This window comes from Trichomycterus rosablanca, chromosome 3 (assembly GCF_030014385.1).
Source record: "Trichomycterus rosablanca isolate fTriRos1 chromosome 3, fTriRos1.hap1, whole genome shotgun sequence".
NCBI lineage: Eukaryota > Metazoa > Chordata > Actinopteri > Siluriformes > Trichomycteridae > Trichomycterus > Trichomycterus rosablanca.
Genome location: NC_085990.1, coordinates 19750195 through 19822283, shown reverse-complemented (window position 1 = coordinate 19822283; position 72089 = coordinate 19750195). Strand labels below are relative to the sequence as shown.

The window sequence follows — 72089 nt, the reverse complement described above, 5'->3', positions numbered from 1 at the left end:
CTTATAATACCACTGACAGTCGACTGTGGAATATTTAGTAGTGAGGAAATTTCACGACTGGACTTGTTGCATAGGTGGCATCCTATCACGGTACCACACTGGAATTCACTGAGCTCCTGAGAGCGACTCATTCTTTTACAAATGTTTGTAGAAACAGTCTGCATGCCTACGTGTTTGGTTTTATATACCTGTGGCCATGGATGTGATTGGAACACCTGAATGTAATGATTTGGATGGGTGAGTGAATACTTTTGGCAATATAGTGTATCTCCATACCAAACTTTGTGGATTTGTGTGCCTGGATTATTGAGCATGCATCAAGAGATGTCTATAAGATGGACCACAATTTGTGAAATTCCCCATGCTGAACAAGGCAAAAAAGCTGGGTATTGTAAGGTTTCCCTTTTAGATGTGAAATTATTTTTTACCTACTTTCACATCCTCTGGCATGTTATGGGTTTAAGTAATTTTTGCAGGTATTATAAACTAGAGCTCTTGCTTTAATGTCTTTGATGTAAGTTTTACTCAGCACTTAAATTTACTTTAAAAAATTAAGTAAGTTTTTGCATGGCTCTTTTTAAGTTGGTTTAACTTTGTGTTATTTTAATTGCAATAAACGTACCTATTACTAGTTAGTACAAGGGATTTTCAACAAGTTTCCGCACTTTCATATCTTCTTTGGAAACGGTGAGGGTGGGAGGAGTAATAATTGGTTGTGTCTGAGCGACTGAGAGAGAGCTTATAGTCCAGATTTATTGACATCTGATTTCCACCTTTTTGGACGCTCAAAGAAGCTTTAGGGGAAGAAGATTTTCATGTGAGGATGATGTGAAAGCAGCGGTGCATCAGTGGCTACACACTCAACCAAAAGCATTTTTGCTGATGGCATTACAAAGTTGGTATGACTCTGGGGAAAAATGCATTAGAAGGTGACTATGTAGTAAAGTGATGTCATTTGTTTTTGAAATTCTTAATACATAGACTTAAAATGTGTGGAAACTTTTTGAAGAACTCGTATAAAAACTGCTTAAATACTTATAATATCTAAATCACTACCTACACTCTTACAATTCTTTATAAAGAGTGTAAAACAACTTTAAATTTGAATATGTAAAGTTTGGCAGTTAGTTTAAATGAGTAAATTCATCATTTTATTTATTAGTTAAATCTGACATACAGAGCACCCAGGTGGCGCAGCGGGATATTCCGCTAGCACACCAGCACCGAGTTTCTGAACTCCTTGGTACGAAACTCAGTGTTGCCACCGGTCGGCTGGGCACCATCTGGCGGACATAATTGGCAGTGCCTGCAGGGTGGGGGCCGGGCTATTTGTGGGTAGGTGGGTCTTCATACGCTGTGTAAGGACCCTGATTGGCAGAAGAGACGCCTGTGCAGAATGCAGAATGCCTCTTCCGACACGTGTACAGCAACATGCTCTCCTCGGATGCAATCTGGTATCTCTCAGCACCTGTGTGTTGCTGCTGACTGTTTATTTTCACCAGCCAACAGTGGATTCTTACATAAAGCTATACTGCATATGGGTCATACTATGGCCTATGGACAGTGGTAGCCTAGTGGGTAGGGCTCTGGGCTATCAACTGAAAGTTTGAAAGTTTGAATCCCAGCTCTGCCATGCAGCCACTGTTGGGCCCCTGAGCAAGACCCTTAACCTTCTCTGCTCCAGGGGCGCCGTACAATGGCTGACCCTGCGCTCTGACCAAACAAATTGGGATATGCGAAGAAAGAATTTCATTGTACTGCACACATGTACTGTATATGTATATACACCGATCAGCCATAACATTAAAACCACCTCCTTGTTTCTACACTCACTGTCTATTTTATCAGCTACACTTACCATATAGGAGCCCTTTGTAGTTCTACAATTACTGACTGTAGTCCATCTGTTTCTCTGCATGCTTTGTTAGCCCCCTTTCATGCTGTTCTTCAATGGTCAGGACCTTACTGTCACTGCTGGACTGAGAATAGTCAACCAACCAAAAATATCCATCCAACAGCGGCCCGTGGGCAGCGTCCTGTGACCACTGATGAAGGTCTAGAAGATGACCAACTCAAACAGCAGCAATAGATGAGCGATCATCTCTGACTTTACATCTACAAGGTGGACCAACTAGGTAGGAGTGTCTAATAGAGTGGACAGTGAGTGGACACGGTATTTAAAAACTCCAGCAGCACTGCTGTGTCTGATCCACTCATACCAGCACAACACACACTAACACACCACCACCATGTCATTGTCACTGCAGTGCTGAGAATGATCCACCACCTAAATAATACATGCTCTGTGGAGGTCCTGACCATTAAAGAACAGGGTGAAAGCAGGCTAAAAATGTATGTAGAGAAACAGATAGACTACAGTCAGTAATTGTAGAACTACAAAGTGCTTCTATATGGTAAGTGGAGCTAATAAAATGGACAGTGAGTGTAGAAACAAGGAGGTGGTTTTAATGTTATGGCTGATCAGTGTATGACAAATAAAGGCATTCTATTTGCTTCTATTCTATGTGAATCGTACACTACTCATGCTGTCACGTCAAACAAAATAAAGCTGTGCCATTCAAGCTGTCAATGCTTTGTATTCTTAAAATTATACTCCCTGAAGGGAACCTGGTATTTGTTTATGCTTTAAACAAAACAGTGAATGTATAACAATGTATTATACAGTATAACTTGAAACACAAGTTATTGCTGACAGAACATTTTCTATGATTTAAATAAATCATTGTTATTAAAAAACGACATGTTGATATTTTTTTTGCTTTGGGGCATTGTGCAGCAGTAATATTGTCCTTGTTTTCCAGGCAGGCTCATTCTTTAGTAATGGAGTTCGGGTGGCACCACTTTGAAAACACAATGCAAGGCCACAAAGACACGGTTAGCGTATAAAAACTCCTTAAAATCTTAATGTACTGAACACACCTTTGAAAACACTAATTGCAAGCCAGGCCTTTGTGCATTTTCACAAATGCTTTTGTTCCCCTCCCAATCAATTAAATGGTCACAAATTCACCCATACATTCCAAAGTCTTGTGAGAAACCTTTGTGGTGGTGAAGGAAAGGGTGCAGACTGCTTATTAATGTCCATAGCTTTAAAATAGCATGTCCAAATAACTGTCCACATGCTTTCAGCATACAGTATTTTCTTACTTGATGTTTTGATGGTGGTGGAGAGTGCTAATACGCTTTTCCATCTTTTCACAGTCATAGGACTTTAGTTAGGTTAACATTTGCTGACTTCAAAGGCCATAGCATTTTATTCGCAGTGTGTTCATACTCATTAAAAGCAGATTAGAAACGTTATATTAGGGGAGATAACTCCCCAATTCTTTCCTACATCCACATAAGCCAGTGCGCATATGGTTTTCACACTTCTGAACTCTCCAATTTACAACCCCAAATCAGAAAAAGTTGGGACAGCATGGAAAAAGCAAATAATAATTAAAAAACACAGAGTTTCTTTCATTTACTTTGACTTTTATTTGATTGCAGACAGGATGAACCTGAGATATTTCATGTTTTGTCTGCTCAACTTCATTTCATTTATTAATAAACATCCATTCCTGCATTTCAGGCTTGCAACACATTCCAAAAAGTTGGGACGGCAAAGCATTTACCACTTTGTAATGTTGCCATTACTTTTCACCACACTTAAAAGACGTTTTGGCACCAAGGAGACCAAGTGATTTAGTGTTTCAGCTTTTATTTTGTCTCATTCTTCCTGCAAACACGTCTTGTATGTGCAACAGAACGGGGTCGTCGTTGTCGCATTTTTCGTTTCAAAATTCTCCACACATTCTCTATTGAGGACAGGTCAGGACTGCAGGCAGGCCAGTCCAGTACCCATACCCTCTTCTTCCACAGCCATGCCTTTGTAATGTGTGCAGCATGTGGTTTTGCATTGTCTTGTTGAAAAGTGCATGGACGTCCCTGGAAAAGATGACGTCTTGAAGGCAGCATATGTTGCTCTCAATGTACTTTTCCGCATTAATTCTGCCCTCACAGATGTGTTAATTACCTTTGCATAGAGCACTGACACAACCCCATACCATGACAGACAATCTCTTTTGGACTTGTTTCTGATTCTGGATGGTCCTTTTCGTCTTTGGTCTGGAGCACACGGCGTAAATTTTTTACAAAAAAAAGAAAAAGACCTGGAATGCTGATTCATCTGACCACAATACACGTTTCCACTGTGTGATGGTCCATCCTAGATGCTTCAGAGTCCAGAGAAGTCAACGCCGTCTTTGGACATGGTTATTATAAGACTTCTTTTTTGCACAGTAAAATTTTAAGTGGCATTTGTGCGTGTAACTCTGTGCTGTAGTGCTTGACAAAAGTTTGCCAAACTAATCCCTTGCCCATGTAGTTATATTAGGTGAGTGACGGTTCTTGATGCAGCGCCATTTTGTGTTTACTTGGGTTTTGTTTGTCTAGTATTAAAAAGAGCTTCACTATCCGAAATGTAAGTGTGACAAATGTGTGGCAAAAATAATAAAAGGAAAGGAACATTTATTTTTAAACTGCCATACACTGATCCGGCGTAACATTATGACCACTGACTGGTGAAGTGAGTAACACTGATTAACTCTTCATCACGGCACCTATTAGTGGGTGGGCTATATTATGCAGCAAGTGAATATTTTATCTTCAAAGTTGATGTGTTAGAAGCAGGAAAAATGGGCAGCATTAGGATTTAAGTGAGTTTGACAAGGGAGCATCTCCAAAACTGCAGCTCTTGTTGGGTGTTCCCGGCTGCAGTGGTCAGTATCTATCAAATGTGGTCCAAGTAAGGAACAGTGGTAAAACCAGTTTACCACTGTTCCTTTCTTGGACCACTTTGATCCACGTGGGGAGTGAAGGCTTGTTGATGTGGTCCGATCCAACAGACGAGCTACTGTAGCTCAAATTGCTGAATAATTTAATGCTGGTTCTGATAGAAAGGTGTCAGAATACACAGTGCATCACAGTTGCAGGGCTGTTTTGGCAGCAAAAGGGTGACCAACACAATATTAGGAAGGTGGTCATAATGTTATGCCTTATCTGTGTATGACACCCTTGGTGAAATAGGCGGTGCAAAAGTCATGATTTGCTACACAGCTGGTGAAGACAAGACAATGGCCTTGAACATTAACATTTTTGGCATTTAGCAGATGCTTTTATCCAAAACGACAAAGTACTGTGACAGTATACAGTCTAAGCAATTAATGGTTAAGGGCCTTGCTCCAGGGTCCAACAGTGACAACCTGGCAGTGGTGGGGCTTGAACCAGTGACCTTTAATTATAAGTCTAGTATCTTAACCACTAGGCACACCTGCCCTTTAATGTTTAAGTAGGATTTTTTTGTCTTCACACAAAAAGCTGTGTCTCTCACTGCCCCAAAAAATTATATGTGCAGTGCACAAGATTTAGTGCATGCTTTTGATGTTTGAGCAGGACTTTTTGGTTTCACACAGAAAGTCGTGTCTCTCACAGACCCAAATAATTACACGTTCAGTGCTTTTTTTAAAAAGTGAGCCAGTAATGGTAACTCAATAACACATAACCATTTGAAACAAAGGAAATACAGATGTCTAGGATTCCATTCTTATTTAGGCTCTAATGGGCAAGTAAACCTACGTCACCAAAGTCCAAAGTAGAGATCTTGTTTAGCAGGTGCACCTTGTTAAGTAATATACAGCATTTTTTTTACAATATAAGGGGTTAATGTGGATGTTCACAGCAAAAAAGAGAGAATTTGAGCCTAAACCATTCAACTTTTCTTAAGGTTTGGGAACCGCTGGCCTAAATATACACTACACAAACAAACATAGAGCCATGCTTCTCCTAAAAATGCACTGGCAGTAGAATGCATCATACTCAGTGACTTTGATAGTGCCACTATCTGGATGCCACCATTCCAACAAGCACTGTATTAATTTATCCACTCCTAGAGACCATGGTCAAATGTACATTAAGTGATTTAATTATGAAGTTAATATATCTGAAATATATGGGTCATAACTAGGGCAATATTGGTCCAAATCACTGGATCGGATATCGGATATAAGGAAAAAAACGTGTAATACGATCCTGTTGCTTAATGTAAATAAGACTTCATGTAAATAAGGAAGTAAGAAAGAAAGGAAGTAAGAAATAATTTCATTGAGAAATTAAAACACACTGATCTACTTAAACTTTTAGCGTTTTAAAAAATCATCTACTGCCACAACTAAAAACACTGTTTTATGGCGTGTTGTTCAAAGTGTCTACAACTGAAAGATGTGGATGTCAATCAAACGTAATGGACCAATTAGAATTGACGCAGAGTTTGGTTGAGATTTTCCTTTCTGTCACGTTTTTAGATTGTTGAAAACCAAAGCGTGCTTATTAAAAAACCCTGCTGGATTTTGAAGAGGACATCTGTGGCTAAACGGGAAATGGTGTAGTTTGTTTTATTTATTAACGATAATGGATTAATCGTTGAGGATGTGAGATATCTCCAAGCCGGGACAAGATAGATACATTTGTTTATTTTTTATTATTTAATTGTTTCATGTTTATTGTTTATAAATAATATTTTTTATTATTTATTTTATAATTTATTCGCTGCCTCTTCAAGGCAGACTTGAGAGAGATTTCAGAGATCCAGAATTTTATATTGAAATTATAATTTATTTGTTATATACAGATAAAGTTGCACTTTAAATTTTATTTTAAATGTTTGTACAGTGCTGTTATACAAGCCAAAAATGCTGCAAAATGTTCTGTGTGTAAAAGTTAAAATAACAACAGCAGTTTTGCAGAAGTGTGATGTTGTAGGTTCTGTATTTATTTCATTAGAATATTTGTTTCAGAGTCTGAGCATTGTTATTTAGATAGCTAGTTTAACTATGGTGCATTGAGACATGTATTATTACTAGGGCTAGCGTTAATAAAAAAAAATAAATCGAGATTAAAATTTTTAAACAAACAATTTTTATTGCGCACATTTTTATTTGCGCTGCTTTAACACAGCAACATTGTGTTTATACTGTAGCGATAACACTGGTCTTTCTCCAGTTTGCGTTGTGAGTTGCATATTGTGAAATGTAGGGTATTTCAAATAATCATTTTCAAAAAGTGTGAGAAATCATCACTAGACAAAATTACAGTTATTAATTGACGCTTTAATATCATCTTTGGTCAGAACACGGATGTCTTGTCAGGCATCTGCGTGCACGAATATGCGTTACAGACGAAATGAGCTCAGACAACTAAATTTCGGATGAATTTGGATGTAAAGCGCATGGACTGTACATGTCGTGGGAAACATTACAAACGCGGGTGTTAAATGTATCACCATGGACTGTATAAACGCTTTAACGTAATGATGTGGGTCAACATGACATTATACGTGTTGCACAGGGGCGTAACTACAGGTGGGGCGGGGGTCCTCCATGACATGAACTCAACCACTCACCTCACTGCCCTCCCCATTGGCTGCACTCGCCACGTCGTTATTATTATATTACAATATTTCCGTTAAGTAAAATGAAATCACTAAAACTGTGCATTAAAAATACCAGAGCCAGGAATTTGGACTTGAAGTGTTAAGTCTGAGTGAGTACTTTTAATTCATTCTGATCAGCTATCAGCATATGCAATTTGTTGAGGGGGCCCAACATTTTTTTTTGCACTGGGGCCCATGAGCTCCTAGTTACGCCACTGGTGTTGTATCTAGAAATGGTTCATATTATGAGCGCCTGTTTTCAGTGGCAGGGTTAGGAACAGGAAAGATTCTCACTTTTGTCAGATAATGTGAACACACTTGTCATTTTGAATAACTGGCTGAAAGATGGGTAGTTGTTAACAACTCTATACAGGCATTGGCTGGCTTTCTAAAAATAATTTAGATTTAATAATTTTATCATAATTTTTTGAATGTTTTTATTGGTAAACATGTTCTTGCAATAAAAATGTGCATAACTGTTCAAATTGTGCTTAGTTATTAGTTAGTGATTAATTGCGATTAATTTGGTTCTTTAATCGCGATTAATCTCGATTCAAAATTGTAATCGCGTGAGAGCCTTAATTATTACTGCTTAGTTGTTTAAGAGGAAAAATGACAGTATTGGATTGGTATCGGTATCGGCAGATGCTTAATTTGCAGTATCGGTATCGTACATAAAAAAGTGGTATCAGGCCAGCCCTAGTCATAACGTAGAACTTCACAAGTACTTGGGTGTCTGGCTTGACAACAGACTGGACTGGAGGGCCATCACAGAGGCTGTGTACAGGAAGGGGATGAGCAGACTCTACTTTCTGAGAAAGCTCAGGTCCTTTAATGTGTGCAGAAAGATGCTTGGGTTGGTGGTTGGAAGAAGGTCACTTAACAAACTAATAACCATACTTGACAACTCATCACACCCCCTCCATGACCTGCTAGTCAAGCAGTGGAGCAAAGGAACAGTACAGGAGATGGTTTGTACCAGCAGCAATCACACTGTATAACATTTCACTGTGTTGGGACACATTGAACACTGAGCCACTATCAGGATAGACTCATGAAGCATCGAAACCTTCATTTAACCCATGCAAAACCAAGAGTAGGATTGTGTGGTGTAAAGCACACAGCTAGTGGATCCTGAATCAGTAGAAATATATTCTCTAATGTGATTTACCATCTGGCAGTCTGATGTTTGAATCTGGGTTTGGCCATGCATGAGTGACAGTGCATCCATTGTACCAACAGTAATATACATTATAGTGAAAAAAAAGTAAAGTTCACATGGCACCCTTTGTTAATAGGTGTGTAATATTTAATAATTATCTAAATTAAATGACATGCTTCTAACTTGTGGCGACAGTTGGGGAAAGTACCAAAAAAATAGTCCATGAAGGTTTGGTGTTGAGTTAACTCTATTAGACTGCATGGAACCCTAAATTCAAACCCATTAAACACTACAGTGACTAAACCATTTTGCTGTCTGGTCAGCTTAATTTCAGTTGTTAATATACATCCATTCCTGCATTTCAGGTCTGCAACACATTTCAAAAAATAGTAAAGAAACATTTAAAAGACATTTTGGCACATAGGATACCAAGCAATAAAGTGTTTCAGGTGTTATTTTATTTTATCCCATTCTTCCTGCATACACATTTTTAGGTGTGCAACAGTACAGGGTTGATGTTGTCACATTTTTCATTATAAAATTCTCCACACATTCTCTCTCTATCAGGACTGCAGGCAGGCCAGTCCAGTGCCCACACCCTCTTCTCCCACAGCCATGCCTTTGTAATGTGTGCAGCATGTGGTTTTGCATTGTCTTGTTGAAAAATACATGGACGTCCCTGGAAAATGCGACGTCTTGAAGGCAGCATATGTTGCTCTAAGATCTCAAAGTACTTTTCTGCATTAATGCTGCCATTACGGAAGTGTAAATGACCTTTGCCAAGGGCACTGACACAGCCCAATACCATGACAACGGCTCTTGGACTTGTTGCTGGATGGTCCCTTTTGTCTTTGGTCCAGAGCATGTGACATTCATTTCTTTCAAAAAAGATCTGAAATACTAATTTATCTAATCACAATGCACGTTTCCACAGTGTGATGGTTCATCCCAGATACCTCCAAGCCCAGGGAACTTGAAGCCACCTTTGGACATGGTTAACATAAGGCTTTTTTTTCGCACAGTAATGTTTTAAGTGGCATTGGTGAATGTAACTCCGTATTGTAGTGCTTGATGAGGGTTTGTCAAAGTAATCCCTCGCCCGTGTGGTTATATCAGCTATTGTTGAGGAGATATAAGCAGGTCTCCAGCCTCGCTTATTTGTTGGTCTTTGGATGCCACTGACTGACTGGTTTCGCCATCACGGCGGTGGGAGCTGAGTTCGGTGTTTTATGAGTAAATTTGAAGTGAATCTCTTCAGGAGATATAAGCAGGTCTCCAGCCTTGCTTATTTGTTGGTTTTTGGATGCCTCTGACTAACCAGTTTCACACCATATTTGACGTTGGCAGGATCGTGAAAAGATTAAGGCTGTTTAACGGTTGTGTGGTCAGTTATGTATGGTGGATTAGTATTTAGGATTAACATGAATAGATGATAAAAGCCCCAGGGTCACCTGTACCACTGACTTCCGCTTTTGGCAAACAAAGGGGAAGCTGGGTTGTTTGGCGTGCGTGACTGTCGCTGCCGTGGGAGCTGAGTTCGGTGTTTTATTGTTGCGAGTATTGACTAAATAAAGTATATTTTCATGTTAAACTGCCTTATCTCTCATTTATTTGAGAAACCCCTTTATAAAAAAAAGTGCGGTGGCGTTGTCAGAGTAGTTTCGGGGTTGGGAAAGTAAGTTATTTTCTCTTTCCCAGACCCCCATAATTTCGGAGTCACACCATAATGTAAGTAAATGTGATGGTTTAATGCGCTGTGATGAATTGGTGCCCCGTCCTTTTAGTTCTTTAGAGTTAGAGAAAATAACTTACTGAATGTTAACTATGGTAGAAGGTGAAAATTAGAAGTCTAACTAGACCTTGCTGGCCAAGGAGTGCCACTGGCTAGCACACGCCTCCTTCAGACACATGTGAAGTGAGTAGCAGATTCCCACAGAACAAGCAGCTGGTAGTTCATTCAGCATACCCAACCTCCAACAAGGTTATTTGGCCATTAAAACCTAAAACTAGTGTCTTAACAGTTGTGGGCTAGTGTGTTATACTGCTGCACCACCCAGGCTTTTATTTTGAGAACATTTTTAATACTGTTAAACCAATGTTAAAGTTTTTCAGTTCTACTACTGAATTTACAAGAATGTGAGTAGTTTACAAATGTTTCTGGCCACTTACCAAACTGAACATCTTAGTAATAGCCTGACACTTTAATACACCACAACTACAAATTAGTGCTATGTTAAATACTATTAATTACACAGTATGTACCTGTGGTATGCTGATAAGAGATGCCAGGAAATATGAGCTATGGTCGCTACCTGATTGGACTGAGGTGATTATGTAAGTGGGGGGTTGATTTATTGGAAATTGGTGTGACATATTTATTTATTTATTTAAAAAAAAAATTTTTTAGTTTGCTTCCTCCTGTCCTTACATAATCTGTTTGTGTTTTATAGCTTTTTCATAATTATGCGCAGGTTGGAAAAATAGTGATAATTAATGTTGTACGTTGACTGGGACGATAAAAGCTCCGGGGTCACCTGTACAGTTCACTTCCACTTTCGGCAAACAAAGGGGAGCTGGTTTGTTTGGCGTGCGTGACTGTCGCTGCTGTGGGAGCTGAGTCTGGTGTCATTCGACTAAATCAGAAGTTAATCGCTTCAGGAGTCATAAGCAGGTTTCCAGCCTTGCTTATTTGTTGGTCTTCTATTGAGTTACGAGGCACATGGTTGTTTTTAGATGGCACTGACTAACCGGCTTCGCCATCACGGCTGGTATAGAGTTTGACCGCAGTTTCCCGACGTCACTGTCCGCGCGTGGTTGAGTACACCTGTGCAGCAATTAGTGGAGCTGGGCCTGGTGGCCTGTAGGCGACTTTTTTTCTTTCGTAATATTAGTTTTATTAGTGATGTATAAACTTACTGAGCCACCCATGCTGATGGTATGGTTTTACATGATTGTATAACTGACCACCGTATTGGTACTACTATCGGGCAGCTGTAAAGGGGGTGATATTTTAGCGTTTTATCAGCTCCATCAGTGGTTAAGTAAGGCCTATTGGTATTTTGCACATGTGTAATGTTATTTCTATTGTAATATTACTTAATTGGCCTTATATGCTTTAAGTAACTTTGAATTCTTAGTGTACTGACCCAGGACTTTTCTTTATTGTACTGTACTTTTTCTTTTGTTTGAGTGAGCACTTATCACCTCTGTTTGATTTAGGTTGCTTTTGAGGAGTGGTTATTTTTATTTCTTTGGTTTGTACTTTGGTTGATAATATTGATTGTGCATTGTCTTTTGATTTGTTTGCTTATTTTTGGTTTAATTATAGAGGTTTTATGTGCTATACTTATTTGATATGTTATGTTTCATCTGGTCAACTTCATTTCATTTATTAATAAACATCCATTCCTGCATTTCAGGCCTGCAACACATTCCAAAAAAAAAAAGTTGGGACAGTAAAGCATTTACCACTTTGTAATGTTGTTATTCCTCTTCAACACACTTAAAAGATGTTTTGGCGCCGAGGATACCAAGTGATTTAGTGTTTCAGTTTTTATTTTGTCTCATTCTTCCTGCAAACACGTCTTAAGATGTGCAACAGTACGGGGTCGTCATTGTCGCATTTTTCATTTCAAAATTCTCCACACATTCTCTATTGGGGACAGGTCAGGACTGCAGGCAGATCAGTACAGTACCCTCTTCTTCCGCAGCCATGCCTTTGTAATGTGTGCAGTATGTGGTTGCATTGTCTTGTTGAAAAATGCATGGACGTCCCTAGAAAAGATGATGTCTTGAAGGCAGCATATGTTGCTCTAAGATCTCAATTGACTTTTCTGCAATAATGCTGCCATCACAAAAGTTTAAATGACCTTTGCCAAGGGCACTGACACAGCCCCATACCATGACAGACCCTGGCTTTTGGACTTGTTGCTGATAACAGTCTGGATGGTACTTTTCGTCTTTGGTCCGGAGCACACAGCGTCTATTTTTTCCAAAAAAGACCTGGAATGTTGATTCATCTGACCACAATACACGTTTCCACTGTGTGGTCCATCCTAGATGCGTTCAAGCCCAGAGAAGTCGATGCTGCTTCTGGACATGGTTAACATAAGGCTTCTTTTTTGCACAGTAAAGTTTACGTGGCACAGTAAAGTGGCATTTGTGCATGTAACATGTGTAGTGCTTGACAAAGGTTTGCCAAAGTAATCCCTCACCCATGTGGTTATATCAGCTATTGTTGAGTGGCGGTTCTTGATGCAGTGCTGTCTGAGGGATCGAAGATCACGGGCGTTCACCTTAAGCTTGCGCCCTTGACCATTACACACACTTAACTTTAAATAATTGATTTATACACCTGTTAGCAATAAGTGTGATTGAGACATATGAACTCAATAATTTAGATAGTGCTCAAATACTTTTGGCCATATATTGTAGTAAAAGCCCAGTAACAGGGCAATAAATGCTTACCACTCACTCACTCATACCCAGAAAGAAGTTTACAGTACCTGACCCACCTTCTCCATGTTTTTGAATACTGAAGAAAAAATACAAAGAAGAAAACCGACACAGACAGAGAGAACATGCAACACTATACAGAATCAAACCCCTGAACCGATGTGGCTCTGAGCCATTTGCTCTACCAGTTGTAACATAGTGCTTGCATCATCACAAAATAAACAACAGAAGCTGCTCTTCCACCATGATTGGATATCTGAAGGACCAGTTGTGTTTTTTGGGATGTTTGTTTTTCCTGAGAACGCTACTCACACAGACAAGGGGCAGATTTTTACATGGAACATCTGCCCACACCCTGACGGTGAATTTTGACTATAGAGCGATTTAAGCTGCCGAGGAATGTTTGTTTTCTCACCTGTCCCCTGTCTCATTGTTTACTCATGCGTATGGTCTGAAGTTATTTTCTCATTAAGCCTGGGTTGCACATCTGGGACTGAAACTGAAGCATGTGACTAAACACTCCCACCAGTTTTGAAAAGAAAAAAATGTTAAGATTTTACACACCTGTAAGGTAAACTGTGTACACATACACCGATCAGTCATAACATTAAAACCACCTCCTTGTTTCTACACTTACTGTCCATTTTATTATCTTCATTTACCATGTAGAAGCACTTTGTAGTTCTACAATTACTGACTGTAGTCCATCTGTTTCTCTACATGCTTTGTTATTCCCCTTTCATGCTGTTCTTCAATGGTCAGGACCCCCACAGGACCACTACAGAGTAGGCATTATTTGGGTGGTGGATCATTCTCAACAAGATGACCAACTCAAACAGCAGCAATAGATGAGTGATTGTCTCTGACTTTACATCTACAAGATGGACCAACTAGGTAGGAGTGTCTAATAGAGTGGACATTGAGTGGACACGGTATTTAAAAACTCCAGCAGCGCTCATACCAGCACAACACACACTAACACACCACCACCATGTCAGTGTCACTGCAATGCTGAGAATGATCCACCACCCAAATAATACCTACTCTGCGGTGGTCCTGACCATTGAAGAACAGGGTGAAAGCAGGCTAAAAAAGTGTGTTAAGAAACAGATGGACTACAGTCAGTGATTGTAGAGCTACAAAGTGCTCCTATATGGTAAGTGGAGCTAATAAAATGGACAGTGAGTGTAGAAACAAGGAGGTGGTTTTAATGTTATGGTTGATCTGTGTAATTGGACCTTTTAAAAAGACAATGATCCCAACCATACCTCAAAGTCCACCAAGACTTGGTTTTAGAAAAAGTCCTGGAAAATGTTTGGAGTGGCCGTCACAGTCGCCTGTTAATAGGATTTGAAGAAAGTGTTTGCAGCTGGAAAACCCAAGAATATTAGTGAACTAGAGGACATTGCCCATGAAGAATGGGCTGAGATTCTTCAGGAACGCTGCCAGAAGCTGGTGTCTGACTATACATCACATTTGCAGCTCATCATACCAAAAAAATGGTACTTGTCAGGAAGGGCGACAGGGTCATGGGCGGCCAAGGCTCATTGATGTGGTCCAATCCAACAGATGAGCTACTGTAGCTCAAATTGCTGAAGAAGTTAATGCTGGTTCTGATTGAAAGGTGTCAGAATACACAGTGCATCACAGTTTGTTGTGTATGGGGCTGCATAGCCACAGACCAGTCAGGGTGCCCATGCTGACCCCTGTCCACCACCGAAAGCACCAACAATGGGCACGTGAGCATCAGAACTGGACCACAGAGCAATGGAAGAAGGTGGCCTGGTCTGATGAATCACGTTTTCTTTTACATCACGTGGATGGCCGGGTGTGTGTGCGTCGCTTACCTGGGAAACACATGGCACCAGGATGCACTATGGGAAGTGTGATGCTTTGGGCAATGTTCTGCTGGGAAACCTTGGGTCCTGCCATCCATGTGGATGTTACTTTGACACGTACAACCTAGCTAAGCATTGTTGCAGACCATGTACACCCTTTCATGGAGACGGTATTCCCTGATGGCTGTGGCCTCTTTCAGCAGGATAATGCGCCCTGCCACAAAGCAGGAATGGTTTGAGGAGCACAACAATGTGTTTGAGGTGTTAACTTAGCGTCCAAAGTTCGATCCATGGAGGCCCCTCCTAGGAACTGCTAACATCTAGGTGCCAAATACCACAGCACACCTTCAGGGGTCTGGTGGAGCCCATACCTTGACTGGTCAGGACTGGTCAACACAATATTAGGAAGGTGGTCATAATGTTACGCCTCATCGGTGTATAATGTGGGTTGCAAAAATGACACTGCAAAAATTAAGTGTACAGTATAAAAATTATTTCGTAATGCAGTCAGTATGACGTGGGTGTTAGGTAATCCTTTCATGACTAGTGTTCATCATGCTTGTTGTTTGTAAAATGCAGTTACAAAGAAAATGAATTATTGCAGATTAATTGGATCATCTGTCTTCTCTTCTGACATGTTCAGGAATAAAACCACCGCAGGAACGTACTGGTCCATCACTTGCTCCCTGTTAAACTGTGTACACATATAAAATATATTTAATTTATTAATTCATTAGAATAGCAAAATATTTTTTACTTTGCTAGTTTGTATTGGTCTCAGTTTAGGTTTCACCATCACTCATCACAGTATTATTTCACAAAGGTGCAAACAAAAGTAATGTCAGGTCTTCCACAAGGCTCTGTTTTAGGGCCAGTGTTTTTATATGCTAAAACTTTTTAGGTTTTACCATCACTGATCACAGTATAGTTCAACAAAGGTGCAAACAAAAGTAATGTCAGGTGTTCCACAAGGCTCTGTTTTAGGGACAGTGTTTTTATATGCTAAAACCTTTTTAGGTTTCACCATCACTGATCACAGTATTGTTCCACAAAGGTGCAACAAAAAAGTAATTTCAGGTGTTCCACAAGGCTCTGTTTTAGGACCATTGTTTTTATATGCTAAAACTTTTTAGGTTTCACCATCACTGATCACAGTATTGTTTCACAAAGGTGCAAACAAAAGTAATGTCTGGTGTTCCACAAGGCTCTGTTTTAGGACCACTGTTTTTATATGCTAAAACTTTTTAGGTTTCACCATCACTGATCACAGTATTGTTTCACAAAGGTGCAAACAAAAGTAATGTCAGGTGTTCCACAAGGCTCTAATTTAGGGCCATTGTTTTTATATGCTAAAACTATTTTTCTTCCAATTAAACACAGAATTAACTAATACTGTTCAGGTGCTGATGTTGGAGGAGAAGGCCTGGCTCTCAATTAACGTTCCAATTAATACCAGGAGAGTTCAATAGTGTTAAGGTTAGAACTTGCGGTCCCTCTAAACTCATGTTATGTCACTTATATTATGTTATACGCTTATGCACAAAGGCAAAGTCATGTGACAGAAACACCTGAACTTAACAATTAGGAGGGAAGTGCCACATTTCAAGGCAGTCGTTAAATTACACTCATAAATTGAATGATAGAATAAATGGAAGCTACAATACACAGCACAGCCTACCTTAATGGTTGAATGTAAACCTAGAACATCCAGTGACAGTGCGATGCGTCATGTCTCGAAAATTCTCATTGGTGTTTTGACACACCCTCCTCTGCGTCCACAGAATTGGTTGGGAGTTTTCCAAACCCGGGTAGTGTTTTTAGCTGCTTTAGACTTCAACATCTTGGACATTTTGACTAACTGATTGATAACTAAATTGCAGTAGGATTGCTAGGAATGCCTCATAGTCCAAACTAACCAGTAAACGTGAGGAACTTGTAAATCACTAAACACAAACCTTACATTTTAAAATTCACAGCAAAATGCATATTGCATGTGGAAAGGCTCATTTCACGGTTCATGATGCGATTTTTACTTGACGTGATTTTACATATAGCAGACACCTTTATCCTAGGTGACCATGTACACCCTTTCATGGAGACGGTATTCCCTGATGGCTGTGGCCTCTTTCAGCAGGATAATGCGCCCTGCCACAAAGCAAAAATGGTTCAGGAATGGTTTGAGGAGCACAACAATGTGTTTGAGGTGTTAACTTAGCGTCCAAAGTTCGATCCATGGAGGCCCCTCCTAGGAACTGCTAACATCTAGGTGCCAAGTACCACAGCACACCTTCAGGGGTCTGGTGGAGCCCATACCTTGACTGGTCAGGACTGGTCAACACAATATTAGGAAGGTGGTCATATTGTTATGCCTGATCGGTGTATAATGTGGGTTGCAAAAATGACACTGCAAAAATTAAGTGTACAGTATAAAAATTCTTCCGTATTGCAGTCAGTATGACGTGGGTGTTAGGTAATCCTTTCATGACTAGTGTTCATCATGCTTGTTGTTTGTAAAATGCAGTTACAAAGAAAATGAATTATTGCAGATTAATTGGATCATCTGTCTTCTCTTCTGACATGTTCAGGAATAAAACCACCGCAGGAACGTACTGGTCCATCACTTGCTCCCTGTTAAACTGTGTACACATATAAAATATATTTAATTTATTAATTCATTAGAATAGCAAAATATTTTTTACTTTGCTAGTTTGTATTGGTCTCAGTTTAGGTTTCACCATCACTCATCACAGTATTATTTCACAAAGGTGCAAACAAAAGTAATGTCAGGTCTTCCACAAGGCTCTGTTTTAGGGCCAGTGTTTTTATATGCTAAAACTTTTTAGGTTTTACCATCACTGATCACAGTATTGTTCCACAAAGGTGCAAACAAAAAGTAATTTCAGGTGTTCCACAAGGCTCTGTTTTAGGACCATTGTTTTTATATGCTAAAACTTTTTAGGTTTCACCATCACTGATCACAGTATTGTTTCACAAAGGTGCAAACAAAAGTAATGTCTGGTGTTCCACAAGTCTCTGTTTTAGGACCACTGTTTTTATATGCTAAAACTTTTTAGGTTTCACCATCACTAATCACAGTATTGTTTCACAAAGGTGCAAACAAAAGTAATGTCAGGTGTTCCACAAGGCTCTAATTTAAGGCCATTGTTTTTATATGCTAAAACTATTTTTCTTCCAATTAAACACAGAATTAACTAATACTGTTCAGGTGCTGATGTTGGAGGAGAAGGCCTGACTCTCAATTAACGTTCCAATTAATACCAGGAGAGTTCAATAGTGTTAAGGTCAGAACTTGCGGTCCCTCTAAACTCATGTTATGTCACTTATATTATGTTATACGCTTATGCACAAAGGCAAAGTCATGTGACAGAAACACCTGAACTTAACAATTAGGAGGGAAGTGCCACATTTCAAGGCAGTCGTTAAATTACACTCATAAATTGAATGATAGAATAAATGGAAGCTACAATACACAGCACAGCCTACCTTAATGGTTGAATGTAAACCTAGAACATCCAGTGACAGTGCGATGCGTCATGTCTCGAAAATTCTCATTGGTGTTTTGACACACCCTCCTCTGCGTCCACAGAATTGGTTGGGAGTTTTCCAAACCCGGGTAGTGTTTTTAGCTGCTTTAGACTTCAACATCTTGGACATTTTGACTAACTGATTGATAACTAAATTGCAGTAGGATTGCTAGGAATGCCTCATAGTCCAAACTAACCAGTAAACATGAGGAACTTGTAAATCACTAAACACAAACCTTACATTTTAAAATTCACAGCAAAATGCATATTGCATGTGGAAAGGCTCATTTCACGGTTCATGATGCGATTTTCACTTGACGTGATTTTACATATAGCAGACACCTTTATCCTAGGTGACTAAGAATTGTTGCCAATTACAATGCAAGCAATTGAGGGTTAGGGGCCTTGGCAGCTTCAGGTTCAACAGTGGCAGCTTGGTGGAGGTAGGGCATTTTCAAATAGAATTTACCCTTATGGCACCCTTCATCTTAGTGATCATGATAGATAGATAGATAGATAGATAGATAGATAGATAGACAGATAGATAGATAGATAGATGGGTGGTTGGGCAGGTGGATGGATGATAGCTAGTTAGACAGACAGACAGACAGACAGACAGACAGACAGACAGACAGACAGACAGACAGACAGATAGATAGATAGATAGATAGATAGATAGATAGATAGATAGATAGATAGATAGATAGATAGATAGATACTACTTCAACCCATCTGTGAAGAGTGGAGGGTCAAGTCAAGTCAAATTTATTTGTATAGTGTTTTTTTACAATAGACCTTGTCTCAAACCAACTTTACAGCATCCAAGACCAACAGACCAAAAACCCCTGCTGAGCAAGCCAAAGGCAATAGTGGCAAGAAGAAACTCCCTTAAAATGACAAATGGAAACCTTGAGAAGAACCAGACTCAGAAGGGATCCATCCTCCTTGGGTGGTCTGAAGAATAATTTAAATGAATTGGATTTACACAAACCATACATACACAAAAATGTTAAAATTTGAAAACTAGTGAAAAGAAAACAGCAATTTAGTTTATTATTATTTAATCCCGTCTATAATAAAGTTACTAGTGAGTTCTGGACATTTTTCAGTGCAGTCACAACAGGTTCCTGTCATATCTATCACGAGCAGCATTGTTGACATAGCAGTCTCAAAATTGCAGGCTTGAACATCAGGTGGGTAAACAGTTTTACATCAGAACCACCTCGGGGTAAAACAACAGAACATGTATTTAAATAGTGATATAAATCATTAGGAGAAATCATGGCAGAGAACAGCAAGAGACTTCAACACCCGTAATTATTACAGCATAATTAAAAGGGAGAACTTGGAGGTAACACAGTCATGAGGGCTTTTACAAGACATCAGCGCCCACCTCCCCCACCATCAACAAACCTGAGTGATCAGACAAGAGAGGCAGAACGACAGCAGCCCAACATCCCTGATGATCGCAAATTTCTGTGAACTAGAACCACCAAGCTCTGCACCTTTGTTTATAGTCGAGGTGGGCAGTTCCGGTCCTAGGGGTCAAAAACCAGGTGCAGCCAGAAGCCAACACAAACAAGCTAGCAAAAATGGCAAAACACGAGAGCACCAGACCCCCAGGATCAGAGCCACACATCTCTGTTTGGAAAGATTAATCAAAAGCCTGAGGATGAATTATAAATTATTTTTTCTAATGTTAGCATATATAGTGAAAATAATAGAGGTCCCAATACTGACCAATGTGGAACACCAAACTTTACTTTTATAGTTTCCAAGCATTTGCTATTTACATAGACAAACTGAGAGTGAGAGTGCAAGTCCATTAACACCTATTGTTGAAACCAGGCACCGCTCATCACCTGGCTAATGCCATCCCTACAGAGAAGCATGGTGGTGGCAGCATCATGATGTGGGAATGTTTTTCAGCAGCGGGACCGGGGCGACTAGTCCTGATAGAGGCAGAGATGAATGCAGCTAAGTACTCCGAGATCCTTGAAGAAAATCTGCTCCAGAGCACTCTGGACCTCAGACTGGGGTGAAGGTTTACCTTCCAACATGACAATGACCCTAAGCACACAGCCAAGAGAACAAAGGTGTGGCTTCTGAGAAAGTCTGTGAATGTCCTTGAGTGGCCCAGCCAGAGCCCAGACCTGAATCCAATCCAACATCTATGGAAGGAGCTGAAAATGGCTGTGTACCGACGCTCCACATCCAACCTGACGGAGCTTGCAAGGATATTCCAAGAGGAATGGGCAAAAATGTCCAGAAACAAGTGTGCCAAGCTCGTAGCTTCTTTCCCAAGACGCCTTGAAGCTGTAATTGCTGCAAGGTGCATCAACCAAGTATTAGGCTAAGGGTGTGTAGGCTAAGGGTGTGCATATTTTCTAAACCCTGTTTTCACTTCGTAATTATTGGCGATTGTGTGTAGATGTAGTGTAGACTAGTTTGGTGTGGAGGAACTCCGGTCGCCTGCACAAAGCCATAAACGGCCTTTCCAAAAGGGTGGAGGCTGTTATGGACACAAAGCAGGGCCGCCTAATATTAATTTACATGTTTTAAAAATAGGATTTACAACAAGCACATTAGACAAAATGTTTTAGGACATTAAAATGAAAACTATGTAAGGGTTGAATACTTAATTAAAGCACTGTCCAGCCTACTCTTTGCAAAAGGCTTTATTGTACACATGCTTCACAACCTGATTCTGGCGCATTGGTCACATTGTCATTCTGACAAGTCAATCACATCTCCTAACAGTCGTGCTTTGGCCCGAGTAATCACACAGACAGGAAAAACAGAGGGATGGCTTTCACTTATGTCAGACGCTGCTGTCACAGTACTCTGAGTGGGTGTATCCACAACTTCTAAGACAGGAAGAACTTTTCCTCCAGCAATGTCATTCCCCATAATAAATGTGACACCATCAACAGGTAAAGAAGAGCAAACGCCCACTCTAAACTCTCCAGTGGCTAGACTAGAAGTTAAAGAAACACAGTGCAAAGGAACCTTTATATACTTCATTGTCATGCCTCGACAAAAGACATATGAACCACAAAATGTCTGGTCTGAAAAAGGCAACACACCAGCTAGCACAAACGACTGAGTGGCACCCGTATCACGAAGGATATTCACAGGATACTGCTTTTCTTTGTTCCCTGCTAGCGACACCCAACCTTTAGTAATGAAAGGCCTGTAACTAGGATCAGGAACACTAGTTAACATGACCGAAGAATGTGTATCTACTAAGGCAGTCTATTGAATAGCACAAGTCTGTACAAATAACAACCAGACTAGTTTGATTTCCCACATTGAGGATGTGAGGTTGAAAAAGAAGTAATAACAATATTTGAATACAATGAGGAACGTTTTAGTTTTGTTATACTGACTTTTAATTAGTTTTTTTAACACGTTTGATTTAAATTGTATGGCCCAAAGTATATGGATACCTGACCACAAGCATAGGATAACCTCTGTCGTTATGGGAAGGATTGCCAGCAATTTGAAAGGTCAGACACTGACTGATTCGGGCTCATTAAACTTGGACAACATGGACAAACATGCACATCCATCCACATCTTCTTTGCCCATCTATTCACACATTCATCTTTTCACTGTAGACAACTTATACCAAATTACATCTCTATATGTACCCACAGCCGGTGGTGTTGTAGTTGCAGGTAATTGTTTTTATACTGTAAATCATTGTAGTGTGTACTATTACTTTTGATGTATGTAACAAGCTGCTGATTAATCTGTCTGTCTGAACCATGTAATTATTGCCAAGTTTTTTAAAGCAGTAGTTCCCAACAAATTCTGGTTATTAATTTGTTACCTTATTACTTTTTGCACTCAGTTACATATTTTACAGTTACAGTTATCATATTACAGTTATTACAGTTATCATATACAGTATATATACTGTATATATATATATATATATATATATATATATATATATATACTGTAATTTTAGACTCGTATGGCTTGCATCATCATAATTGTAAATGTTAATACAATAGACATGTTTGTGTTGACTTTAAAAAGCACAACCCCAAATCAGAAAATGCAAATTAAATAAAAATGCAGTGTTCCTTACATTTACTTTGACTTTTATTTGATTGCAGACAGTTTGAAGCCAAGATATTTCATGTTTTGTCTGCTACTTCATTTCATTGTTAACATACCTCCATTCCTGCATTTCAGGCCTGCAACACATTCCAAAAAAGTTGGGACGGGGGCAATTTAGGGCTAGTAATGAGGTGAAAAAACTAAATAATGATGTGATTCCAAACAGGTGATGTCAACAGGTGATTGTATTCATGGTTTGGTACAAAAGCAGCATCCAGGAAAGGCTGAGTCTTTGATGAGCAAAGATGATCAGAGGATCTCCAGTTTGTCTCATAAATGTGTGACAAAATGATTGAAATGTTTAAAAACAATGTACCTCAAAGAAAGATTGGAAGGGATTTGCATATTTCTTCCCGCTACAGTGCATAATATCATTAAATGATTCAAGGAATCCGGAGGAATTTCAGTGTGTGAAGGCCAAGGGTGCAAGCTTAAGCTGAACTCCCGTGATCTTCAATCCCTCGGACGGCATTGCATCAAGAACCACCACTCAACAATAGCTGATATAACCACATGGGTGAGGGATTATTTTGGCAAATCTTTGTCAAGCACTACAATACATAAATGCACATGCACAAATGTCACTTAAAACTTTACTGTGCAATCAAGAAGCCTTACAGTATGTTAACCATATCCAGAAGCGGCGTTGACTTCTCTGGGTTCTGAGGCATCTAGGATGGACCATCACACAGTGGAAACATGTATTGTGGTCAGATGAATCAGCATTCCAGGTCTTTTTTCATGTGTTGCAGGCCTGAAATGCAGGAATGGATGTTTATTAATAAATGAAATAAAGTTGAGCAGATAAAACATGAAATATCTCAGGTTCATCCTGTCTGCAATCAAATAAAAGTTAAAGTAAATGTAAATGTAAATGTTTTTCATTATTTGCATTTTCCATGTTGTCCCAACTTTTTCTGATTTGGGGTTGTATTATTTATATATTCATGTCTCATAATTATTTATTTAAATAAAATAAATAATAAATATATATTGAAGAAGAATGTCTTTATTTGTCATATATACATATATAGTTGTACAGTACAATGAAATTCTTTCTCCACATATCCCAGCTTGTTTGGAAGCTGGGGTCAGAGCGCAGGGTCAGCAATTGTGCGGCGCCCCTGGAGCAGACAGGGTTAGGGACCTAGCTTAAGAGCCCAACAGTGGCTCAATAGCAGAGCTTTGATTAGAACCGACAATCTTCTGACTGATAGCCCAAAGCTCTCCCCACTAGGCTACCACTGTCTTTATTGAATATAACAAAAAAACAACCAAAAAACAAAAATGGGCTATATGGTTAAAATAATAGATTCTAAGCTTTAAAGCATGTCTGTACGCTTTATACTACACATTCATGTGCCAAAACATAAGGACCACCAGTCTAATATGCTGCAAAACATCTTTGACCCACGAACACTAGGATTTCACAAGACAACTGCAAGCTGGATAGTGTCCTACATTGCATCCTGGTGCATCTCCTCTGTGGGTAGATAATTCACTCATTTCTGACTGTCCACGTGATTTTTGAGAAAGCATGATTCATTGGAACAGTTGACCATATTCCATTGTTCCAGTGTTCAGTGCCATGCTTGTGTGCCCAATGGAAATGCTTTTAATGGTGGACAGGAGTTACTATTACTGAGTAATTGTCCCAGGAGTTACTGGGACAGTGGTAGCCTAGTGGGTAGAGTGTTGGACTATCAACTAAAAAGTTGAGAGTTCGAATCCCAGCTCTGCCATGCAGCCACCGTTGGGTCCTTGAGCAAGACCCTTAACCCTTTCTGCTCCAGGGGCGCTGGACAATGACTGACCATGCGCTCTGCCCCCAGCTTCCAAAACAAGCTGGGATATGCGAAGAACTGTACGTCTGTATATGTATATATGACAAATAAAGGCATTCTGTTCTATGGGCTCTTTGAAAGGCCTGAACTATGCAGCCACACGCTACAGTAGCCCTACTACTGGTCCATACCAGACATGTTAGCGTATGTCTTCTGGCATTGATGAGTATTAATTTAACACAACATCCTATCAGCAGGTTGTGGCTTGTACCTCTTCAGGGTTTGGGAACTCGCCGAAGCTGGCTGTGAACACCCTTTACTGTTTTCAACATACTTCAACCCTGGCCATACTATGTGACATTAGGGGAGGGAGATACATTCTTGAGATAAAATAAAAAATGTTGTTGTGATGTGTCAGATCCAGTATTATATAACTACCTTTTTACAAGGGGATTAATGTCTTTTATCATATGCATACAATTTTTTTTACTATTATTTTTTTCTCTTTATTTCTTGACACACAGGTCTTCACGCCCTAAAGCTGACTATGTCAAAATAAGGAGTGTGAGGACTAATTAAGTCCATATATTAATCCTTAAACAAGTTTGACTAGAATGACTAATGTTTCATTGCAAGCGTATTATAAAGATTGTCTTAATCTTTAAAAAAAAATTACTACGTTTGAGATCTTGGCTGGAAGGCAAAGTCACATTGCGAAAGTGTCTAAAACATTAAACATCAAGAAGTTAACCCAGTGATAAACACTCTGCAAGGATGATTAGCTCTTGTTTCATCAGTACTACCCCAAATTGGAAAAGTTGGGATAGAATAAAACATGCGAAGGCTCACTGATGCACGTTGGGAGCGAAGGTTGGCCCATGTGGTCCAATCCAGCAGACGAGCTACTGTAGCTCAGATTCCTGAAGAAGTTAATGCTGGTTCTGATAGAAAGGTGTAAGAATACACAGTGCATCACAGTGACAGACCAGTCAGGGTGCCCATGCTGACCCCTGTCCACCACTGCAAGCGCCAACAGTGGGCACGTGAGCATCTGAACTGGACCACGGAGCAATGAAAGAAGGTGGCCTGGTCTGATGAGTCACATTTTTTTTTACATCCCGTGGATGGCCGGGTGCGTGTGCGTCGCTTACCTGGGGAACACATGGCACCAGAATGCACTATGGGAAGAAGGCAACCCGGCGGAGGCAGTGTGATGCTTTGGGCAATTTTCTGCTGAAAAACCTCAGGTCCTGCCATCCATGTGGATGTTACTTTGACACGTATCACCTACCTAAGCATTGTTGCAGACCATGTACACCCTCTCCTGGAGACGTTATTCCCTGATGGCTGTGGCCTCTTTCAGCAGGATAATGCGCCCTGCCACAAAGCAAAAATGGTTTAGGAATGATTTGAGGAGTTTGAGGCATTGACTTGGCCTTAATGTACTTTTCTGCATTAATGCTGCCATCACAGAGGTGTAAATTACCTTTGCCAAGGGCACTGACACAGTTCCATACCATGACAGATGCTGGCGTTTAGACATGTTGCTGATAACAGTCCAGATGGTTCATTTTATCTTTGGTCCAAACAAGATCTAGTTTGACCACAATGCACACTTTTCACTGTATGATGGTCCATCCCAAATGCCTGCAAGCAGAGAAAATGTAACTTTGCTTCTGAAAAAAATTCTACACAAAATAGCCACAATGACAAAGTGAAAGCAGATTTTTGAGACATTTGTGCTAATTTATTAAAAATCAAAATGCAATATATCATATGTACACAAGTGTGCACACCCTTTGATATGACACCCAAAGGTGAGCTGAGGTGCATTTTGTTTTCACTGATACTGCTTGAGATGTTTCTACAGTTTAATTGGAGTTCACCTGTGGTAAATATAATTGATTGGACATGATTAGGGATTGCCAACACCTGCCTATATAAGGTCCCACAGTTGACAGTGCATATCAGAGCAAACTCCAAGCCATGGGGTCAAAGGAATTATCTGCAGACCTCAGAAACAGGATTGTGTCAAGGCATAGATCTGGAGAACGGTACAGAAAAATTGCTGCAGCTTTACAGGTCACAAAGAGCACAGTGGCCACCATCATTCATAAATGGAAGAAGTTTGGAACAACCAAAAATATTCCTAGGTCAAACTGTGATCAGGGAAGACGGGCCTTGACCAGGGAGGTGAGCAGGAACCCAAGGGTCACTCTGACAGAGCTCCAGCGTATTCTTGTGGAGATGGGAGAACCTATCAGAAGATCAACCATCTAGGCAGCACTCCACAAATCATGCCTTTATGGTAGAGTGGCCAGACAGAAGCCACCCCTTAAGAAAAGGCTCATGACAGACAACTTGGAGTTTGCCAAAAGGCATCGAGAGGACTCTCAAACCATGAAAAAACAAGATTCTCTAGTCTGATGAAACCAAAATGGAACTTTTTGGCCTGAATACCAAGCATCACGTGTAGAGGAAACCAGGCAATGCTCATCACCTGACTAATGCCATCCCTACAGTGAAGTATGATGGTGGCAGCATCATGATGTAGGGATGTTTTTCAGCAGTGGAACCGGGCGACTAGTCCTGATAGCGGCAGAGATGAATGCAGCTAAGTAAGAAAACCTGCTCCAGAGCGCTCTGGACCTCAGACAGGGACGAAGGTTTACCTTCCAACATGACAACGACCTGAAGCACACAGCCAAGAGAACAAATGAGTAGCTTTGGAGAAAGTCTGTGAATGTCCCTGAGTGACCCAGTCAGAGCCCAGACCTGAATCCAATCCAACATCTGTGGAAGGAGCTGAACATGGCTGTGTACCAACGCTCCCCTTCCAACCTGACGGAGCTTGCAAGGATATGCCAAGAGGAATGGGCAAAAATGTCCAGAAACAAGTGTGCCAAGCTCGTAGCTTTTTTCCCAAGACGCCTTGAAGCTGTAATTGCTGTCGTTGATGTAAGGTGCATAAACAAAGTATAAGGCTAAGGGTGTGTACAGATATGTAACCCCTTAATAAATGATTTTTTTTTTTTCAGTAAAATAAAATTGCATATTTTTTAAACCCTGTTTTCACTTTGTAATTATTGGTGATTGTGTGTGGATGTTTAAGGCAAAAAAAGAACTCAATCTATTATAGAATGAGTCTGTAATGTAATAAAACGTGGAGAAGGTGAAAGGGGTGTGCAGACTTTCCGGCTTGAGTATATTTTTTTGCATTTTCCATACTGTCCCAACTTTTTTGATTTGGGGTTTTATTATATATTAGTACATAATACACTGTATGGCTAAAAGCCATGAAGTGTTGTGTGGTCAGGTACTACCAAAGTTGTCCAGTGAGATTGAGACGAGGGCTGTGTACAGACCACTGAAGTTTTCTCAGGCAGTATGGGACCTAGTTATACGTTTTGCTGAGAGGTGAACTTACTACAGGATAATTTTGTTGGTGATTTATGTATAGTGTTTGAAGTGGGGGACACGCCCATATTAAATGGTAAATATCAAACTTGGCAGACAGTAATCAAATTTTAGACACAAAATGAGGGGAAGTGGGAACATTTTTAGGCCATTTCACCAACATGGTGGGCATCTTAAATGCATCCATCTTGGATTTAACTTCAGTCTCTCATGGGAATGTAGGTGTGTGACACATCAAACTGGTAGAGAATTTCACAAGAAAAGCAATGGTGTTATTGTAACTTTGACATGACCTCAGAGATTCAAAGTGCTTCAATCAGGAGGACGTGGTGGCCACTTGATTGGCCGAGCAGTCACAAAAGCATTTCACTGCCAGTTGTACTGTGTATGACTATGTATGTGACAAATAAACCTTGATTTGATGTGATTAATTTGATTGGACTCCTATGACTAGAGTTAAAACAGTGATTTTTTCTTTTGTACAGGTGATGTGACAGATGGCATTGTTCCAAGCGGATCATGTTAAGATTGTTTTCATTTCTAGTGAATGAAGCACACATGCCAGGATAGTTCAACCAACGTCACCCAATCAAAAGCACACATGACAGGATAGTTTAACCAACGTCACCCAATCAGACCTTCCATTTTGCATAGTGCAGTTGCCAAACTTCTTCAAGTTCCAAACAACAGGTTATTTATTTGTTTGTTCCGCTGTTAAAAAAACACTACAGATGTATCAATAGCAACCGCAGTTCTGGTTTCATGTAGCGAGAGCTTACAATGTAGCACTTATCATCTGTCTTTGGAATCAGTTCAGCTCATTTTGTCTCTTTAAATAAACTAGCTACAACTAATGAGAGCGAGCTAGGTGGAACTGCTACCATGGCAGGTATGGCAGCAAGTCAACACAGAGCTGGCCCTGACCAATGTGGTGCCAGATTTTGGCAGGTGTCCCTTGCATCATTCGTTCACCAATTGTTGTGTTTGTAATAATACAGCATAAATAATACAGTGGTACCTTGAAACTCAATGTCAGTTGGTTCTGGGACTGGTGTCGAGTTTAAAAGGCGTTGAGTTTTAAGGTAGTTTTTCCCATAAGGATGTATGGGAAGCCTGTTAATGCATTCCATGGCACTGAAAAACACTGAAATACAAATAAAAAACAGTAAAAAATCAAAAAATGAATTTAAAAAATACAATAAAACCTGCCCTTTTATTTCTTTATTGTTTTCTTATGCTTCTTAATTAGTGAAGAGAACTTATGAGCAGTAATAATCAAGAGAGGTTTTATGTTCCTATGTTGTTCTTTTAATACATTAATTCACATTCACGATAAGCGTTTTAGCTCTCGAAAAAGCTGATTCTCACAATTTCTCAGACAACAGCCAATCGATGTTCATGCAGCCGCCCAGCCCAGTCGGAAGGCAGAGCTGAGATTCGATACGATGTATACGATGTATTCGTAACCCCAACTCTGGTGTGCTAGCATACTTTACCGCTGCGCCACCTGAGCGGCTGAGTTTTGAGGGTACCACTGTATATCAATATAAATAAGGTACACAGTACACAAAATATCATAGTAATAATAATTCCTTTACACTGCCTTTGCTGTTTCTAAGTGTCATATGTACCTTAAGCTTAAGGCACTTTCTCACACATTTTGACTTTAGTTTTCTACTGCGTAACTGAGGTAAATGAAAGTTTATACAGATTTGCATAAAAAAGTCTATATCCAGCTTTTAGTTTATACTATGACATCAGGGACATCTATGAGTAGAATTTTTTAATAAGTCAGATGCTGCTCCTGTTGACCAAGGACGATCCAGACCATGGGATATAATTTGCAAAAGGGGTGACACAGCAGATTCAGAGGAACCCTCATTTTCCCCATCAGGTGCTGTTCAGTGGTGAAGCAAATTTCTTTGTAAATAGTGGGACACAAACCCTCACTGGACTGATCTATCTAACAAGGTTGCCTCACCTGAAGTGTGGTATGATGTGGTGTACTGGGTACCTTAATGTGGGACCTTTCGTCATTGATAGAACATTGTTAATGTTAGATAAAGAGGTGTTTTCTTCATTGCTATCAGAGGATGGAACATTTTCTAATGATTGTACCCCACCTAATTACGAACATGTTGTCAGAGATGATGTGCTGTCTTTATGTGGAGGTTTCCAAAGTGGATTGGTCATAGGGGTACAATCAAGTTTTTATTTATTTATGCATTTTCTCCTTTTTTCTCCCATTTGTAGCATAGTCAGTTTGTCTTCCGCTGCTGGCGATCCCGATTCAAGGAGGGTATATTTGCTGCTCATGCCCTCTCTGATGTGTGCACAGTCTTTGCGGACCCCTTCTTTTACGATTATGCTTCGGTGGAGTCGCCGCACATGAGGCTTATCCACTTTCTGCACAGGCACCTTGGTCTGCCAACCAGGGTCCTTACACAGTGTTACACAGCAGACACGGTGGGCAATTTTTCTCTGCTGCAGGTACTGCCAATTGTGGCCGCTAGATGGTGCCCAGCCGACCAATAGCAGAGCCGAGATTCAAACTGGGGTGTTTAGAATCTCTGCGCTGGTGTGCTAGCGGAATATCCCACTGCGCCACATGGGCGCCCCACTATGTTCTTTTAATTTAACCCCTTTGGATCTCTGGGGTCATGTCAGAGCACTTGTTTACTCTTTGAAGATACAGAATGTTGTTCATCATAAAGACAGAATTGTTGATGCTTGTGCTTGAATTCAGACAGATGTTTTGGTGAGGGTTCATCAGGAATGGAGTTTATCCCAGCTTTTCAATGGACGCAAGGCATACAGTAACACCCTGGATGGGGCGCCAGTCCATCGCAGGGCAGACACACATACACACACTTATTTACCTATATATATTTACTTTTTTACCTGTGGTCAGGCCCCCCGAACGACTGAAGAACGGTGATATGGCCCTTTGGTTAAAAAGTTTGAGAACCCCCTGCTTTAGAGCGTCAAAGGTGAACCCCCTACAGCCCAAGTTAAGTGCCTGCCCTAGTAAATAAGGAGTAATATTTAAATAAACTAGCTACAACCTATTAGAGAGAGCTAGGTGGAACTGCTACTATGACAGGTATGTCAATACAGAGCCGGCCCTGATCAATGTGGTGCCAGATTTTGGCAGGTGTCCATTGCATCATTTATTCATCAATCATCGGTATCAGACACTGTATGGCTTTATGTCATTAAGATTTACTTTATTTTACCAACAAAAAACAGTATTAAACAGTAAAAACTATTATAAATACAACATAAATACAGTATAAATTATTTATACACTGATCAGCAATAACATTAAAACCACCTCTTTGTTTCTACACTCACAGTCCATTTTATCAGCTCCACTTACCATATAGAAGCACTTTGTAGTTCTACAATTACTGACTCTACATACCTTTTTAGCCTGCTTTTACCCTGTTCTTTAATGGTCAGGACTCCTACAGGACCACCACAGAGTAGGTATTATTTAGGTGGTGGTTCATTCTCAGCACTGCAGTCACACTGACATGGTGGTGGTGTGTTAGTGTGTGTTGTGCTGGTATGAGTGGATCAGACACATTTTGTCATGTTCTCCCAGTTTCCTGGCTCTTTAGTATTTTACCCTCCCTAAATCATGCAGAAAGACAATCGGCTGCCATTTATGACTAAATAGTTGAGTGATGCTTTTTAACAAATTGGCACCCTGTCCAGGTTGTATTTCTGCCACATGCCCAGTGTTTTCCAAATCCACATAAAATATAACCCCAAATCAGAAAAAGTTGGGACAGCATGGACAATGCAAATAATAATAAAAAAACATTTACTTAGATTCTTACATTTGATTGCAGACAGGATGAACCTGAGATATTTCATGCTTTATCTGCTCAACTTAATTTCATTTATTAATAAACATCCATTCCTGCATTTCAGGCCTGCAGCACATTCCAAAAAAAGTTGGGACATTAAAGCATTTACCACTTTGTAATGTTGCCATTCCTTTTCACCACACTTAAAAGACATTTCGGCACTGAGGATACCAAGTGACACATTCTCTATTGGGGACAAGTCAGGACTGCAGGCAAGCCAGTCCAGTACCCGTACCCTCTTCTTCCGCAGCCATGCCTTTGTAATGTGTGCAGCATGTGGTTTTGCATTGTCTTGTTAAAAAATGCATGGATGTCTCTGGAAAAGATAACATCTTCAAGGCAGCATATGTTGCTCTAAGATCTCAATGTAATTTTTTGCATTAATGCTGCATCACAGAAGTGTAAATGACCTTTGCCAAGGGCACTGACACAGCCCCATACCATGACAGACCCTGGCTTTTGGACTTGTTGCTGATAACAGTCTGGATGGTCTGATAACACGTTTTCACTGTGTGATGGTCCATCCTAGATGCCTCCGAGTCCAGAGAAGTGGACGCCTCTTCTGAACATGGTTAACATAAGGCTTCTTTTTTGCACAGTAAAGTTTTAAGTGGTATTTGTGCATGTAACTTTGTATTGTAGTGCTTGACAAAGGTTTGCCAAAGTAATCCCTCACCCATGTGGTTATATCAGCTATTGTTGAGGGGCAGTTCTTGATGCAGTGCCATCCGAGGGATCAAAGATCACAGGCGTTCAGCTTAAGCTTGCACCCTTGGCCTTTACACACTGAAATTCCTTCCAATTCCTTGAATCGTTTAATGATATTATGCACGGTAGAGGGAGAAATATTCAAATCCCTTCCAATCTTACTTTGAGGTACATTGTTCTTAAACATTTCAATAATCTCACACATTTGCTGACAAACTGAAGATCCTCTGACTGTTTTTACTAATCAAGGACTCCGGCTTTCCTGGATGCTGCTTTTGTACCAAACCATGATTACAATCACCTGTTTGGAATCACATCATTAATTGTGTTGTTACCTCATTACTAGCCCTAGTTATCTTGGGTTCAAACTGTCTGCAATCAAATAAAAGTCAAAGTAAATGTAAGGAACACTGCATTTTTATTGTAATTGCATTTTCCATACTGTCCCAACTTTTTCTGATTTGGGTGTTATAGATTAGCACCCTGTCCAGTTTGTGTTCCTTCCACACACCCAGTGTTTCCCAGATCTCATCAGGTCTTACAATGGACTATGCTTAGAAGACTTCTTTAAATAGCAGACATTATAATACAAAAACTGGACCTAAATGTAAAAACATTTGAATACAATCACATAGAAGAAACCGGTCTTACATTAGGCAAGTGGTTCTGGTCCCCTCTAGTGGTAAACCAAATCACTTTTATTTATTGTCAGAAGTATACAGTATTGGAGGTGAGAACGGCTCATTCCATCTGAAGTACATATTTCCTTCTATGTGGGTCTTCGTCTAGATTACTGTGCTTTCTATTGGAAGACCACCTGTACACCAACCTTAGAAGAAACAGAAACATATTTGTAATTGAGTAATTATTATATACATTATTCCAGATAAACCAGTTATAATAAAATATGTCTTTATTATAACAAAGTCAGCATTTGTTCAAATCATTTGGAATGACTTAAGTATGCAGACACCTGACTATGGGTTTTTGGACATGTCATTTCAAAGTCATTCCCCCTATCTGTGGATATAACAACCATCGCTTCTGTGCCTATTGGAATTTGTGTCCATGTAAATGAAAGTGCATTTGCAAGGCATTCTAATTAATTCCAAAGACTCCAGGTATACCTAGAGGGTTAAGGTCAGGGCTCTATGCAGGTCACTGGAGATCCACCACACCAAGTTTGTCAAACCATATCTTACAGACTTTGGCTTTGTGCACAAGGGCACGGTCATGTTGGACCAGAAAAGGGTATTACTGTATTTCTAAACCACCAAAGAATGAGAAATGTCCCATCATTAAATAGTGAAATAGTGAAACACTTGACGATATAATACTATGGAATGAAATACAGCGGCTACAGTAAGGGGGTAAGTTAGGAGTCCTAGTTTGGCCAGCAGAGGGAGCACAGCGTCACTGTTTGTGATCTGTCCTTCGTTCGTGAGCTGTGACTATCTGAGGTGCTTCTCTGTCTGCTCCTGTTTTCCGCTGATGGTCAGCGTTCTGTTGTTTTTAAGAACTCGCCCTGGTTTCTCAATGGGTTTGGGCCCCACGTTATGCACATCCTGGAACAGCAGAAAGCCCCAGTAGCTGTGCAAAGTCCCAGTTATTTGGTGTGAGACACACCTGTAAAACCACAACAGGTAAAGAGGAAGCACAAGCAGCATGAATGGAATGCTCACTTGTTCAGGCCCAGAACCGTGAGGCACAGGATGTTCTTTTATTGTCCTCAGTTCCGAGAGCTTGGTTCGTCACAGACGGCTGTCACATTCCAACCTTCAGTTCTCATTTCTGCGCTCTCCCTTTTATCCACTCTGTAGTAGGTTGTGGATGTTAAATTTTCTATTATTGTTTCTTCGTATTCATCATTTGGCTGACTTCCCTTCAATACTCCCCTTTTAGTTAGTAGTTCTTTAGCTACAGTATCATGGATTGGATCTTTAGCTGCATATGAATTCTGTTTTGTTTTCTTTGCCAGGTATGTGAGGATTTCTCTCTTTGTAGCGAGGCACGCCTTAACCTGGTACAAAAAAACCAAAACTTTTAAGTACACCACACACACACATAAACACACACAGTTTGCTGTTGTCTGATTTGTACATTCCATATCATGAGTCTCTAACCACATACATGCATTGTGCCCCTTGAGAAAATAGAATGTTGTGTTTATTGTTACTTGATTAGATCAGAGGATGAAAAGATGTTCCTGTGTGACCAGTAAAAAATCTGTTTAAAAATTGCCATATTGGGTTGCATCTGAGTCTGTGCTACTGCTTACTGGTTGTGTCAATATTACTGAATAGTTAAAAAATTCTTCTACGGGGGTGAAGAATTTTGCCTGCCAAAATTATTTCACTTTGGCATTGCCGAAACACATGTCATTTGCTTATGGTATAAATAGGGCTAAATGCTCTTATAACTGAACTCCTGCAGTAAATCCTTGCAGTCTTGTTCCAGGATCTAATTAAAAGCTTTGACCAAACAGCAAAAGGTGACCAACTTCATATAAATGCCACAAAGTTGGATGTCCACAAATTTTTATATAGAAAGTCGTACATTAGAACACAGTCGAGTCATATTATTATGACCAGCAGCTAATATCCAGAGTAACCGCCAAGTGCAGCACGGACAGCAGCTAGACGGGCTGGGAGTGACTCAATAAGATCCTGGTAGGTTGTCACAGGTATCTGGAGCCATGCTGACTGCAGTGCATCCCACAGCTGCTGGAGGGTGTGTGGGGGAGGATCCAAAGAGCAAACACGACGATCAAGGTGGTCCCTCAGATGCTCAATTGAGTTCAAGTCTAGGGAATTAGGGGGGCAGGGTAGTACTTGAAAGTCTTGGTCATGCTCTTGCAACCAATGTCGGACATATTTAGCTGTGTGACATGTCACATTGTCTTGCTGGAGGATCCCATCTGCCACAGGGAAGACAATTTTTCCCATGACAGCAAGAGATATATGTGCAGACAGCCTATCTCACACCTTATATACCCACCAAGCCAGCTTACTAAACATGACCTCCTTCATGAGCTATGCGCTGCGTTGTAGAAAGTAGGAAGTGGTCATAACAATGTGACTCGACTGTGCACATCAATACATTAGAAATGAGTACAGCCAATAGGAACAAAAGGGCTGCATAATTAAAAATAATTTGTATCAACATTTATTTTAATGGCACCATGCCTTATTACATATTATTAAACACTTAACAGATGAATAAAATCAAGTAGCAAATTAAATATATGCAACTTTGTGGCAACAGTTTGAAGAAGGCCGTTGTCTGTTCCAGCATTTTAGTGCCCCTGTGTACACCCTGATTTTAGTGTACATGAACTCCAGTGGCTTGGGGTTGAGTGAGTTCTAACCCCATTAAACACGTTTGGGATTTATTTTAACCATAACATTTTAACGAGATCCTCCCAGAAGAGTGGGTTCTAGTTTGGAATGACCCTACAACTGGGTGGTCCCAATTCATAGTTCACGCCATAGGTAAGATCACTTGATTACATAGCACACGTTTTGTGCTTCGGGTACTGTAGCTCCCTCTAGTGGAAGAAAGTAACAACAATATATTTCTGACTAGTGTTTTAAAATTGGCTGATTAAATAAATATCATGTGAAAATAATTATAACTTTGTGACAGCAGTTTGGGAAAGGCCCTTTTTATTACCCTGGTATGACTGTTCCTCCAGTCCACAAAGCAAGGTCAATAAAAACTTGGTTTAATGGTGTGAATAAACTTCACTGGCCTGCACAGAGCCCTGATCTCAACCTAAAAAACACTTGAGATGAACTGGACTATGGGTTGCATGTCAGGCCTTCCCTCTAGTGTCAGATTCTGACCTTATAAATGAATTGGATTTGTAATTGAACCTTCAGGTTGCTGCTGCCTTCACTTTATACGGAGTAGTAATATGATGTAATACAGTAATGCAAAGAAACTCGGAAGCTCTGTAGCTCCCTCTAGTGTAAGGCAAAGACAATAACATTTTACTTATTATTATGTCAAGCTACGTATGTACCTGTATGTAATAATATGTAAAAGAAAATAGGCACCTGGGTTCTATCATTTACCAAAAAATAGAAAATTGACATCTAATCTGTGGTTAGTGTGAGAAATTAGTACTGGTATCTTGTGTAGGATGTATTCCAGCTGTGTGTCCATGAGTATCCAAGTGGCCCCAGACCAAACCCTGTGCATTTTGAAAAAATAAATGTATGCTGTATGCACAAGTATGTGAGCTATATTTTCTGGTTGAGAGGGTTGCATCCTGTAGAAGTCAGGACACTTAAGATTTAAATATAGTCAGGGTGATAACCAATGGGGATATGCAGTTAATAAGCATGTTCAGGTAGAGAGCAGCATGAGCGGGTGTCTGATGGCTGTTTCTGTATGCTCAGCAGTTTAAAGCTATAAAAGTCTTTTAAATTCGAGCACCTGTTTCAGAGAAAAGTCAAGGATTTGTAAGGTTTTACACTGGTAATCTCTACGAGAGATTTAAGTGAAGGAACTTGCTCGAATGACAGCTGTATACACCGACCAGGCATAACATTATGACCACTGACAGGTAAAGTGAATAACTGATTATCCCCTCATCACGTTACCTGTTAGTGGGTGGGATATATTATGCAGCAAGTGAACATTTTATCCTCAAAGTTGATGTTAGAAGCAGGAAAAAAATGGGCAAGCGTAAGGCATTTGAGTGAGTTTGACAAGGGCCAAATTGTGATGGCTAGACGACATCTCCAAAACTGCAGCTTGTGGGGTGTTCCCGGTCTGCAGTGGTCAGTATCTATCAAAAGTGGTCCAAGGAAGGAACAGTAATAAACCAGCGACAGGGTCATGGGCGGCCAACTCTCACTGATGCACATGGGGAGCGAAGGCTGGTCCATGTGGTCTGATTTAACAGAGGAGCTACTGTAGCTCAAATTGCTGAAGAAGTTAATGCTGGTTCTGATAGAAAGGTGTCAGAATACACAGTGCATCACAGTGACAGACCAGTCAGGGTGCCCATGCTGACCCCTGTCCACCACCAAAAGCGCCAACAATGGGCACATGAGCATCTGAACTGGACCACGGAGCAATGGAAGAAGGTGACCTGGTCTGATGAATCACGTTTTCTTTTACATCACGTGGATGGCCGGGTGTGTGTGCGTCGCTTACCTGGGGAACACATGGCACCAGGATGCACTATGGGAAGATGGCAAGCCGGCGGAGGCAGTGTGATGCTTTGGGCAATGTTCTGCTAGGAAACCTTGGGTCCTGCCATCCATGTGGATGTTACTTTGACACATACAACCTAGCTAAGTATTGTTGCAGACCATGTACATCCTTTCATGGAGACGGTATTCCCTGATGGCTGTGGCCTCTTTCAGCAGGATAATGCACCCTGCCACAAAGCAAAAATGCTTCAGGAATGGTTTGAGGAGCACAACAACAAGTTTGAGGCATTGACTTGGCCTCCAGATTCTTCAGATCTCAATCCAATTAAGCATCTGTGGGATGTGCTGGACAAACAAGTCCGATCCATGGAGGCCCCACCTCACAACTTACAGGAGTTAAAGGATCTGCTGCTAACATCTTGGTGCCAGATACCACAGCACACCTTCAATGTTCAATGTGTTCCATGGGAGAAATTTTTCTTTGGAAGAGGACTCGCTAAAACAAAGAAAAAGATAAATCTCCCTGTAAGTCTCCCTGTTACGCCCTAGAAATCCAATTGCGTCTACTCATTCATAATAACTGCCACTTTACTAGATTTACCCTGCCTATCATACAACATTCTCCAAGTGCTTAATCACGGCCAGTCAAAGAGAGGTAAAAAAACCTGATATTTCCTACTTACACTGATCAGCCATAACATTAAAACCACCTCCTTGTTTCTACACTCACTGTCCATTTTATCAGCTCCACTTACCATATAGAAGAACTTTGTAGTTCTACAATTACTGACTGTAGTCCATCTGTTTCTCGACATACTTTTTTTAGCCTGCTTTCACCCTGTTCTGCAATGGTCAGGACCCCCACAGGACCTAGTGGTACTGGAGCAGGTATTATTTAGGTGGTGAATGATTCTCAGCACTGCAGTGAGTCTGACATGGTGGTGGTGTGTTAGTGTGTGTTGTGCTGGTATGAGTGGATAAGACACAGCAATGCTGATTGAGTTTTTAAACACCTCAATGTCACTGCTGGACTGAGAATAGTCCACCAACCAAAAATATCCAGCCAACAGCGGCCAGTGGGCAGCGTCCTGTGACCACTGATGAAGGTCTAGAAGATGACCAACTCAAACAGCAGCAATAGATGAGCGATGGTCTCCGACTTTACATTTCCAAGGTGGACCAACTAGGTAGGAGTGTCTAATAAAGTGGACAGTGAGTGGACATGGTATTTAAAAACTCCAGCAGCGCTGCTGTGTCTGATCCACTCATACCAGCACAACACACACTAACACACCACCACCATGTCATTGTCACTGCAGTGCTGAGAATCATCTACCACCTAAATAATACCTGCTCTGTGGTGGTCCTGTGGGGGTCCTGACCATTGAAGAACAGGGTGAAAGCAGGCTAAAAAGTATGTAGAGAAACAGATGGACTACAGTCAGAAATTGTAGAACTACAAAGTGCTTCTATATGGTAAGTGGAGCTGATAAAATGGACATTGAGTGTAGAAACAAGAAGGTGGTTTTAATGTAATGGTTCATCGGTGTATTTTCTTGTTAACACACAAGGTATTCCCTTTAAGAAACTGTTCAGACCTTCAGCCAGTATGTCAGTATGATTATTTTGGTGTAGGGGTGTGTCACCTATTATGTTAGATTTGGGGAGACAGAGGTAAGTTGTCATACTTGAAAACTGACAAGTATACTGTATTTTATGAGTATAGTCACTGTGTTAAAATTTTCCAGAAGCCCATTTCACTATGGGTCTGTTCGAAAACCTAGTGAGCTCTCTACTTCAGCATTTTACATTATTCTATGCGTGCTCCTGAGAGGAAGGCTGTTCAAATTCTTAGATACTTTAAAATGCTGCCTAGTAAGGTACCTTAAATTTGAACTGTATTTTGACTGGGAGCATCTGATACTTTTTTAGTGGTAAAGGCAATCCCAGCCTTCAGTGCTTTTCACACAAAAAAATTAAAATATGGCAGACGTTCTTTTCAAATGTAAATAAATTCTTATTGATTTTTAATATGTATAAACGTGTACAAGTGACGCCGCTTGAATACATTCTATCTAATCTAAGCTCTGCCTGCCGGCTGAGGCTGAGCAGCCACATGAACAACGATTGGCCTGTTGTTCAGATAGGGGAGCGGGATTAAGCCGGATGGGGACTCTCTCTCAGACTAGTGCGATTACGACCTCTGCTGGCTGGTTGGTGGTGCCTGCACGGAGATGGAAAAGGAGTGCAGTAGAGGGTGTGGCTCTCCGTACACAGCGCTGTACTGCACTGCACACATCAAGTGAGAGGATGATTGACGGGCAGAAATTGGATGCGCTAACGTGGGAGAAAAAGGGGGGAAAAAAACGTGTACAAGTGTATTTATTTGCAAATTCGGGCTTGTCAGTGACAATTGAACTGTTTTCGGTACACGGAGGGAGATGTTAGTTGACATGCTAGCACGTTGTGCCACCTCATCCCATTTGTTTGAATGGCATGAAGCTAACTGTGTTAGGTTAGTAAGTGAAAACTGATGTAATCTCTGTCTAAGTAGTGTGTTCCAATAACCTGCCTTATAAGTCAATGACTTATTAGAATCCTATCTACTGAGGCAGCTGCCTATGTAGGCAGTAGACAACAAGGCAGCTCACTAGGTTTTCAAACAGACCTTATATCTACTCTAGTGGCTTACTTGTACATCTATACCAGTGGCAATTTCTCTAAGACTGCAAGGGAAGCTCAGCTTCCCCTAAAATGTCAAAAATTAAATGGTCAAATATGTACAGTTGTGTTAACATTTCATTGACTACAAATGCGTTAGAACACGTTCATCTCGAAGACGAGTTTGTTCAGAATCAGCTACTTATCACAAATCGACTGACTCGAACTTCTCATACATTCCCGTAGCTCAATGCATTTGCCCGCAGAAGCTGAGCGTCTCTTCACTTCTATGGGGATGCATGGGAGGGTTTTTTTCCATTGCTTCGAAACTCGTTGGTCATTGGATAAATGCCACGATTTTGTCCCGCCCACGGACGCTGAGCGTCTCTGGAGGCGAATGGAGCTGTGGGCGGGTCTGGACGCTGAGCTTCTGCAAGATGATTGGAGGATCAGTTGAAAGGCTGAATCCCGTTTTGATTGACAGCTATCACTTAAAGCTTCAGTCCCATCGTGGATTTTGCGAGTGAAGTCGAAAGACAAACTGCATCCCATTTCAGGCCATTTTCTTGAAAAGGTACAGAGGGCACAATTTATATATAAATAAATTGACAAATTTTATGATGTAAGCCGACAATGAGCTTCCCCTGTTTGATCTATACCACTGATCTATACATACACATTAGTGCTACCCCAGCCACTTCACACAACAGGATAGGAACCGACATACATGAGACTAATTGTACTTGGAGTGGGGACCTAGATTTTTTAGCTTCCCAGTCTTCCATAGTAAAAATATCTAATGCCTACTTATACCCCTACTGGGCATAGCAAGATTCCCCCCACTACGAACAGATAAAAGTGATGTTATTAACACTGGCTTTTTATATCAGAAGAGGTAGAATAATGCCAAAGCTTTGAACAAATGACAAAATAAACTAGGCTTCACCTGTTACATACAAGGTAAGTTCAACACCCAAGAAACAATGTAGTAGCATACACTGAAAGGATCATTGTTTATCAGTAAGGAAGTACTGTACATTTTTCCTTTAAAGCAGTGGTCCCCAACCACCAGGTCATTTATTATCAGGCCGAAGAGAAATAATAAATAATTAGAGATTGCTACAAAAGCAATGAAAACACTGCTTCCATTTCAAACATCCTATCTTTGTGAAGCGGGATTTTCTGCAGTCATGGCAACCAAAACAAAGTTACAAAGTAGACTGGACATAAGGAACACACAGGTGTTATTGGGTGTGTTCGAAAACCTAGTGAGCTGCCTTGCTGTCTTACTGTCTACATAGGCAGCTGCCTCAGTAGAGAGGATTCTACTAAGTCATCGACTCATAACTCAGGTTATTCGAACGCGCTACTTAGACAGCGATAAAATCGGATTTCGCTTACTAAGCTAACACAGTTAGCATCATGCCATTCAAACCAATGGGATGGGGTTGCAAAGCGCGCTAGCATGTCAACTAACATCTCCCTTCATGTACCGAAAATGGCTAAATTAGCTGACAAGCCCGAATTTGCAAATAAATGACACTTGTACAAGTTTATACAAATTAAAAATCAATGATAATTTATTCACGTTTGAAAATAACTCCGTTCGTTTCTCCGCACCGTCTGCCTTGTTTTTTATTTTGCTGTGAGAAAAGTTGTGACGCATTGAATGCTGGGATATCCTTCACCACTAAGGCAGCATCTGATGCTCACTCGTTCTTGAGTCAAAATAGTGTTGAAATTTTAAGATGCCTAACTAGGCAGCATATTAAGGCATCTAGGATTTCGAACAGCCTCCTTCTCGGGAGCGTGCCTAGGATGATGTAAAATGCTGTCTATGTAGAGAGCTCCCTAGGTTTTCGAACACACTCATTGTCTCCTATCACCCCTAGGTGATAGGAGCAAAGAAAGCTCAGGGTCTTGTTGCAAAGAAAGCTCAGGGTCTTGTTGCAAAGAAAGCTCAGGGTCTTGTTGCAAAGAAAGCTCAGGGTTCACACTGATTTTCCATCATTGGTGAATAGTATCATTATGCACTTTGTGCTTTTTTCCAGTCCATGAAATTATATCTTATATGAAACCGTTCTGTGGTGCAAAAAAGGTTGGGGACCGCTGCTTTAAAGACATTACAACTACACTCACACAACCCAGTAATTTGTCCTACCCTTACTGTAGACTATAACAATCTTCTAAAAAACTGTGATAATCTTTACAAAGCTTTACCCCAGAGTGAGAAATAGCAGCAGGAGCAGTGACGTCAGACAGGTCGTAAGGAGTTCTGGGCTGGGCAGCCTTAACAAGGCAAATGGAGGCTGAGGGGTCAGGAGTGAGAACTGTCCAGCAGGTAGAAGAGCTTGATCAAACACATCCTGCAGTTCTGCATGGCCAACCACTACATGGGGAACAACTGAGAAAATGAGAGACAGAGAGGAATCAGGAGAGAGCATTTGCTTAGTAGTATTGGGTGATTTACCACAAACCTAATTTTGAAAAAGAGACAGTAAAAAGGAAAAAAAACTAATATATTCCGCTAGCACACCAGCGCCAAGATTCTGAGCAGCAATATACCCTCCTCGAACCCAATTAGGGATCCACAGCAGCAGACAACAAATTACCAATGCTAAATCGGGAGAAAAAGGGAGAAAATGAATCAATAAAATAGAAAAAAAACAACAACTAATAAAACAAATACTGCAAAGATTTTAAATTAAAAACAGCACAAATAGGAAAAAAATTATATTTTAATGTATTAAGTTAATTGATGCTTTTGTAAGGGGCAAATATAGAGCAGCAATGCTGTAATAAAATTTATCAAACTAAAAAGCATTGGCAAATGGCTTACAAACTGCAAAAACAAGTAGTTCAATAGTTTAAGGACAGTGTTTCCCCATGCATAATTATAATAATAGACATTGTATTCTTTGTGGCAAAGTGTTTAAAAGTCAGCATCAGTCATAATATGTGTGTGTGTGTGGGGGGGGGGGGGGGGTTAGCGGGCGCCCCTGCTTTTTTCAGCGATCCACATATTGCACATATTACAACAATGTGGCTGTGTAGTAGGAAAAAGCAGGTGCTAGACTGGCCTGTCTGTAGTACAGGCCTGTCTCCCTTAAGGTCAATATGGCGGAGCAAGTTCATATGCGGATCAGCGTTGTGTACGGGGAGCCACACCCTGATCAACTTTTGTGCAGGCGGCATCAGTCAGCCAGCAGAGGTCATAATTGCATCAGTTATGAGGTCCCTATCCGACTCCCACCCTGTATGAACAACAGCCAATTGTTGTTCATGTCGGCGCCCAGTCCAGCGGAATGGCAGAGCTGACTTTCGATCCGACGAGTTTGAAATCTCAGCTCTGTGTGTTAGCGTGTTTTACTGCTGCGCCACCTGAGCGCCTCAACCCCGATTTATTAATCACCTAAAATGTTGTAAAAAAATAAAAACTTTCACAGCTACAAGAATTAGACATTGACCCTACTCTACCTCATGTCAAGTACAATGCAAAGACTTAGCACTAAGCAGAACTGTGACCCGGTTTATACAGCACTGAATTTAGCTGCCATAAATTAGCACTGATGAGTGCTAGAGCCCCTGGAACATTGTCTAGTTTGTCTGCTTGTTGGTCTGCTAAGGGCAGAGGCTGTCAGTCGTATTTATTAAAATGTTTTTTTCAGGGGGTTGATATGGTGTTTACAGTTTGGCAGGTTATCTATGGTGGTTTCTGAGTTGGTGCTAGCAATTACTTAGGTATTACAAGTGGTTTCTACAGTCTTGCTAATTGGTTGCTGTGTTATCAAAGGTGGTTGCCTGGGAATAGCTGGCTGGTTGATGTGTTATCACAGATAGTTGCTGGAGTGTTGCATGATGTAGCATTCCAGGTGGTTGCTAAAGCATTTAGGTAATTACCAGGGTATTACCAGGATGTGTTTTAGGGCATTGCTCTGGTGGTTGTCAAAAGTTTGCTACGGTATTTAAGGTCATAGATTGGATGTTGCTAGGGTGTTGATTTTCCAGGCATTAAATAGTGGTGCTAGTGTACTGTACTTGGAGCATTTCAACATCAGACAGGTGCACTATGTTTTGCACCCCATTAAATCTTATAGACTTTTTGGTTTTTATTTAAAATGAAAAGTAAAAATAACACAAAAATGAAAATGTATTAAATAAGCTACATAAAAGTAGTCCATTCTCAAGTAAATAATGAGTGTTTAAATATTCAAACCTTTCAGATGATAGTAGATGCGAACAATGGAATGTTCCTGAGAAAAGATCTCACACTGATATGTTCCTGAGTGCTCCAGTCGGACGGATGGTATGGAGTAGAGCTTGTCTTCACCAGCCGTCACCTCTTTAAACTGATTCACCAACACGGTCTTGATCTTAAACAACATGTTGGTAATGGCAAATACATTTATAAACCATATCATCACATTTGAAGTTACTATATAACCTATATAACCAGTAGTATGTGGACATCTTCTAATTGTTGATTTCAGGTGTTCCACCAATACCCATTGCTAATAGATGTCTAAAAACAATTATATTAAATACAACCCCAAATCAGACAAAGTTGGGACAGCATGAAAAAAGCAAATAATAAAACACACAGAGTTTCTTACACTTACTTTGACTCTTATTTGATTGCAAACAGGATGAACCTGAAAAACTTCATGTTTTATCTGCTCAACTTCATTTCATTTATTAATAAACATCCATTCCTGCATTTCAGGCCTTTAACACAGTTCAAAAAAAAGTTTGTAATGTTGCCATTCCTTTTCACCACACTTAAAAGACGTTTTGGCACCGAGGATACCAAGTGATTTAGTGTTTCAGCTTTTATTTTGTCCCATTCTTCCTGCAAACACGTCTTAAGATGTGCAACAGTACGGGGTCGTCGTTGTTTTTGCATTTTTCATTTCAAAATTCTGCACACATTCTCTATTGGGGACAGGTCAGGACTGCAGGCAGACCAGTCCAGTACCCATATCCTCTAATTCTGCAGTCATGCCTTTGTAATGTGTGCAGCATGTGGTTTTAAAGGTCTTGACGTCTTGAAGGCAGCATATGTTGCTCTAAGATCTCAATGTACTTTCTGCATTAATGCTGCCATCACAGAAGTGTGAATGACCATTGCCAAGGGCACTGACACAGCCCCATACCATGACAGACCCTTGTTGCTGATAACAGTCTGGATGGTCTTTTTTGTCTTTGGTCCGGAGCACACGGCGTCCATTTTTTCCAATAAAGACCTGGAATGCTGATTCTTCTGACCACAGTACACATTTCCACTGTGTGATGGTCCATCCTAGATGCCTCCGAGCCCAGAGAATTAACGCCACCTCTGGACATGGTTAACATAAGGCTTCTTTTTTGCACAGTAAAGTTTTAAGTGGCATTTGTGCATGTTACTCCGTATTGTAGTGCTTGACAAAGGTTTGCCAAAGTAATCGCTTGCCCATGTGGTTATATCAGCTATTGTTGAGTGGCGGTTCTTGATGCAGTGCCGTCTGAGAGATAAAAGATCACAGGTGTTCAGCTTATGCTTGCGCCCTTGGCCTTTTCGCATTGAAATTCCTCCTGATTCTTTGAATGGTTTAATGATATTATGTAGAGGGAGAAATATGCAAATCCCTTCCAATCTTTCTTTGAGGTTCATTGTTTTTAAACAGCCTTTCCTGGATGCTGCTTTTGTACCAAACTATGATTACAATCACCTGTTTGGAATCACATAATTATTTAGTTTTTTCACCTCATTACTAGCCCTAAATTGCCCCTGTCCCGACTTTTTTTGGAATGTGTTGCAGGCCTGAAATGCAGGAATGGAGGTATATTAACAAATGAAATGAAGTTGAGCAGACAAAACGTGAAATATCTTGGGTTCAAACTGTCTGCAATCAAACAAAAGTCAAAGTAAATGTAAGGAACACTGCATTTTTATTTTATCTGCATTTTCCATACTGTCTCAACTTTTTTTGATTTAGGGTTGTTTTTATTTGATTGACCTTAATTAAATTGTATTAATATTTTCAGTGCAGGTTTGAGATATTAACCACAAATACATATCCCTTTTTTTGTTGTACCAGGTGTGCCAGTCATTGTGAAGCTTGCAGTATATGAGTTCTGACACTATATGACTGTGCACAATATCAGCTGACTGGGAAAATTGACAGATAAAATGCCATTGTAGATCTTCTCACCTCTGAATACCTCCAGACTATCAGTATGTCACTCGGCAAAACAAATGGCACCTTACACCACATCTGAGTCCTATTGCTTTCCTTCACAATGATTTCTTTCACTGTCAAAACACACACACACATACACACACACATTACACATAAAAATAACCCCAGCCAAGAGTTCTTTGCTCTTCACCTTGCAACAAGGCTTCTCTTATGGGAGAAATAGAGCCAGCTCGGTCTGCCTAGCATACATGTAATTATAACATTTAAGCAGAGCCTCTGGGGTGACTGCTCAAATGGATGCTGCGCCTCAGTAATTGTAGCTGTGTTAGCTGGAAATGAACACTATGTGCGTAGGAGGGTGCCTGCCACCTTACATCAAGAAGCCAAGAAGGTTACCCACTGGGTGTTCTGTTCTAAATTGTATTATCTGTGAAAGTGTGCCAGGGACTTATGAGATACAAATGCATACAGTGATGTATACTGTATGGCCAAAAGTATGTAGACAACCCTTTTAATAACTGACTTCAGGTGCTTCAGTCACATCCTTGGCTAGCAGGTGTATTATATCATTCATTCACTATCTGTTTTACTCCTGCTTTATCCTAGTCAGGGTTACAATGGGTCAGATTTAATGGGCAAAAGATAGGAAACATCTCAGACAGGGTGCCGGTCCATCACAGGGCACACACACTTAGGGCAATTTCTAGTCACTCCAGTTAACCTGACTGCATGTCTTTAGACTTATGGGAGGAAACCAGAGCACCAGGAGTATGCAGACACCACAAAGAAAGGGTCCTGGTCGCCTAGCAGGGGAATCAAACCCAGGTTCTCTTGCTGTGAGGCCACAGTGCTACCCACTGCACCACTATGCCACCCTGTTTCAAATCAATTATATAAAACTCTGCTTTCAACTATGGGGCAACTTTTCGGGCAAGACTCTTATGTTCCCATTGCCTCTAACATGCACTAAGCTTGAGTGAGCTTTTTTATTATTTTGTTTATGCATTTTCTCCCCTTTTTCTCCTGACTTTAGCATATCCAATTACCCAATTGCATTATGCTACCTCTATACTGATGTTGATCTCCACTCTGGTTGAGGAGAGACTTCAACACGTGTGCATTAGCCGACTGCATCTTTTTTTCACCTGCACAAGGTGAGTTCTTATGCGGATCAGCTTTGTGTACGGAGAGCCACACACTGATAAACGCATTATTCCTCGTCTCTGTGTCTGTGCAGGCGCCATCAATCAGCCAGCAGAGATTGTAATTGCATCAGTTAGGAGTAATCCCCATCCGGCTCCCACCCTGTCAGTTGTTGTTCATGTAGCCACACAGCCAGCTGGATAGCAAAGCTGAGATTTGAAACAACGAGTTTGAAATGTCAGCTCAAAATGGTGTGCTAGTGTGTTTTACTGCTGCCCCACCTGAGTACCAGTGAGCTAAAATTTGATGAATTTGGTGTTATGGAACTTTAGTTGGCTGCACAGACCCCTGATTTCACCCCAATTAAACAGCATTGGGATGTATTGGAACATTGCTTGCAAGTTGTTTACTCTTGCCCAACATCAGTGCCTGATGTGATGTCACAGGGCACAAATTTGTGGAGGCAGCACCATATTGTTACCTACACCGACCAGGCATAACATTATGACCACCCTCCTAATATTTTATTGGTCTCCCTTTTGCTGCCAAAACAGCCCTGCAACTGTGATGCACTGTGTATTCTGACACCTTACTATCAGAACCAGCATTTACTTTGCAACTTTGTAATTTGTTTGTTGGATTTGACCATTCGGGCTAGCCTTCGCTCCCCACGTGCATCAATGAGCCTTGGCAGCCCATGACCCTGTAGTTGGTTTACCACTGTTCCTTCCTTGGACCACTCTTGATAGATACTGACCACTGCAGACCGGGAACACCCCACAAGAGCTGCAGTTTTGGAGATGCTCTGACCCAGTTGTCTAGCCTTCACAATTTGGCCCTTGTCAAACTCACTCAAATCCTTACGCTTGTCCATTTTTCCTGTTTTTAACACATCAACTTTGAGGACAAAATGTTCACTTGCTGCCTAATATATCTCACCCACTAACAGGTGCCGTGATGAAGAGATAATCAGTGTTATTCACTTCACCTGTCAGTGGTCATAATGTTATGCCTAGTCGGTGTATATTGATGGAATGGAATTGAATGAAATGAAAAGGATCGGAATATGGTCGGGTGTCTTCATACAAGGGTTCTTCAAAAAGTTTCCACACTTTTTAACTCTATTTATTATTTAGAATTTCAAAAACAAATGACATCACTTTTCTACAGTCACCTTCTCATGCATTTTCCCAGCATTGTACCAACTTTTTAATGCCATCAGCAAAAAATTTTTTTGGTTGAGGGCATAGCCACTGATTCACCACTGCTTTCACATCATCATCACATGCAAATCTTCTGTCCCTCAAAGCTTCTTTGAGTGGTCCAAAAAGGTGGAAATCAGATGGCACTAAATCCAGACTAAAAGCTCTCTCTCAGTCTCTCAGACCCAACCAATTACTTCTCCTCCCGCCCTTACCGTTTCCAACTAAAATAAAAAAGTGTGGAAACTTTTTGAAGATCCCTCGTACTATATGATCATATAGTTAAATTTGCCCATCCCCCCACCCCCCGGATTTATAGAATAAAAGACATGGCTCATAATCTGTGCTACAATTAATTGCAAATGTGCTCAGTAGGGCAGATGCCAGATGTGAATTTTCTTTAGTGTTTTGGATCAATGTCTTGCTGCAAAACCCAATAAGTTCCCAATAATAGCTCAGTTCACAGATGATCTTCCATTTTTCACAGGATTCTAATAGAGAATTTATCGTTATTATCACTTACAGGGGCAATCCAGAGGAAATTCACAGGTGTCATAATGGCAGGTCATGCAATTATAGACCATTCCAAGCTCCTGGAAACCTGCCCAGTTAAAAGAGAGAAAAGAATGTATTAACTTGGGAAAAATATACATTTGCTAAAATAACTACCAAGTTTTTTTTCTTTATTAATATCTTCAAACAAATTTTTGAAGATATACAGCTTAAACCTCAGTAATAATGGTTTTGAATTTAAATTTATTTTAAGTTTATGTATTCAAGTAATTTGATGTTTATTTTGGTAGAGAAAACTCAAGCTGTCACCATACGCCTTATGAAATTCATCTGGATAAAATCCAAAAACCACCAACAAAAACCTGACCAACAAAAAAATCAGCTAAGCATTAAGGTGACAAATATAGAGCAGGAGTGTTGTTGTTTTGTTTTGGTTTTAAGCCCCTGACAAGTCGAAACTTGCCTGACTGTGGAAATTGATACCTGTGTTCTAGTTTATTTTTTGGCAAGCCAGTTTTTTGTGGTTCATGAATTACATCTGAGCATCAGAACAAATTTCCAATAAAAATAAGGTGAGAGTTTGGGTTTTGTTTCCATTGCCATTCCCATTACATGCCTCCTGGACATGTACGAAATGGCTTTACTCTAAATGGACAGGTAAGATTTTTCATTATTCATATTTATACAGGGTGGCTTGGTGGGTAGCACTGTCACCATACTGTGAAAAGGTTCAGGGTTCATTAGGTCTGTAGGAATTGTTGCCTATCCATTCAAAATAGCATTTATATGGCTGGGCACTGATGTTGGTCAAGAAAGCCTTGATGGTGCAGTGGGATATTACATTAGCACATAAGCACCGAGATTCTGAACTCCTCGGTTCAAAACCACCACCACAATTGGCAGTGCCTGCAGCAGATCTTAATTGGCCACCTATCTGCAGGGTGGGGGCCAGACTATGTTGCAACGACAAGAAATCACTACAGACTTTATTGAAGACTAGAGCGGATAACAACTCTATTATTATTTAATTGTTTATTTATCTATTTATTACCACTGTATGACTTTTAGATCATTCAATTCTGTGTTTGTATGATTTGTGTAAATCGTGTATTTATTTAAAGTATCCTCCAGACCACCCAAGAAGGATGGGCCCTGTTGAGTCTGGTTCCTCTCAAGGTTTCTTCCTGTAATTTTCAGGGAGTTTTTCCTTGCCACAGTCGCCCTCGGCTTGCTCAACAGGGGTTTTTGTATCTGTTGGTCCTGGATTTTGTAAAGTTGCTTTGAGACAATGTATATTGTAAAAAGCGCTATATAAATAAAGTTGACTTGACTTGACTTGACTTGACTATGTGTGGGCGGGTGGGTCTTCATATGCTGTGTAAGGACCCTGATTGGCGGAAGAGATGCCCGTGCAGAATGCAGGGGCGAGAAGAGGAGGGCTGTGCACGTGTCTGAAGAGGCGTGTACAGTGACGTGCTCTCTTCAGATGCAATCTGGTATCTCTCAGCAGAGGAAGACAAAATTGAGTGCGCTAAATCGGGAGGAAAATGGAGAGAAAATGCATAAAAAAAAGCCTTGATGTTCCCGTTCATTCCAAAGCTTTACAGTGGGGCTGAGGTCAGGACTGTGTTTCTTTAAACCAAGCTTTGTCTTTATATATCTTGCTTAGTTCACAGGGGAACAGTCATGCTGGAACAGGGAAGAGCCTTCCCTAAACAGTTGCTGCAAAGTTGAAAGCATATAAAACTGCCAGAAACACATCATTAGAAAGAGTTGTCCCAATACTTTTTTTCAAATAGTGTACTTGGGTTTAATGAAAAATCTTGGCTCTGTTTAATTTGCTAAATTGACTTACCTATGAAATTCAGTTGTTCATTTGACTAGCTAGTCTTAGAAATGATTTGAATCTAAAAGTAATCAGTGTGGCAAATATGCAATAACTGCACTGTATTTGTCACTACAGATACAGAAAAAAGTCTCATGCCAACCATTAATTTACTAATTCAGTTGTTCTAACAGTGAAGATAGTTTTATAAGAGTGAAACCAGAAATATATTAAAAGGAAACAGTCACTTACCACAGGGAGGGATACATCCAAATGCTGTAAAAAGAATGTGAGAAAAAGCGTCAGTAGGTTTAAAAGAAAGACATCAGAAAAGAAGTGATCTCAACCTTGGGGCCTGGACCCCATGTAATGTCTAAACATGGAGTTTAAGAATGTATGTATTATATTAATACAGTGGTACTGTACCTCAAAACTCAACATCAGTTGGTTCTGGGACTGGGGTTGAGATTAAAAGGCGTTGAGTTTCAAGGTATTTTCTCCCATAAGGATGTATGGTAAGCCGGGTAATGGTTCTGTGGAACTGCACATATTTTAGGCTAATCTGAAATAATGGGGTTGTTTTTGACACTTATACACTGAAAATTACACAAATATAATAGAAAAAACACTGAAATACAATTGAAAACAGTTAAATACAATAAAACTTTCACTTTACCTCTTAGTAGTGGAGATGCTTGATCTTGAAATACTGTTTTTCTTAGCGAGCTCAGTAACTCAGTAATTCACATGAGAAGTGACAAAACCACTTTTGCGCTGTCTGTGCCATTATTTTCTATGGAGTGTGCCGGTGCACAAAGCTTAACATGACTTAATGTAACAAAACGAGCGCGGAATTTCATTAGTGGAGAGAACTTATGAGCCGTAATAATTAAGAATTAAGTTTAGTGTTTCTATGTCGTTCTTTTAATACATTAGGTCACATCAAGGTTTTTTTTATGTTAAGCGAACCCCGAGCTATAGCACAAGTTTAAAAGTGAAACAGGAGAAAAATCCAGCTGAACAGAGATACATGTGGACACTTTCGGAGTGGATTTGACGGTTATTCCACACAAATGTCTCAAATACGTGTCATATTCACACTTGACGTTGATGACGTTTCACTGCAGCACTCAAGCTGAGAGCTAAACAAAGCAGCTGTCCATTGTTCATTTGAAACTAGATAAATACATTAAAAAAAAAAAGCTGAACATGCTGAGTTTAAGGTAAACAATGAGTTTAAGGATACAAATTTCCTGAAGAAGGCCGTTGAGTTTCAAAGATTTTGAATTTTGAGGACGTTGAGTTATAAGGTACCACTGTTAATTGAATTTGTGGCTGTCACTTAACCAATGCTCTGTGAAATATGACTTAAAGTACTGTATTGGAAAAATAGCTCATGGGTTCAGGGGTGGTAGTGGGGTCACAAAGATCTTAAGTTGTTAATTGGGTTCAGTGAAGTTTGAGTCTCATGGGTCTACTGATTTTTTTTTTTTTTTTTTTTTTTTTTTTTTTAGAGGAAAGGTCGAATAGGGTTTCTTCTCCAAGCATGTGGCTGAAAACCTTATTATAGATGTTGGAATAACTAGATTGAGCTCAGAAAATCTCAAGAAGTCAAGTCAAATTTATTTGTATAGCGCTTTTTACAATGGACATTGTCTCATTTACATTTTTAGCATTTAGCAGATGCCTTTATCCAAAGCGACTTACAGTACTGTGACAGTATACAATCTGAGCAATTGAGGGTTAAGGACCTTGCTCAAGGGCCCAACAGCAGCAACCTGGCAGTGGTGAGGCTTGAACCAGCGACCTTCTGATTATTAGTCCAGTATCTTTACCACTAGGCTATGACTTGCCCTCAAAGCAACTTTACAGAATCCAGGACCAACAGACCAAAAACTCCTGTTGAGCAAGCCGAGGGTGACAGTGGCAGGGTAAAACACCAGACTCAGCAGGGACCCCTATCCTCCTAGGGTGGCCTAGAGGAAACCCTGGAGAAGAACCCCCTGTTACGCCACCAAACTGGCGGCGTATTATTTTTTGTATTGTGTCACTTCTGCAGCAGGTTTTGCAACCAATAGATCGCTGTCCTGTGCGGAGGAAATACCCCCCCTCTTTGTTGTGTCTCTCTCACTGTAAATATGTCGTACATTATACTAGATAAACTTTTTTAAATGACGTTGTAGGACTCAGTTTCATCTATCTTGATCATTTTTCGTAATTTAAAAAAAAATCTTTTTTAAAATAACTTGCTTGCCCCTAGACCAGGTCGCCATCTACAGTGGTACCTTGTAACTCAACGTCCCCTAAACTCTAAATTATTGAAACTCATTGTCCTTCGTCAAGAAATTTGTACACTTAAACTCAACATGTCTGTTTCTTTCTTTTTTTAATTTATTTATTCAATTTCAAAGTAACAATGAACAGTTGCTTTGTTCAGCGCTTGGATTGAGTGGTGCAGTAAAACATCATCAAACTGTGAATATGAGACGAATCTGCATTTGTGTGGAATAACCGTCAAATTTACTCTGAAAGCTCCACATGTATCTCTGTTTAGCTGGATTTTCATCCGGTTTTACTTTTAAACTTGTGTTACAGCTTGGGGTTCTGGGAAATTGTGAGAGTCAGCTCTTTTTCGAGAGTCTAAAATGTTTATGTTACGTGGGGGGAGAAAACAGGACCCAGGATGCAGAGAATGGTAACAGAAAATTTAATTAATAAAAGTAAACAAATAATAACCAGGGATATAACACTTAACAAAAGAAAACTTAGCTGGGAAAACCGGTGGCTCTGGCACCAGCCGCACCTTGCTGTCACCGGGCAGAAGCACACCTATAGGAAACAAGAGAAAACCTGAACTCGCCTTGGCGTAGTCCGGGGAAACCGGTGGCTCTGGCACCAGCCACACCTTGCTGTCACCGGGCAGAAGCACACCTATAGGAAACAAGAGAAAACCCGAACTTGCCTCAGCGTAGTCCGGGGAAACCGGTGGCTCTGGCACCAGCCGCACCTAGCTGACACCGGGCAGATGCACACCTATAACACAAGGAACACCCCGAACGCACCGCAACGTAGTTCGGGGAATCAGACGGCTTTGTCGTCAGCCGCAGCTGGAAAGAAGCCAATCTGTTTAGCGCAAAGAACACGCCGAACTCGCCGTCGCGACGTTCGGGGAATCGAGTTGGCTTCTTTCCAGCTGCGGCTGACGACATAGCCACCCGATTCCCCGAACGTCGCGACGGCGAGTTCGGTGTGTTCCCGAACGTTGCGACGGCGAGTTCGGCTACGTTTTCCTATGTTAAATGTTATATCCCTGGTTATTATTTGTTTACTTTTATTAATAAAATTTTCTGTTACTCATCTCTGCATCCTGGGTCCTGTTTTCTCCCCCCACGTAACAGTTAATCGTTAAAAAAAAGCTTAATGTGACTTCATTTATTAAAAGAACGACATAGAAACACTAAACCTCTCAATTATTACTGCTCGTAAGTCCCCTCCACTAATGAAATTCCTCGCTCGTTGTTTTAGTACACTCCATAGGAAATAATGACACATCTCATGTGAATGTGCCTTTACTTAATGGAATACAGTATTCCAAGATCAAGCATCTCCACGATTGAGAAGCATAAGGAAACAATAAAGAAATAATGATGAAGTGCAGGTTTTATTGTATTTTTTATTGATTTTTTACTTATTTTTGTCTTAATTGTATTTCAGTGTTATTATATAATATTTGTGTTATTTTCAGTGTATGTGTCAAAAACAACCCCATTAGCCACATTAGCCTAAAATATATGCAGTTCCACAGGACCATGGAACGCAATAACAGGTTTCTCATACATCCTTATGGGAAAAAATACCTTTAAACTCAATGCCTTTTAAACTCAGCGCCACTCCCAGAACCAATTGACATTAAATTCCAAGATACCAATGTATTTAAAAATTGAAACAGAAAATCTTAACTATCAAGTCTATGCCGCTTGCTAGGGGGGATAACCCATAATAAATGCTATGCTAATGTGGTGATACAATTTCTGCAACACATTACGGCCACCTTCAGTGAGAGAAAATATTACTTCATCCTATACAATACTCTACACAGTATGAAATAAAGGAAAGTAAATTGATTTTACCTCTAGGAAGACCGGATGCAAGTGCAATAAAAGTGTCAGCAGCAGCTTGTAACCTTTCTTCATAAACAGTGTCTGTAAGATGAAAGAAGAGGAGAGCAATGTATCTCTTTTGCATGTACTTTGTTTATCATACCACGTCACACAATGCATGATAAGATAAGTATAGAAAATGTGTACAGAAATATGTTTCTGTCCACAAACTATTTGGACATCTGGTCATAATGTAAAAATCTGGTCAGATGTAAAATCTTCTCCAGTGGTTCTGTCACGAATCAAGCCTCTTTGTGCTCCTGGAGCCATGTTTATGTGCCATGCCTCACTCTCCAGAATCACATGTTGAAGGTGGTTCATAGGATCATAGGTCCTCATAACTGGTGCAACTGCGGCCCCTGCTGGCTGACTGATGGCACCTGCACAGGGCTGAGGAATAATGCTGATGGGGGTGTGGCCCTCCGTACACAGTGCCCGTCGGTGTATGAACTCGACTCGTGCAGGTGAAAAATGCAGTCTGTACTGACTGTACGTGCCGGAGGGGGTATGTCAATTGAGAGGTGTCCTCAGTCAGCGGTGAAGGGTCGAATCAGTATAGAGGACGCACGCAGGGTAATTGGACACGACTAGATTAGGGGAGAAAATTGGGGGGAAAAAGTGGGAAAAAAAAACAAAAAACAAAAAACAAATGAAGCTAATGATCCACAGCTGCTCCTCATTGCAGGTAATGCTCAGGGCATTTAAGGGAGCAGCTGTGGATCCTTTGGAGGAGACATGAGTTGTCATGATTTTGGTTTGGTTTAGTTTTGTCATGCTCTTGTTAGTCCATGCTCTTGTTCATGTTTCATGTTTGTTTTTGTTTACTATTATTATAAGCTTTTACTGTCATACTGTGAAATTTGTATGTTGGTGGTGCAGTAAATGAGAGCACTGGGCACAAGAGTGTCTGAGGGCACTGAGGGCAGATCGGACCTTCGTCATGGAAGCCCTCAACCCTGAATTCTCTGTGGGACAACTGGGTTGGCAGAAGGGTCTTTGGTTGACAGGCATGGACAAAAACAGACTAGGGAGCATCCGATGCATCCTTAGCGGGGAAGGCAATCCCAGTATTCAGTGCGGCACAAATTTTCTCACAAAAAATTACAAATATGGTGGAGGAGTTCTTTTTGTAATATAATGTAAATAAATTCTTATAGATTTTTAATTTGTATAAACGTCTACAAGTGTCATTTATTTGCAAATTCGGGCTTGTCAGTGACAATTTAACCGTTTTCGGTACACGGAGGGAGATGTTAGTTGACATGCTAGCACATTGTGCCACCTCATCCGATTGGTTTGAATGGCATGAAGCTAACTGTGTTAGCTTAGTAAGTGAAAACTGTGGTGACGTAATCGCTGTCTAAGTAGTGTGTCCGAATAATGTGACTTATAAGAATTCTCTCTACTGAGGCAGCTGCCTATGTAGGCACAGCAAGGTAGCTCACTAAGTTTTCTAACACACCCTGTATTTCACAATATTTTGGAGACGGTTTGGAGAGCATTTTGACATAGTAGTAGATAATATAGTATAGAAGTAGAAGTGGATATACTTTATTTGTCATATATACATATACAGTTGTACAGTACAATGAAATTCTTTCTTCGCATATCCCAGCTTGTTTGGAAGCTGGGGTCAGAGCGCAGGGTCAGCCATTGTACGGCGCCCCTGTAGCAGACAGGGTTAAGGGCCTTGCTGAAGGACCCAACAGTGGCTGCATAGCCTGGATTTGAACCACCAATCTTCCGGCTGATAGCCCAAAGCTTTACCCACTAGGCTACCACTGTCCCGTACCATAGCTCACAATCAACCTTCTAATTTATTAAATTAGAATTTTTATTAATTCCAATAAAAATTAATTATTAACTAACGTCCAATTTATTTAAAGTTGTTTAATGGGGTTGAGGTCAGGGCTCTGTGCAGTCGACTAAAGTTCCTTCACACCAAACTGATTACACCGTCTTTATGAATGTAATTGTTTTTTACATCTGTTACCAACAAGCTGAAACACATGAACTTAGTAGGTGTCTGCATAATTTTGGCATCTATAGTGTTGCTTATATACCAGTAATTACCAGTATTTGTGTTCTGGTCAAATTCTTGTATGATAGGCATGATTTCAGCCAACAAAAGCTCCTTTAATACTGCATCATATCCTCTTCCTGAAAAAAATTAAGAAACCAGCACAGGACAAGTTAAGAACGATGACAATAAAGTAAGATTTATTTCATTTCATTTTGTGTCACAGTGGGGTCGGGTCCCGGAGCTCAGGTTTATGTGCCACGCCACTCTATCCAAAAGCACATGCTGGAGGTGGTTTGTTTATGTTGTCAAGCCTACGCCTCCTTATTCTGATTGGACTGTAGCCAATGATCCACAGCTGCTCCTCGTTTCAGGAGAAATGCTCAATGTATTTAAGAGAGAAGCTGTGGATCATTTGGTGGAGGCTAGTTTCACTTTGTCATGCTTTTGGATATGATATTTTGTTTTGGTGTTGTTATGGTTTATTGTTTGAGAATTTTGATGGCTCATGCTCTTGCTTAGGAAGTCGTATTTAGTGTTGTAGTCTTGTTCATGTTTTGTGTTAGCTTAGCTTAAGGTCTAGTATGGTTTAGTCATGTTTCATGTGTGTTTAGTTTAGCAGTTAGCTTAGCATTTAGCTTAGCTACACTTGTTTGAGGTGACAGGAAGGGTACAGTAACTTTACTACTTTATACAACTGTGGTGAACAAATTGTAATCCAAGGGTACAGTGGGCACAGGCTCCCCGAAACTTACACAGTTAATGTTTGTAAAATTAACGTAATATTGTCAGAATTTTTTGAACAGCATAAATTAATGAACACAAACCTACTTTGGGTCAAAAGTTTTGCATGTGTTGGCTTACAATTTTAAACAGTTTTGTTGCTGACCATGTGCACATAAACATGGTAAGATATGCCAGACTGCTTGTGGACAGTGGCTAGAGGTAGGGATCCAACCACCATCTCCAGGATTTATGTTGTCTTAATGTACAAACCCAAATCAGAAAAAGTTGGGACAGTATGGAAAATGCATATACAATTTAAATGCAGTGTTCCTTACATTTACTTTGACTTTTATTTGATTGCAGACAGTTTGAACCCAAGATATTTCATGTTTGTCTTCTCAACTTCATTTCATTTGTTAATAAACATCCATTCCTGCATTTCAGGCCTGCAACACATTCCAAAAAAAGTTGGGACGGGGGCAGTTTAGGGCTAGTAAAGAGGTGAAAAAAATAAATAATGCTGTGATTCCAAACAGGTGATGTCAACAGGTGATTGTAATCTGATAACAGTGTGAATGGTCCTTTTTGTTTTTGTCCCGGAGCACACAACGTCCATTTTGTTTCAAAGAAGACCTGGAATGATGATTCATCTTACCACAGTACACATTTCCACTGTGTGTGATGGTCCATCCTAAATGCCTCCGAGCCCAGAGAAGTTGACGCCGCTTCTAGACATGGTTAACATAAGGCTTCTTTTTGCACAGTAAAGTTTTAAGTGACATTTGTGCATGTAACTCTGTATTGTAGTGCTTAACAAAGGTGACAAAGGTTTGCTAAAGTAATATAATATATAATGTTATATAAAGTAGTCCAAAAGCCAGGGTCTGTCATGGTATGGGGCTGTGTCAGTGCCCTTGGCAAAGGTCATTTACACTTCTGTGATGGCAGCATTAATGCAGAAAAGTACATTGAGATCTTAGAGCAACATATGCTGCCTTCAAGGTGTCATCTTTTCCAGGGACGTCCATGCATTTTTCAACAAGACAATGCAAAACCACATGCTGTACACATTACAAAGGCAATGCCGGGGGAGGAAGAGGGTATGGGTACTGGACTGGCCTGCCTGCAGTCCTGAACTGTTCCCAAAACAGAACGTGTGGAAAATTATGAAGGGAAAAATGCGACAACGACGACCCCGTACTGTTGCACATCTTAAGACGTGTTTGCAGGAAGAATGAGACAAAATAAAAGCTGAAACACTAAACCGCTTGGTCTCCTCGGTGCAAAAGAGTCTTTTAAGTGTGGTGAAAAGGAATGGCAACATTACAAAGTGGTAAATGTCCTAACCTTACTGTCCCAAAATTTTTTGGAATGTGTTGCAGGTCTGAAATGCAGGAATGGATGTTTATTAATCAATGAAATGAAGTTGAGCAGATAAAACATGAAATATCTCAGGTTCATCTTGTCTGCAATCAAATAAAAGTCAAAGTAAGGAACTCTGTGTTTTTTATTATTTGCATGCTATCCCAACCTTTTCTAATTTGAGGTTCTATATTTATTTTCTGCATTTTTGTTATCCATTTACTTTCTTAATCCAATTTAATTTGTATATTGTCCTGACTTTTAGCTTAATACCCAACTTTAACCATTGACTTTTTTAGCTTTGTGTTATATGCTTTGCAGTGCTGCAGAAAATTAGCTTGATGCATTGTGGCTAGAGATAGCTAATGCACCATGTATCAAAATTTGACAGCTGACGCTAGCCTGGAAGATGTAAATGAAAAACAGTATTCCTGGCTTTTCAAAGAGACTTGTAGCAACTCGGCTTTTATAGATGATTAAGTCGTAATGGACATAAGAGTGACCTTACAGAACCAAGCATCAAGCAAAACAATGACAATTTAGGTAAAGATAAAAAATCTAATTTACCTTGGCGTTAATCAGGAATGTTCATCAATGTGTAGGCAAAATTTTGTTCTAGATTCAGAATAATGTTTGTACATACAAAATAAAATTCTTAAAGCTATCATTTTTTAACATAGATAATGGATAACTTACCTACTTTAGTTGCAACAGTGATATTTGGATTGGTAAATATTCTATCCAAAGTTTGGAAACAAGCATCTACATTACGAGTGTTATATTCAGACACAATGTAACCCCAGCACAGACGAGCACTGTCATCTGACTCAACAAAGCAATAAAAACAACCCAAACTAATGTCAAATAGTGACATAAAACATAAAAATCTAACTACAGATACAGCCATTTTGCTTATGTATGGATTTTAGAATGTTATTATTTATTTCAGGAACGTGCCATTTTAAATCATAACTGCACATGATCATGACATCATGTACAGTTTTATTTAAAAGCTGGACGTCCCGGTCTAAAAAGGTTTTGTTGAATGTGTTACTGAACAGTTGAAAATGTTACTTAATGTTTTATTTTCTGATCAGCCATAACATTAAAACCACCTTCTTGTTTCTACACTCACTGTCCATTTTATCAGCTCCACTTACCATATAGAAGCACTTTGTAGTTCTATAATTACTGACTGTAGTCCATCTGTTTCTCTACATACTTTTTTGCCTGCTTTCACCCTGTTCTTCAATGGTCAGGACCACTACAGAGCAGGTATTATTTAGGTGGTGGATCATTCTCAGCACTGCAGTGACACGGACATGGTGGTGGTGTGTTAGTGTGTGTTGTCCTGGTATGAGTGGATCAGACACAGCAGTGCTGCTGGAGTTTTTAAATACCATGTCCACTCACTGTCCACTCTATTAAACACTCCTACCTAGTAGGTCCACCTTGTAGATGTAAAGTCAGAGACGATCACTCATCTGTTGCGGCAGTTTGAGTTGGTCATCTTCTAGACCTTTATCAGTGGTCACAAGACGCTGCCCACGGAAAGCTGTTGGCTGAATATTTTAGGTTGGTGGACTATTCTCAGTCCAGCAGTGCCAGTGAGGTGTTTAAAAACTCCATCAGCGCTGCTGTGTCTTATCCACTCATACCAGCACAACACACACTAACACACCACCACCATGTCAGTGTCAATGCAGTGCTGAGAATGACCCACCACCCAAATAATACCTGTTCTGTGGTGGTCCTGGGAGAGTCCTGACCATTGAAGAACAGCATGAAAGGTGCTTCTATATGGTAAGTGCAGCTAATAAAATGGACAGTGAGTGTAGAAACAGGGAGGTGGTTTTAATGTTATGGCTGATCGGTGAAAGTCTAAGCTAATTACAAAAAATAATAAAGATTATTATTATTATTTTAGAACTATTATTATTATTATTATCAGTAGTAGTAGAATTTTATTGTTATTGTCATTATTATTATTATTATATTATTATTGTTAGTAGTAGTAGTAGCAGTAGTAGATATAGACATGGTTGAGGAGGGGTGCCCGATGGATTGGTGACTTGTATGAGGTGTGTTAGTGTATCATGCCCAGTGATTTCGGAAAATCGGACCTACCATGACACCTGAGTTATTTAAAGTGGTAGTAAAACGTGAAAGTGATGATTATGATGACGATGATGATGAATATATTTACAATACTAAAAACCAGTTTGACATGCTCTGGAACTGGACTAGTAACTGAAAGGGTGCTGGATAAAGCCTAACATCTGACAGGCTACCACTATTAGGCCCTTGAGCAAGGTACTTAACCCCTAATTGTTTGGATTGCATATGGTCAGGATTGTATGTCACTTTGGATAAAAATGCCTGCTAAATGCCTGCTAAATTGTAAATGTAAAAGGACATACTACTTAGGAATTAAGTATGTAGGTTGTATGCGTCAAATGCTCTCATCCACAGTCTGATCGTGTCAGTTTGAGCAGCTGACTTGTAGCTTCATCCACTATTCACATGTCTCTATTAACCAATCTCTACAAAGCTGGGTGGAGATTTTGGGTGTTTCTGGTTCAGAGAATGAATCTGCATCACTCCACTTAGCAAAGTGCCATTTTGACTGCTGGGGGTATGATTGCCTGTAGGAACGTTAGCATAATGCAGCCATGAATGTTGCCCTTATGTCTAATATGTATCTGTAGTAATGCTGATGGTTAGACTTGGCAGTTAACAGTGCAGTGCTTTTGTTGCATTGTTTGTTTTCTGCATGGGTGTAGCTGTGTGTCTTTGTTCTGCTGTATCAGTTGCTGTGGTTTTACTACTCTCACCTATAGTGCACAGTTTTTTTGTTTTTTTCCTTCAGAACAAGGTGGGTATAGAAGACAATAAGCCAGACAGAGTGTTATTGTGCGTGGTTTTGGCTTTAGGTTTGCTCTGGCTAGGGGTACATGATAATAAAGCTAAAATAAAAAAATGGAAACATTATTTGGTAAATTATCAAAGCAAAATGAAACACAGTGAGAGCTAAGCTAGCAGTGTGAGCAATAAAAATACATCATTGCTATGGACAAAAGAAAAATGGGATAAAAAACAATCAATATATTTAAAGGTAAAACTTTAACATTAAAATTAAAGTGAAAAGAAAGTTAAAAGCCAGCCAGTCTATGTAAGTGTATTGGTGCAAAAGGAAAAATGCTACTGATGGAACCCACAGCAGGTTCATTGCATCCCATATCCCCCAACCCCCTCTCCTCCTCCTCTTCTTCTTCCTCCAGTACACCCCCAACCAATTCCTCACTCCCCTCCTGCACCATTCGTTGCCATAGAAACCAGACGGGGTGCCTAATATACCAAGTTAATATGTTTCCAGTGTCGGCAAGCGACTTGGGTGCTAATGCATTCATATGTCTCATCTGAGACAAGGCAATCGATAGTGTGCAGGAGCCCATGGTGGACAACAACAGGTCCATCAGTCAGTCTTTGTCGGTCTGTCGATCAGTTTGGGCCGTCGATACTGAAGCTGTTTGTTCAGTGAAAAATCTTTTCTCACATGGAGTGTGCTCGGTATTACTAGCTATTAATTTTATATAATATTTAAACACATCTTCATAATTATTGTTTACTTTTGATATTTTGAAAATAGGTTATTTGGATATACACTAAAAAATGCACTCTATATAGCCATAAGTATAATTAAGACACCCCTTTTAATTAATGAGTTCTGATTCAGCCACACCCATTTCCTGTTCCAGCATGACTGTTCCACTGTAGATTAAACAGTGGGATATTCCGCTAGCACACCAGCACTGAGATTCTGAACTCCTCGGTTCGAAACTCGGCGTTGCCACCGGTTGACTGGGTGCCATCTAGCGGGCATAATTGGCAGTGACTGCAGGGAGGGATGTACGGAATATGTGGGCAGGGTCTTCAAAAACTGTGTAAGGACCCTGATCGGCGGATAGAGGCGCCTGTGCAGAGTGCATCGGTGGAAAAGGGTTCCGGAGGAGGCGTGAGCAGCAATATACCCTCAACTGCAAAAAATCGGGGATCCCCAGCAGCAGAAGACAAATTGACCACTGAATACTTTAGTTGTTAAAATGATTTGAAATGTTACTTTCCAGCCGGGCGTTTTCATCCCATGTCAGTCACTGGCTGACAGTTGCTGTATTGACTGAATGGACTCCCACAGACACAAAGCCTACTCAGAAAAGTGAAGGCTGTTATGGATGCAAAGGGATTTGGGCAATATGATATTACGGCCTATGGGTTAAAATATGATGGCCAACAAGCCTATGTTAAGGTGTCCACATATTTTATTATATATTATATAGTGTATGGTAGTTAAATAAAAAGTGACAATAATTTAAAGAAAAACATATTTTTATGTAATCTAAAAAGAATGCCTTAAGCCTTTTTGAATTTTGAGTTTTTGTACTAAGCTGGAAAAAATAATGACGCAATCATGTGCAATAATTAATAAATATTTATAAAATATTAACTTTCAGTGAAATAACTTTGTCTTTTGAAATAGTTGTTCTACAACCCCAAATCAGAAAATGCAAATAAAATAAAAATGCAGTGTTCCTTACATTTACTTTGACTTTTATTTGATTGCAGACAGGATGAACCTGAGATATTTCATCTTTTGTCTGCTCAACTTCATTTCATTTATTAATATACCTCCATTCCTGCATTTCAGGCCTGTAACACCTTCCAAAAAAGTTGGGATGGGGGCAATTTAGGGCTAGTAATGAGGTGAAAAAACTAAATAATGATGTGATTCCAAACAGGTGATGTCAACAGGTGATTGTAATCAGGGTTTGGTACAAAAGCAGCATCCAGGAAAGGCTGAATCTTTGATGAGCAAAGATGATCAGAAGATCTTCAGTTTGTTAACAAATGTGAGAAAATGATTGAAATGTTTACAATGTACCTCAAAAAAAGATTGGAAGGGATTTGCATATTTCTCCCTCTATAGTGCATAATGTCAAGGGTGCAAGCTTAAGCTGAACGCCCATGATCTTTGATCCCTCAGACGGCACTGCATCAAGAACCGCCACTCAACAATAGCTGATATAACCACATGGGTGAGGGATTACTTTGGCAAACCTTTGTCAAGCACTACAATACAAAGTTACATGCACAAATGCACTTAAAAAACTTTACTGTGCAAAAAAGAAGCCTTATGTTAGCCATGTCCAGAAGCGGCATCAACTTCTCTGGGCTTGGAGGCATCTAGGATGAACCATCACACAGTGGAAACGTGATGAATCAGGATAAATCAGCATTCCAGGTTGTTTTTTTTAAAAATTGGACGCCGTGTGCTCTGGACCAAAGACGAAAAGGACCATCCAGACTGTTATCAGCAACAAGTCCAAAAGCCAGGGTCTGTCATGGTATGGACAGAAGTCAGGACAGAAATCAAACAACTGTTTAAATAACTTATTATATTTATTTTTGTTTATGCATGTTGATCTCCATCCTGGTTGAGGAGAGCCGAGGCTGACACGTGTGCAGTACCCGACTGCATCTTTTCACCTGCACGAGGGGAGTTCATATGTGGATCAGCTTTGTGTACGACAGACACACCCTGATCAACGCATTATCCCTCGTCTCTTTGCAGGTGTCATCAATCAGCCAGCAGAGGTCGTAATTGCATCAGTTATGAGGTCCCATCCGGTTCCCACCCTGTATGAACAACAGCCAATTGTTGTTTATGTAGGCGCCCAGCCTGGCGGATGGCAGAGCTGAGTTTCGAACCGAAATGTCAGCTCTGGTGTGCTAACGCGTTTTACAGCTGCGCTACTTTACTGCCAACTTTTATATTACTTAGTATGGCCCCAAAGCACAGTAAAGCCATGAAGTGCTTCTCGACAAAGAAAGAAAATCATAGCTCTGTATGTACTGTATACGAAAAAAAAAAGATCAACTATATTTATATAATAGCATACTTATACCCCAAGCAGATTCCCTTTAAATGCTGCCAGAATGTAGGCTCCACAATTTAAAAACCAATTCACGTTCTAAATGGCAGTTTATTGAAGGTAATTTTAATAAAACTTGACAGAAAGACATAAATGTTTTTTTAAAAGTACACAAAAGTATGCGGACACCTAGCAATGGGCTTGTTAGACATCCCAGGGCTCTGTTATGTTCATGTTACTAGAGGTCCTCTATACCAAACTCATAAAATCATATCTTTTTGGATCTCAGTCATGCTGGAAGAGGAAAGGTTTTTTTTTCTAAATGGTTGCCTCAAAGCTGGATGCATACAATAGGTACTAGTAATGGGTAGTAATTGATTTTTAATACCTGTCAGAAATGAGTGTAGTTGAAACTCAAACTTCACAATTTGGATTGTTGTCCAATTACCTTTGGCTAAATAGTGTACATTTACCATTATGGGGTTTAGCCACACTCATTGCTTCCATGAAACTAGGCCATGCAAACATGATGGTTTGTTTGTTTGTTTGTTTATTAGGATTTTTACATCATGTTTTACACACTTTGGTTACATTCATGACAGAAACAATAGTTACTCATTACACAAGATGCATCAGTTCACAAGTTTAAATGTCAAACACAGTCATGGACAATTTAGTTTCTCCAATTCACCTCAGTTTCATATTTTTGGACTGTGAAAGGAAACGGAGCTCCCGGAGGAATCCCACACAGACATGGGGAGAACATGCAAACTTCACACAGAAAGGATCCAGACTGCCCCACCTGGGGATTGAACCCAGGACCTTCTTGCTGTGCCCCTCAAACATCATGGACAACTACTGGTGGTAGAATGGACATACAGTGGTACCTTGTAACTCAACGTCCCCTAAACTAAAAATCTCTGAAACTCAACACCCTTCATCAAAATTTGTACCCTTAAACTTAACTTTTCCTCCTAAACTCACTGTGTGCGACTGCTGCTTTGTTCAGCGTTCGGCTTGAACGGTGCCATAAAACGTCATCAAAGTGCGAATATGAGATGAATCTGCATTTGTGTAGAATAACAGTCATATTCACTCTAAAAGCATCCACATGTATCTGTGTTTAGCTGAATTTTCCTCTGTTTCACTTTTAAACTTGTGTTATAGCTCAGGGTTCTGAGAAATTGTGAGAATCAGCTTTTCTGAGAGAGTCTAAAACGCTTATTGTTAAAACAAAGCTTAATGTGACTAAAGAACAACATAGAAAGTCTAAACCTCTCCTAATTATTACCACTCATAAGTTCTCTTCACCAATTAAGAAGCATAAGAAAACAATAAAGAAATTAAGGTAAAGAGCTGGTTTTATTGTATTTTATATTGATTTTTAATTGTTTTAATATTACATTTGTGTAACATTCAGTGTATAAGTGTAAAAACAACCTCATTATTTTACATTAGCTTAAAATATATGCAGTTCCACTGGACCATGGAACACATCCCATACATCCTTATGGGAAAAAATACCTTAAAACTCAATGCCTTTTAAACTCAGTCACTCCCAGAACCAATTGACGTTGAGTTTCAAGGTACCACTGTACTATATAGTGTACAAGTGGCCAAGTTGTGCTATTATGAGCAGTGGAGTGGTGTAAAGCACACTGCCAATGGACTGTAGAGCAATGTGTTTTCTTAAAATAACAAATAAGAATTCACTTGCATCACATCAACACCATACTTTATTAAAAAAGCAAGATTTCCTTTTGGAAGTGTCACAATATGGAATATGACACTTATTGGAACATCCTTTTAAATACATTAATGCTTTGTGTATGACAATTGAATAAAGACAATAAAAAGGCTTGTTTATTAGAATCAATATTTGTATTGCATTGATAACAAAGCAAAGTCAACAATTTAATATTTTATTGCATTGTTTGTCAAAACTCAACAAGCTAGTTGATGATCAAACTATGGGGTCACCACCCTTAGCTTTCCTCTGAACACAAAACACAAAGCCAGCCAATACGGTGTTGCCCCCTTCAAATTATACTGGCAATGGTAAGAATTAAAGATGTTATATTATATTATTACACATAGACTTCATGGACAGAATTATGTGGACACTTGCCAATAAGTTGTTGAACATCCCATTCCAAAACCACAAGCCTTTCTGCAGTATTTTAAAATGTGAGTATATTTGCCAATGTACCTAAAAGATAATGATTGAGATCAGACACTGATGTTAAACAAGAAGTCGTGGCTCATAATCAATATTTCAGTTCATCCTAATCATATTCTGTTGAACTGAGCTCAGGGCTCTGTGCAGGTCATGGGAGTCGTTATGGACCTCAGCCTTGCTGGAACTGGAAAAGGCCTATTAGCAAAGTGTGTCCACATAATTCTAGCCATATACACTGATCAGCCGTAACATTAAAACCACCTCCGTGTTTCTACACTCACTGTCCATTTTATCAGCTTCACTTACCATATAGGAGCATTCTGTAGTTTTACAGTTACTGACTGTAGTCCATCTGTTTTCTCTGCATGCTTTGTTAGCCCCCTTTAATGCTGTTTCTCAATGGTCAGGACCCTAACAGGACCACTACAGAGTAGGTATTATTTGGGTGGTGGATCATTTTCAGCACTGCAGTGACACTGACATGGTGGTGGTTTGTTAGTGTGTGTTGTGCTGGTATGAGTGGATAAGACTCTAGGTAGGAGTGTCTAATAGAGTGGACAGTGAGTGGACACGGTATTCAAAAACTCCAGCAGCGCTGCTGTGTCTGATCTACTCATACCAGCACAACACACACTAACACACCACTACCATGTCAGTGTCACTGCAGTGCTGAGAATCATCCACCACCTAAATAATACCTGCTCTGTGGTGGTCCTGTGGGGGTCCTGACCATTGAAGAACAGCGTGAAAACAGGCTAAAAATGTATGTAGAGAAATAGATGGACTACAGTCAGTAATTGTAGAACTACAAAGTGCTTCTATATGATAAGTGGAGCTGATAAAATGGACAGTGAGTGTAGAAACAAGGAGGTGGTTTAATGTTATGGCGGATCAGTGTATGTTTGACAGGCACTAGAGTTAATATGATGCCTTTGCTTGCAGCCCCATTCCTGAGGACCTCACCTGTGGCCTCATTTACCTCACAGGTTAAGGGTCTCAGGGATGGAGAGACATGCCGTGAAATGTTCTCTGATCTTCTGTTGCTGCATGGCCCTCCACGGGTTTTCCTGTTAGACTTTATGTAAGCTCCTGTGACATAAATCCATAACACCACATGCAGTGGAGAAACCGTGGCCGTGGCTTATGTGTGCACGAACCTCCGTGTGTCAGTCATAATAAAACCTTGGGGTGTTCATGGATATTTTTACTGCAATGTGTATGTGTGTCGCAGAGGTTGCCTGACTGAAACAGCTTTCTGAAAAAGCCTGCTCTTTTAAAGCTACTTTAGCTCAGCTATATTTGCTGACTCTAGTAACACAGCATTTTCCCCAAACATCTAACGTCATCGCTAAGTTATACATGTACTCTGTTTTTACACTGAGATATGATTATGATAATTATTTGAAATAAATATTTGCTCTTTGGTGATAAGTAAAATGTCTTTGTCATTCATTTTTTTTACATTTATTATTTAATATTATTTATTATTAATTAAATCCAACTATAATATAAAATTTGCTGAATGCATTAAAACAAAAAAGATGCCAAAATTGTTAGCTTCTAAAATCCTTAATATTGTTGCCCACTGTATGCTGTTTAACGTTTTGTATTTAATATTAAATATTTTAACGTTTTATATTAATATTTTAATGTTTTATATTTAATATTTTAATTTTTTATATTTAATATATAATATTTTAACATTTTATATTTAATATTTATTTAATTTTTAAAACAATATTAAATACCTAAAATCCCATTTATATTTTTCTTGTCACCTGGTAATACAAAGACTAGACAAATGAAGCATCTTCAACATCAGGGTAAATAAACATTTATAGACTATATATAATATGAGCAAAGTAAGAGTATGTAAAAAAAGGCAATACATGTTTTAACTCTAATATAAAGTGTTTCCAATTTGATTTAATATTATATAATAAATATTTAATTTAAATAAATAAATACATTTATATTATATCTTACCATCTTCTGCAAGTACAATCTTAAGTGGTGTGTACTTGCAAAATTTTCTCAGAAAGGAAGGTGCACTGGCTTCTCTAAATTAAGTAAGAAAACATTTAACGTCCTGTAATGGATTGGCGTCTTGTCCAGGGTATTTTCCTGCATTGCTCCCAGTGATTCTGAGGGGCCCCAGACACGACATCAGTCATGACCCTGAGCAAGATCAAGCAGTTAGTAAAAATAAATGAACAAATAATTAATTAATTTTAAAACTTGTGCTCTGGGAAATTTTACATTTCTGAAATAGCAAATATAACTTGTGCTTATAAAGTATTAATCTATTAAAATATGTTATACAATATAATAAACAATTAAAGATTACAAAATGCAATGTGAGTTATGCAAAGACGAGTCAAAATGAAGTACTTGCAAAATCCTTTATGAGAGTTTTAACGTTACTTAAGACTAAATATAAAACAGATGGGTTTTATATTGAGGCAAAATGTTTTTATGTTGGTTTAATATTTTATTTTAAAACAATATTAAATAGTAACAACATAATGAAATACCTATATATATTATATATATATATATCTATAATATATAATTTATAATAATATATAAAAATGTAAAACAAAATAATAATAAAAAAAAATAATAATAATAAAAAAAAAATATATATATATATATAAAAAATAATATATAATATAATATATATATATTATATATATATATATATATATATTATATATATTATATATAATATATAAAACTAAATAATAAATAATATATATACATATGTTAAATAATAAAATATATATAAAATATGTCATATTTATATATATATATATATATATATAAAACAAAATAATAAAAATAATATATATATATAATTTTTTTTTACAATTATTTAAATAATTCACATTAGGCAGCCGAGCATAAAGTACCTGCAAGTTATATCACGTTAAATATTAAAAGCAAAAGGATGTATTTTCAATGTTTTCTCAATTCCGGAATAAATACTAAACAATAAACTAAAATATCTAAACATTTTATTATTTTTGTTCTTACCAAGTAGTGCAAAGAGAAGCCAAATTAAAGCCAATAATACCTGAAACATTGTTTTACATTAAATATTAGCTGTGCATAAAGAGCAAAGACGTGTTTCTACACATTTTAGACACACACTACACACAACACACACATTATATATTATAGACTGTTTTACCACCACTTTATCCTCGTCAAGGTTGCAATGGATCCGATTCATTGGGCGAAAGGTTGGAAGGTAGGAAACACCTCAGACAGGTCGCCAGTCCATCACAGGGCATATAATTGTTTTTTCAATAAGCAGTGCTGGTGGTCTCATTTCCATTAGATCTACTAGAAAGGTCTGAATGAAGAGTGTGGCTCCCCCTGTTGGTAGACAGACTCTTAGACTGTCTCCTAGACCAAGTGTAAGACTTGTCTGTTCTTTTCTTCTCAAACTCTTTCCACTGGTAATCGTTTCAAGCCATCATCCAAAAGTCCGAATTTTAGTTTATTTGATGCAATTCGTCACTTAGGTTCAATTACAGTGAGAGTTAAGAGTTTAGGACTGTTGATTGAATGCGTAGACGTGCATGGAAGTCTGGAAATACTGCAGGATCGTCATGGCAGATTGGAGGCTGTATTAAGAAGCGTGAACGTAAAAAGATACTAAAACATGACAAAATCACTACTAGGGACTAATGATTATATTGTTCAACAGAAACAAAGACGTGCTGGTCACCAAGCTGATGGACCTCTTGTCTCATAATGGAATCGTTTGTTCGATCCACTGCATATACAGCACTTGAGTCAGATTTACATCCAACATTCTCAAGTGTCCAGATGTGCATGCATGTCAATAGTAAGACCCTAATAAACCAAGTACTCTGAAGAATCAAAAACATCAACCTAATATGCAAACTGTTTGTATGCTGCAGAACAATGCTGAGCATGTTAAAATGTTAAAAAGATGTTAAAAAAACCTTACCATAGAGGTGGCACTGGCATGTGCAAAAATAAGACCGTCCAGGGAAACAATGTACCCATCCAATAGCGATTCTCTTAAATGACTCGTCAATCTGCTGAAGAGTCACTGGAAACAGAAACACCAACAAAAACACCTGAAACATAGTTTACCTAACAGCAGGTAGACAGATAAATAGTTTACACTAACCCAATAGTCTTCAGTGACAAAACCTCTCCAGACTAGACAAACCTCTGTAGCATCCACACACATCTCCTCCATTCGGTCCCAATTCAGACTCCCTTTCCCCTCATCTAACCCCTCTTCCAGTCTTTTCCCTTTTCTCCTTCCTCACGTTTTTTTTTTTTTAGGAAACACGTCTCCGTTACCCCCCACCCACTCCTTTCTCTTGCAGTCTTCATGTTCACACGTCTGTGTGTGTGTTTGTGTGTGTGTATGTGCGTCTAGAGAAGACGTGTGCGAGACAGGGAGCAGGGAGGGGGTAGATGAGGAGAGAGGAGACAGTAGGGAGGAGAGGGGTTGTAGGGGGAGGGTCAGGATCACACCGTAGCATCATGCTGAGAAACTGGAGGAAAAGATCGTTCCACATGTTTGCAGCTCGTAATCTGTTTCTAGACATGCCCTCTAATTTTTTGTACACC

General features: G+C 39.7%; 1 protein-coding gene across 3 annotated transcripts; it reads right to left on the bottom strand.

Annotated features, from left to right (window-relative positions):
* Positions 1 to 33051: 33051 nt before the first annotated feature.
* spaca6 (sperm acrosome associated 6) lies at positions 33052 to 60252 on the bottom strand. 3 transcript variants are annotated; one of them, XM_062991934.1, is made up of 9 exons: positions 60057 to 60252; positions 57326 to 57412; positions 55223 to 55294; positions 51345 to 51368; positions 49278 to 49355; positions 46422 to 46522; positions 44447 to 44603; positions 42451 to 42634; positions 33052 to 33233 (listed from the first exon to the last, which is right to left on the bottom strand). In XM_062991934.1, the coding sequence occupies exons 1-9, from the start codon at positions 60232 to 60234 to the stop codon at positions 33146 to 33148; spliced, it is 969 nt and encodes a 322-aa protein (XP_062848004.1). In that variant the 5' UTR covers positions 60235 to 60252; the 3' UTR covers positions 33052 to 33145. The 3 variants fall into 3 exon arrangements, with proteins under 3 accessions (XP_062848004.1, XP_062848005.1, XP_062848006.1); XM_062991935.1 differs by lacking the exon at positions 51345 to 51368; XM_062991936.1 differs by lacking the exon at positions 57326 to 57412.
* Positions 60253 to 72089: the final 11837 nt, after the last annotated feature.

Coding starts and splice junctions, on each gene's coding strand:
- spaca6 (XM_062991934.1), bottom strand. CDS start 60,234: ATGTCACTATTTGACATTAGTTTGGGTTGTTTTTATTGCTTTGTTGAG. Junction 51,369..55,222: donor TGCATCCGGTCTTCCTAGAG/GTAAAATCAATT, acceptor TTCTTTTTACAG/CATTTGGATGTATCCCTCCC. Junction 33,234..42,450: donor CTGCTATTTCTCACTCTGGG/GTAAAGCTTTGT, acceptor GTTTCTTCTAAG/GTTGGTGTACAGGTGGTCTT.